The sequence below is a fragment of the Caloenas nicobarica genome, chromosome 21, assembly GCF_036013445.1.
Source record: "Caloenas nicobarica isolate bCalNic1 chromosome 21, bCalNic1.hap1, whole genome shotgun sequence".
Lineage (NCBI taxonomy): Eukaryota > Metazoa > Chordata > Aves > Columbiformes > Columbidae > Caloenas > Caloenas nicobarica.
In genome coordinates, this window is record NC_088265.1 from 3,269,332 (window position 1) to 3,326,089 (window position 56,758).

Here is a 56,758-nt window from a genome sequence, read left to right on the forward strand (position 1 = left end):
CTGGGATTTTGGGGGATATAAGCAGGGGTTTTGCCCTATTATGCAAGCCTGCCTTTAGGTAGAACACCCGGCCTTGCAACACTGTCATTAAAAAAATGGCTTTGCCGAGAGATCCTGCCTGAGCCTGTTATATTTGCAAACTAATTGTTTCCTACATCTCTCCTTTTGCATGTGTGTGGTTTTTTTTTTTTTTTAGTGCTGCTCGGCAACACAGGCGCTTTGCCTTCCAAAGTAGAAGGGTTATTCACCCTGGGCTGTCACACAGGCGCGGTTACTTTCAGCGCGCCTTTGTTGCCGTTCAAAGCGCAACTAAACGCGCTTTGAAGCCTTTTCCTCTTTACGGGCGTTTTGCTGGGGACCCTCCCCAGGAAAAGGCCCGGTGCCCTCAGGCCGAGGAGGCGCCGCCGCCATGTAAAGGCGGGAAGGCCCCGCCATGTAACGGCCGCCGCAGGGGCGGGAAGGCCCTGCCATGGCGGCAGCGGCGCTGAGGGGCGGAGGCACCGCGCATGCGCCCGGGGCCCGCGCTGCGTCTCCGCTGCTGCTGAAGCGAACGCGGAGCGGAGCGGAGCGGTCGCGCTCATGGGGCCGCCGCCCGCCCGCGGCTCGGGCCTCCTGTTGGTGCTGCTGGTGTGGATCGGCGGAGCGTGGGCTCGGGGTGAGGAACGGGCGCTCGCTCCCGTCCGCCATGGCGGGGGTGAGGCCGCGGGGGACACACGCCGGGTCCCCGGGCCCGGAGAGCAACCGGGAGGAGGAGGGAGGGAGCCGGTTCTCCCCCTTCCCCAACACCCAGGGTGCTGCTGGGGCCTTCTCGGGGGGCGGTGGGAGGGAGGAGGGAATGGGTTTAAGCGGTGGTGGAAACAATGAGCTTTCCGCGCGGGTTCTGTGCGGTTTGGGGGCGAAACGGTGAAATATTAGATTGTCTTACAGAGCCAGGTGTGTTGATGGGTGCTGGTCTGACCCCTGAGTTTGGGGTTGGAATTTCTCCCGTGGTTTGGTATATTTCTAAACAATAACATAAACAGATTAGAAAGGAAATCAATAGGTGTCGAAGATGAGGTGGTCTCTGTTCTAAGTCTCGCAAAGACCGGGCGGATCTGACATTTCTATCTGGGTTGCAAGGTCTGCGATGTGTTTTGAGTTTTCAGTCTTCAGCATTAACAATTCACCATCAGCTGGAAACGTCCCTGGGTCTGCAGGTCTCCCTTGGGTTGTGTGGCTGGTTTTAAACTCTCCTTTATGATCTTAGGAAAGGAGATGAACTGCAAGCTAAATAGGCGTTTTGCTGCGGGTGGGTGTAAAGTGAATTAAGTCATGTGTTTACAGGAATAAGGCGAAGAGACAAAAAAAAATATGAGCTGGGAGGAAATGCATTGTCTGGGTAGAATGCTAAAGAACTTGAGAACACAATAAGTAACCTGTACTAGAGTTGGACGTCGAATGCAGTTGAAACATAAATTAAAAAATTGAAGCGTAGTTAAATATAAAGACAGCTCTGGCTTTTAAGAATGTAATCTCTTTTGATTTACCAATGGGTCCTTAAAACCTACTGAATTAGCCTGGATTCTGTGCCACGATGCCTCAACCTGTATCTGCTCTTGGTGAGAATATTGTGCGTTGCTTTTTCCATCCTCTTACTCTGATAGATGGGTGTTTGCCTCCGGATAGGCTGCAATATGCCGAGCCCGAGGCGAATTTCAGCACAATGCAGAGCTTTCCTGTTGGAACCAACGTGTTGTACATCTGCCGGCCGGGGTATATGAAAATCCCTGGAAAATCAGCAACTCGAACATGTGAGGGAGGCTTCCAGTGGTCACCCATAGAGCAGTTCTGTACGGGTAACGTGTGCATGAGCTCTTTTACTTTTTTCCTGTTGTTATTTAACAATTTTAGTTGTTTTTCAAGTGAAAATTAGTATTCTGTAATATTTTAAGCAAAGCTTGAAAAACGCTAATGACTGTAAGGACAGTATATGCCAAAGAGTTAGTCTTTGTATATAACTACAAATATGCAGATTTTTTTTTTTTCTTTCCCCCTCCCCCTAGAAAGAAAATGTAACCACCCGGGAGAATTAGCACATGGTTTTATTAATGTGACAGATCTTACATTTGGTTCAAAAGCTACTTTGTCTTGTCAAAAAGGGTAAGTATTTTGGTGAAGTGAATGAATCGTCTCTTATTTTTTCTGTTTAGACCAGATTTGAACCAAGCCCAAATTTTCTTATGCAGGTTCCATTCCAGTTCAGGCTTGAAATGTCTCCTAAATTCTACCTGGAGCAAATGACATTACAGTTATTTTTTATTTGATTCCCTGGTTTTACTTGCTGTTTGCATTAACCAAGGCTTAAGCTCTTTAGTGAGATTCCATAGGGTGAGAACTGGAGTGTTACCTCTGATTTCTTTGAATGCTCCAGTGGCAGAGGGAATAAATGTATATATTCATCATCCTTCATTATTATATCGAGTAATCACCCATCTGTCTTGTATGGTGAATTACATCAAAAGCACTAACCTCTCGCGTGGGTTTTTTCCTCCCTTTCCTTTTAACAGTATATTTTTTTTCGTATTAGTAACTGTAGGGCTTTAGTATTAGAGGGTACACATCTTAAAATGATGAGACTTCTATGAGTTCCTTTAATGACATCTCATTTACTTCTCTTTTGTTTTCATAGTTGAGACTGTTAGCAACATTAAAAACATTAAAATACCATTGTTATTACAACAAAAGCTCAGTATGTCATGTCCCCATAATCACAGAATAGAATTGTATAAAGAAAGTTTCTAGCTGCTTGTTGGAGAATTGAGAGATGTCTTAAGTTTCACCTCTTTAAAAATTTTTACCTCTCTAGGTTCAGATTACGTGGAACTGCTGAAATTTCCTGTGTAATTAAGAATAAAGGTGTTGACTGGAGTAGCGATCTTCCTTTCTGTGAACGTAAGTAAATTGCTGTTGTGTTTAAGCTGATATTCAGATGGTGGTAGTTCACTGAAAAACAGCTGTGCAGTAAACTTTCCGGTATAGGAAATAATGGTAAAATAGGACTGATTTTAATTTTAGTTTTTTTGGAACTACTGGGGATGTGCCTGAGGAATGACCACAGAAAAATATCAGTTATTGTGGTACTTAAATTAGTTGTAGTCAACCCGTTTTTGAAATTGAGACTGTCTATAATAAACGACCATTGGTGAGTCTTGGTGATAACTGAAGCTTGTCTTAGAAACAGCTACATGTCAGATTTTAAATGAAATTACTTGCGAATCAAGGCTTGCTATTTCTGAGATGAACAGAGTGACAGCAAAAATCCGTCAGCTGATTTGTGTGATTGATTTTCTAGGAATTCCTTGCAAACCGCCTCCCAGAATAGCCAACGGGCGCTACACTGAAGCAGAGAGCTACACGTACCAAACCCCGGTCACCTACACGTGTGACGAGGTCCCGAAAGGCGCAGATCCCTTCTCCCTCATTGGCCCAGCTACTATTTTCTGCACGTCGGATGCGGACTCGAATGGAGTTTGGAGTGGACCACCTCCAGAATGTAGAGGTTGTTGGGATTTTTTTTTTATATGCTGCTTTATTATAGCCTGTGTGACTCCAAAACTTCAAGATCTGTCCCTTTTTTGAAAGGGGGTGGAATGGACTTGCCTATAGAAAAGAAGAAACAGATCCTCTGGTACTAAATTTGGGATAGTTCCAGTGGAGATGAGGTCAGCTGCATTATGGATATTAATTGATAATGACACAGGGTATGACTAAAATTTAAATTTTACCTGTTTCAGTGGTCAAATGTGATAACCCGAAAGTTGAAAATGGGAAAAAACAGGCTGGATTTGGATCTTCCTATAGCTATGGGGACTCAGTCGTGTTTGAGTGCGATCCGGGCTATTTCATGATCGGACCAGAGGTAGTTACCTGTCGAGAAGATAACACCTGGTCTCCGAAACCAACTTGTGAAAAAAGTAAGCCTTTAAATAAGAATCCGCCTTCTCTTGTATGTCGAGAATGTTTTACGTCGTCTTTGTGTGAGAAGGAATGTTGTTGTAGAGTACAATGATAGAATGTTTCACATGCCCAAGAACTGAGAACCACTTCTGCAGAGAGCGTGTTTGGCTGTTCCATTATGAATGAGTCTGATAAGGCACCTGGAAACGAATCTAGAGCTTACAAAATTAATTAACCAAAAAATATGGATTTCTTAGCTACCACGTTATAAGGTCATATTACCGTAATGAGTACCCACAGTGATGTTTCTTTTAAAGGAAACATTTATACTTAAAATTGTGGTAAAGTTAAACTGTTCAGATATGCTTATCTATTCTTTTCATAAAAAGGCAATGAATTATGAAATATTTAAAGTTTAATATCACTGCACTTACTTTTAAATTCCTGTCTTGTTTACCAAAGGTGCGTGTGGTGCCCCAGCGATCACACATGGAGTGGTGATTCCACCGAAATCTGGATACGGAGCAGGAGAGTCCGTTCAGATACGGTGCAACGCTGACTGTACGTTTCCTGATGGCACTGAAGAGATGGCAGTGACTTGCCAAGGAGAGAATATGTGGAGTTCTTTACAAGACTGTGCATGTGAGTAAAACTCAGAATTGGTAAACTTGAGGGCAGAGTGACAAGTTCCAAAGGTCTTAAAAGTTTGACTGAGCTTCTGATATTTACACAAATGTAGGAACTTTTTGATGGTAGTTTCTTGAATCTGCTTCATGAACCAGTTTTGTTCTTGGACTTTATTTCCTTTTCCTTTTTTTTTTTTCCCCCCCCTCTCTCTTTCCAGGTGGACCTAAAAGTTCTGGTTTCACTCCAGTAATAAATCATGGTAGAGTAATTGATGGACAAAAACCTTCATATTCTGTGGGGGATTTTGTTACAATTGAGTGTTACGCAGGCTACACATTACATGGTGAAGCTCGTATTCAGTATATTGGAGAAAACCGATGGGTTCCTGGAGTGCCAACTTGCCAGTTAAGTAAGTATGAACTGCAAGAATTTCCACTAGAATGAAAATACATGTAACATATGTTGCCATAAGAAAAACAGGTTTTTGGTAAAAATCTGTTTAAAAATAGGAATGTTTTAAGTTTAATAAGTGTTAGGATATAAACTGTTCTGCTGCAAGGATTGTGTTAGCAGAAGTCCTTGATAGATTTGAAATAGATGTGTGAATATTTTTGTAATAATGTTGAAGAAAAAGCGCATGCTTTCCTCTTGTGACACTAATTCCCTCTGGTTTTAGGTGCGTATATCACAGCCATCATCTGTGGTAAGTATCTTGTAAAACCTCAACAAGACACGATGTAGATTTTATTTTTTATGTCGAATTGATATTCCGTTCATCACCCATGACTGCAGTAATATAACATGATTTTGGAGTTTTGGTGATTTGAAAAATGCTTGTCTACTTCTGAAGCTGCATAGTTCAAGAAAAGTTAAGTAATCTTAGCAATTATCAATTAATTTCGTGTCAAATGTGTATGTTTTCATGCCTGGGAGGCATCGACTTTCAAAGACTGACTTCTACAACTTGGTCACTGCCATAAACTCTTCAGAGCTTGGCTTTGCTGGAAGCGTGAATGAATAAAAGTAAATAATAAATAATGCCTACCACTTTCTTCCAAACTTGTAAAAAAGTAATGTTAGGATGTTGACTTATCTGTTGTAGTATTACTGAGCTGGTGGGGTTTTGCCATCTTGGTGGTCACTGTTCTTGAGCAGAACTATCTTAGAGTCTTAAGAGTAAAACATCAAATATATATTTGGGAAATAAACCATGTAAATTTAGGAGGTTTTTTTGGGAAGGAGGAGGAGTTGCGTAGAACTGTGGATGAAAACAGTGCTATTTCTGCTAAAAACGTTTGGGGGGCTTTTAAATTTTTTTTTTTTTGGTGAGCTCAAGATGATCTTTATGACTCTAAGACTTTTTTTTTTTTTAATTCTTCCTAAAGTGATTGTGGCCGTTGTGGTGTTCCTGGCAGCCTTCTGGGTCTATAAGAAACGCTGTTCACAAAATGGGTGAGTCAGCCTACTTTTTTTTTTACTGTATTATTATTATTGCGGATTTCTAAATGACTGAGCAAAAGCAGCACTAACGCATATGCAAATTTCTTGAGCTTTATCTGCCCTTTCTTCTTCAAATGCTGATGGTTACACTGAGCTTATCACAGCAGCTGATGGGATGCCAAAGTGCCTAACAGTATATTTCACTTTGGTTTTGTATCTGCTCTTCAGTGAAGCTGCTAATTAACACTTGCACTAATTTCAAGGAAGGAAAACCCCTGTTCTTAGGCTTGTATTTACCTTAGGTACACTTGCTGAGGAAAGTACTGTTTGCATCTACTGTAAAACATTTCAGTTTACCTTTTAAAACCAGTGGGAGTATTGGTACCTTGTTTCCCTGAAAATAAGACCTACCCCGAAAATAAGACCTAGTGTGATTTTTCACGATTTCTGAGGATGCTCAAAATATAATCCCTACTCCAAAAATAAGCTGTAGTTACAGTTCCTAAAAAAAGTCAATTTAAATAGCATCCAGGCAGCTAAACATGTAAAAAAAGTAAGCATTTTCTGGAGCAAAAATTGTATAAGACCCTGTCTTATTTTCGGGGAAACAGGGTAGGTGTGGAGTTGTGTTATTTTATTGCTGAAATTCCCTTTGTCCTCACTGATTCTCTCTGGCTTTAAGTGCTGGAAGGGTTTAGCGAACTGGAAGCCTTGGAGGTGAACTAAGGAGCTGCTTCTGATCTGCCAATTGTAGTGGAGGGTTAACCAGAGAACCACTGTGGTTTGTGGTTTTGACCAGGAGCAGCTTGAATAAAATCATATGGGCTTAGTTACAAGGGAAACACAAAGACAAATTTGGTCTAAACTGGTGCTCCTGTGCTGTTTGAAAAAGCAAATATTAATTTTTGTTAATGTAGCTTTGCTCCTGGCATGTTTAATGTGTGGATCCCCTTCAGTTTTTTTCTCCTGGAGCAGCAACGATTGGTGTCCCGATGTTAAAGACTTGCAAAATCAACTGTAAAATCTATAATACATGCCATAGCAGTGGCGTTCTTCTGTTTTTAATGAGCCGTATAGGGCCTTTTGAACTTCAAAACAACGGATTGCTATGGATGATTTTTCACGGAGGGGTGGCAGGAGATTTAAATGCCTCTTTGTGCATTGCTTCTTGCAGTAGTGTCTTATTTTATCTCCTTGAAAAAAGCCTGTTTTGGTGGAGAAATAGTTTGTAACATGCAAAATACTGGGAATTCAGAGCAAATTAGGCGGCATGCATAGAGTATTATGATAAGCATCTCATCAAAACTGTCTTAAATTCCAACAGATTTTGTTAAAAGGCATCTGGGGTACGTGAAGCAAAGGAAGGGATGCTTTAAATAAAGTAAACCAGGGGAAATATTCCTGTGGTTTGTATTTGTAATGAGGTGCACACAATACTACTTAGGAGAGCCCTGAAGCTTCTGTCCAGTGAGGTTTTAGTATCTTCCACACAGCAGGACGGTATCATCACAGGGCCCAGAGTGACCCTGTAATTTAGGAATTTAGTGCTTTTGAACAGCTGATTTTCATCCATCGCTTGGACAACCTGCAGTCCGGATGGTCAAAATAAGAGTACGTGGGAGTTCATAGTGTTAGGGCAGCACTTTCCGCCTTCATTTGTGGAAAGACTTCTCAGGGTGGAGAAAGAACGTTATATTCCTGAAAATTTTACAACGTGAAGTGTCTTATTGCGCCCAATGCTTTCCTTAAGCTTCCTCACTGTGAACATCTGAATATTCAGCTTCTTTCTTGCCTGAAAACCCTGATCTAATTTCCTTTTATTGAGACCTAGATCTCCCCATTCAGTTTTCTGAATTCCTGATGTAGCTGAGCCTTTGTGAACTGTTGTGCTTTCCGTGCCTCGTATTTGCTGGCTTGTTGTCTTCAAATTACAGCAGAAATCTTTTCTTGCCCTCTCTTCTGTGTTAAATCTGCCAGTTTTATAGGACATTCAATTAGACCTTTTTCCCCTTCTGCTGTTCAGCTCGTATACAGTTGATGAGAGTTGCAAGGAGACATGTATTTTAAAAACTAATGTACCAGCTGAGATGGAAGAAACTGCACAAATGAATTAACCTTAAAAAGGTATACACTTTCCACTTAATTTGGACTTTTGCAATGAAGCTTAAGTGTCTTTTTTTTAAATTGTGGTTTACTTAGAATTCCAGGAGAAGTGTGGCATCGAGCTCGCTGTGAAGCTCAGGTTCCTATAGGAAAGACTGTAATTAATTCCTTCATTTTGGGTGGATAGGATGTATTACATAAATAATTATCATTCATTGTCATAAATGAGATCTTCCCGTGATTGTAGATGGCATATTATAGGTTTGTGTTGTCTTTAAAAAACATGTTTTTCTGCAAGACAGAAGCTCCGTATATACTTAGTAGAATGTTTGCACCTCCTCTAGTAATGTGAAATAGATTCCAGTGGTGTGTTACTGTTGTTAGCTAATAGTGTAATTCCCTATAATTAGAAGACTGTCGGAGCTGGAAACCACCTTTGCCGTGTTACACGGACACTAGAATTAGAAAGGCAACGTGCATCCCGTGAGAGAAAACCAGATCACACGTCTCTCGGAATTACTGGTTCATCTATATTTTCAGCTTTCTAGAAGAAAAATAAATCAATGAAGGTGCAAACAAGGTGTTCCTTTTAAAACCTTTTTAGAAAAAGGTGATTTATTTCTCAAATTCACAGGTTTTTAGCCCTAAAAAGGGTCAAAATATAGTAGTTTGTTTGGAACTGATTCCTCTTCTGTATTTTTAAGCTAATGCTGAGTCCAGCAGTCAGACGCATTTGGTGATAGTTACGATTGCTCCCGCACTTGTGTAAGGTCAAATCAGCTCTTTCAAACACCTGCCTCTTCAAACCTGGTTCCAACAGGACAGATTTAAGACGGAACAGCTTAATTGGACTGTTCCTTGCCAGTATTTTGTCGTTACTATCTTAACAGTCAGAATTTGAACTACAAATACTTTCATAAACTAGTCTCTTCATTCCTGTCGCTTTTTTCCATTGCACGGATTCTGAGAAGGTAATGGCTGAAATGTTTGATCTCTTGTAACTTAATGCAAAGGTCTTTTCAAACGCATAGTCTTGATTTTATTTACTTTTAAAGAACAAGTGACTTCAGTATTTTTGATAAGTTTGAGATGGCACATATGAAAATTAAGCTTGGCTTTTCTTCCAAAATAACGTAGGGATTAAGGAATATCCTCTTTACCTCTGAAGTAAGACGTTTCTAATTGATATAGGATTAGTTTTCTGGGTTAGTTGGGCTTATTTTTGGGGAGAGAAAAGTGAATTGAGATAGAATAGACTAGAGTTCTTATGTCCAGTCTTACCTTTTGCACATAACAGCGATAAGACAAATTAATGGGCTGGTACGTGGACACGCTATTATGCCAGGAGTTTTTTGTATGGTATCTAGAGCTCCGTAGAGATCTAGAGTAATAGTGCAGCAGTTTGGCATGGGATTTTTTCTGTAAAGAAAACCAGGATTTATTCAAGAACTTGAAAACACACATATATGGATGTACTTATGAATTTTAATCCTAATATGTCTCAGTATTGTAAATTTGCTCTTAGCAGACTACAAAATGAAATTCCTCACAAACTAAATTCAGCTTCTGGTTATGAAATATTTACTAAACAACACACTGTATTTAAAATAAATCATATGGATGCTCCTGATGTAGCATCCAAATCGGTGAGGAATCCTGTAACCGTTCTGGTTTTGGTTTTTGATCATCCTCAGGCACGGTCCGTTGCACACTTGAAATGATCCATTTGAATCGAAAGCTCTTCTGCTCCGTGGGTCATTCTTAACAGTCCACTAGGGGAAATGAAGCAAAAAAATCTCCTTAGTCTAGTGGTTGTTTAGTAGAAAGAGGACAAATAACGATTTAGTTTCATGACTTTACCTGTTGATTTAACGATAAAACTCAGGATGTGCTCTCAGAAGAAATGTGAAAACTATTTAAATGTGAAATCTCTGATTTGACTTGTTTTTTTGTTTGTAGGAAACGTGACAGCACTCCATATACTGCCGAATATAAGAGCTGTAAAGCATGAATGAACTTTTTGGGGGTGGGAGGGAGTTTGCAGTTGAATATACCCATCAGAAATGGAAAACGATTGCACTTGCATTGAGCTTCTATCAATGAATATCTTGTACCACGTCTTATACTACTGATTAACTGTAGTAGGAGATCATTAATAGGGTCAAAAGAGTGTGTGTATATATCTAAATACCTGCTTTTTGTTACGAGCCGCTCATACTGTTTTCTGTGGATGTGAAATGGTCTTCAAGGCCCATTATTGTGGCGTGAACGAGCGTCTGTGTTGGGAGCACTGGACTTAATCCTGTCCCTGTTGTACCAGCTGCTGCTTTCCGTGCTACCTCTTTTCTTACGGAAAACCGTCCAATATTAGTTCTGCTCGCTAAAATCTCAACGTGCTTCTCATTCATGTTTTGCGGTTGAGGCGGTATAAATGATTATGTTGTCTCTTGTCTTCTGAAATGCTTTATTCCTAATTTCCTCAAGAGATTGGTGCCATTTAAGGCTCTGTCTTTTTGAAGCGATCACAGTTCAGATCTTATACCCACTACCTCTTCGCGTGCCAAAGTTGGTTTCTGTATATCTAATTAATTAAAATGTGCCTTTAAATTAGAGGTTTATAACTTTTCTGTTTTCTTTAAGAAGGCAAAAAAAGCGCCACATTTATTTCTGGCTCTTCGATATAGTCTCAGATTTGTTGGGGTGGGAAATGGAAGGTTTCTGTAGCAAAAATATCTCCTACCAGGGTACCTAATGAAAGGAGCTGCTGAGGGATCGGTGGGAACCATCTTCTTTCAGGAGCACAGTCTATATTTCTTCAGCCTTGAGTTTTGGATATAATTTTGTTGCTTTTCAGGATAGAAAGGGCGCTGTATGGATCCAGCTTCCTTGCTGCCTTTTTTTTTTTTTAACTTGAAATCATCTATTCCACGTAAAGCATTTTAAATCTCTCTGTACAGACTATGATGCTGAATGTAGCTCTGTGATGCAGTTACCTGTCAAGAAACAGAAGCCTTTCCTTGTTGGATTCCCTTCTCTTTTTATGTCGAAGGAAAACCAAACCAGTTTAGTTGTGGGGCTGCTGGAAGTGCTGGTAGATGTGGTTGGTCTCTCTTGGGTGGCTCTTTGTTCCATGAAATGTGTTAATCAAACTCCCGTCACAGCATTTGCCGCGAATTAAGACTCAGACTTGCATTATAGCTGTTCCTTTAAATGCATACTTGCTATTCCCTATTAAAACTGAAAGTTTAATTAGGACAGGCTTTGGGAATCTCTGAGTTTCCTACCAACATCCAGGCACTTTCTAAGAACCAGTTTTCCCAGAAAAAAAAACCCAAATTGCCTCATTTCAGCAGCATTTAAACTATTCTCGCTTGTCTGTGGTAGGTGGGCGCTGCTATCAGGGTTATTTGAATAACATCAAAATATTTGGGGCTTTATAGGGTTTTTGGGGACAATCGTGGCAGTTGTATTGTTGTAGGCTCTGGTTATTAAAAGGGGGTTTTGGCTACGCGGAATGTTCATTGCTCAGCTGTGATGCCTAATTTGATAATTGTAAAAACTATGATAAAATACTGGAAATGGAGTGTCATGGTCACTAGCTAGCTTGATTATGTATGGCGTCTTCAATGTTTTAAAATATACTGAAATGCACTTGATGCTAAAGTGAAATAACTGTAAAAAATGGCCTTATTTTTACACTTTTTTTCCAGATGTAAAGACTAGTAATGACTTGTAACATTACAAATAAAATGTTAAATTATTTAGCAGTAAGTGTTTGTCTTTCATTCGTCATGTGGTACACAGCTATTTCCCCATTATCCTTAAGATGATTTTTCATGTACCAAACTCGCGTTAGGTGGTAACTCTTGAGACCGTAGTTTGCAGTGAGCGCCCAGAATTACTTAACGGTAGCATGGAAAATGTGTTTTAGTTTGCTGAGCAGTCTCATAGCCTTTTGGTTTTCCTTTGCAAGTGCAGAGAATTTCCCAGAACCTCCAAAACCTCCTGAAAATGTTGGTAAAAATGTGGTGGAGCGGAGGGAGGTCATCGTGTGGCTGTTCTGATGTGACACTAAGTCCAGAGCAAAACCCAGAGTTATCTGGCACTTCTACCCAGTATGCGACAGGTGTAATCCTCAGGGAATATACCTTACGTAAATATTAAGTAGAATGTGGTCATTTTTAATTGCATGTACTTAAATTTCCTTTGCCAAGCAATGTGTGGAGTCAGCTGCCTTACAGAATGAAGCTTTCAGTGGGTGGAATAGGAAAAAAACTAATATGCCGTCGTCTGTCTTAATTTGTGGTTGTGATACTCCAAATCAGTGTGGATTGCAAATGATGGCAGTATGGAGACAACACAGCCTTGCACTCTGAAGTTTCGGGATTGCAGTGAACGTTGATGGGATGGGCAAGTCTTAAACACTATGAATATTTAATACAAACAATAAAAGTACTCGATCTTAAGGGCTTCTTCCAACCAAATCGATCGTATGATTCTATCAATTAATTCGCCCTAATTGTCCTGAATTCAGCATCTTTTTTTCTAAAGCTCAGTCCCACATTAATTATTTCATTTTAGAGTGATAACTGAGTCGTGAACACATGAACTTGGAGCTAAGAAAAAGGCTAGATGTACTAAAAATGTGTTGTTGCCATCTACTGGTAAAATGAGCTGCGTTCTCCCAATAGGAGTCACAAAACCTGGGTCCAACATTACTTGATTTCACATTAAGTGGTGTGAAGCGTCGGTGGTTGGTAGGCTGCTCTGTGCGACACTTAAAATGGGTGTAAACCGCTCGCTTTTGGGCGAAACGGTGTAAACGGAGCTGGGGACCAGAATGAAGAGACTTGCAGCCAGGGACACGGGTCACCTCTCTACCTGAGACAGAGCCCAGTACCAGGTATCATACAATTTTATTCAAAAGGAAAAAAAAAAATTAAATATCTGAGGAAAAAACAGGTTAAGGCAAACAAATAGCAGGTGGATGTCGCTGGTCGGAAGGTTGGGGGCCCCTGGATTGCTGGAGGTGAAGAGTCTTGGGTACGTGTTTGAACAGATGCTTCATTTTCTGGGGAAGCATCGTCCCTCCTGTTGACTGTGGCGCTGTGTCCTCCTTTTGGGTGGGATGTTCGGCCTGGGGTTGTAACTCGAGGTTGGAGAACAGCCGAGCGCACCGTCCGTGTTTGTGAAGCCAGAGCAGGGGCTTTTTTGCTGGACTTTATTTATTATAAGGACTTTTTGGGGGGGGCGGGGGAATGAAGTTCTCCTTTACTGTTGCTTTTCCCCCTACATCATAACCGATTTCAAATGGTGCTAGACAAAAACTGAGACTCTGAACACCAAGAGAAATCGGTCAGCCTGTGTAAGAGACATTGTCCTGGCTCAGAGAAGAGTCCTCTTGTAGATGGCAGCTACGCGTTCTTTAAAGACGACTATTCAGTGGTCTGATCAAACGCTTCGTCCGCACAATGATCGTCTTTTCTGTGTATGATAACGTGATTGACAAGAGCAAGGGCAAGCAAAAATAATTTACCTTCATTTTAGGGGTTCGGACGCAAGGGTATAGAAGTCATCTGAAACAATGCTAGAAGTTACCAGCAATAAACTTAAAAAAAGAATTGTAGAAAAAGGCTCTTTGTGCGCCAGCGTGACATCGTCGTGATGGCTAAAGGCACTTTCGTGTTTAACTTGCGGAAGTCGAATTGTTGGAGGGAATTTGCGCGTTTGCAGAGCAAGTCCCTGGGAGCTATGGAATGGTAATTCTGCGGAGATAGAGTCCCTGAGCACAGAGTGGAAGCAGATTTGCTCTAAGTTAGCAAATTATATGCTAGTGATCGTCTAATAAAGTTAACATGCTCTGCCCGTCCAGGTGCAAGAAGTACCACGTTGGTTTTCGTGCAGCTTTCGGATCACTGTACTCTGGACAACTTTAACTCAATATCCATTGTTTATTAAGTAGAAATACATTTGAAAGCAGCTGTTCCTGTGGTGGCCCTGGTGTGAGGGGGTGCAGGCAGTGCTTGGAGGAGTGTCTAGAAATCAGATGATGCTACAAAGCAGATGGCTGGCAAAAAAAAAAACGGAAAAAACATTGGAAAAAGTGCTGTTTTAAGGAGTAGAGGCCGTCGGTGAAGTTAGCGGCTGCTGGGGCTCCTCCCACGCTGTAATTCTTGCTCCTAGAACACTGATTTCAAATGGTGCTAGATACAAAGTGGGAAAATCTAAGCCACCATGTGAAACCAGCTTCCAGAGGAAGACAGGTCTCGTGTGCGGCTGCGGGCTGAGAGAGAATCCTTCCTCTCCACCATTCCTAGAGAAAAATCCATTTATTTCATTTTATTAGAAAGTAAGACCGTTACCGTTGGGTTAGTTACTTTATTGACAGGGTAGTTCTGACTTTCCATCGCTCACTGATCTCAGCAGCATCAGAGGGGACAGGACAAGTCAGGTGCTTTTTGTGACAGGGAAAGGAAACGTGACTGTCGTGATGGACCTTCCTTGGTCTGCTGGATCCCGCAGTCTGTAAATAGTTTTTTGTAATCACAGATTTTTGGTGAGACAAGTTTTAAATTCTGTAGGGACAATGAAAACAAATTGCGTGGAACCTACTCTGAGCATGGGTGGGAACAAAACTTAGAAAGGGAGTGGTTGCAAATTGAACTGTAAATTGTTCAACAGAAGTTGTCAGGGAAGGAGGAGAGTGTGAAAACGAGTGGCTGGTGGTTATTGGAAATGGTGGTTAACTGGCACTTCATGTGTCTCAGCGCAGCGGGAATAGATGGGGTGAAGCCTGCGAATGACCACACGTGGATAATTTAGGAACTATCGAACCATGTCTGACCTGTGCTGGTGCAGGAGCTGGTATAAAATGGAACAAAGTGGGGCAGAAGTGGAGTTTTGCTTCTTGCTGGCCTGTGGTTTTTTTTTTTTTGGGGCAACTCTTTGCATTTAGTTTTGTAACCAGATCCAAGAATCTGCTTCGGTGCCTACATCCTAATGCACACCCACAGGCAGCAGAGGAAAAGCTCTGAGGGGAAAAAAAAGAGCATGTCCTTCCAGCAGAGGGCTGGAGGAAGGGAAGAGAACTGCACTAGATTACCGCGGCTGGGTCTTTACTGGAGTTTCTAAATCCATTATCTGGGGCAACAGGGTGAAAGACAAGCAGAAAGCAGGTTCCCTCCCCAGTGTCTGCCTTGCTGGCACAGTTATTTGCGAGGCGCCCGGTATCATCGGCGTGAGATTTACTACTGAAGAGCTTGACCGAGAGTTGCTGTGGACTTGAGGGCAGTTGCTGCACAGATAAAGGCACCACAGCAGCATCTTTCAGAAACAGACTCAAAGTGAGGGTTGCTTTGATTTTTTGTTTTTCCTTGTCTCGGTAGTAAGCGGGTGCCTGAAAAGAAATCTCGATTTAAGGTTTTTCAGAAACAGTTGGTGGAAATGTCATTTGTGTTTGTGCTGCTGAGAGTGAGACCTCCAGAGTCTGAACACCTCTGCGTACCTTCCCGTCCCCGAAGGCCACTAACCTTTCCTGAAACACCACACAGCAGGTGAAAACGGGTGGCTCATTGATTATTTATAGTCTGATAAAAACCAGGTTTCACTTTAGCATAATTAAGATGCTGCTGCTCCTCCTCCAGGCTCCCTAAAGGTTGTCCCATCGCCTTGACACCCTCTGAGCAGCCAGAAGGTATTTTTCCTCTTTTTGCCAAGCTGCAGGTGCATCTTTTATGAAGGATACAGTGGATGCTATTCTTTCCAAACCTTGGGCAGGCAACGTGCAGAGGTGACAAGAAGAAAGAGAGCAGTTCAAGGGGCTGTGAAACACAGTATGCAACTGTTAATATGCACACACAGAGAAAAACAAACCAGTGCTCGTCTTGAGCATTTGCTGGGTGTGTGTTGAGTGTGGACATATGGACACACACATGCGTGGAGACAAGCAAATACTATCATCTCTAGTTGGCTTTGTCAAAGTGTTCTGGAGTTTTCAATAAATAATAGCAGAAAAAGTACAATATTATCATTCTGGGGTTTTTTCCTCCTTTTGCAGACATGTTTTAGTAGCAGTACTGTCCTGTAGCTTTTTTCAGAGGAATATCTCACAGCCTTTCATGGACCTCACACTGCTTTATACCTTCTACACGACACAAAGGCAAGAAGGGCAGAAATCCCTGCCTCCCCCATGAAAGGGAACCTCCTCCCTAGCCTAAGACCTTTAATCTAGTCTGCAGGAACAAGTCCGGATGTCACAGACCTCATTTTTTTACAACCTGCAGCATAAATGAAGGCACCTCTGGGGCTTCCACAGTAAGGAAACCAGATCTCTGCGTGGCTCCATGTGCATCATAATTTTTTTTTTTTCTCCTCCATTTTCAAATCGCAGAGTGAAACTCATGGTTCATCAGACTCTGGTCTCCCCTGGAGAAAATACTCCTGTTTTACACGCAGAAAATCTGAGCTGGACGCATAGTCAGTGAAGGAATGAGTCAGAGCAAGGCCAGGTGCGGGACAGGGGTGTGACAGCGCAAGTGGTGACCTGCAAGGGGGAAATGAAATGAGGGAACTTCTAAGGTTTCAAAAAAAAAAAAAAGCTTCCTCGGCCCGGGCGAGCGCATAACTGCGGCTGTTGTGTTGCTGTGTGGCCGTGCGTGGGGCAGGTATGGACAAATGTGCCCCAACTTGCACGCTGAGCCAGCCCTCGCTGCGGGACACTGTCTGACCGAGGCTGAGTAAAGGATGAGTAGATGCTGCATCGCTTCGTGGAGCTGATGCTCGTGGCTAAAAAAAATGTCTCTAGCGACGCTACTGCACCCGCACAAACATCTATTTCCCTTACGAGTTTAAAGCATCATGCAGATTTTTTTTCCCCCCTCGATTAGGACCAGAATAAAAACTCCAGATCGCATTTCCAAGTGAACGTAACAGACTCCATTAGTCCTACTATCGTAGCTTTACAGTTGCAGTATAAATAGTAAAAAGTTAAAAGGCAGGAGCTCTGGGTGTGCAGCCCTTGTGCTCTCTGGCAAACACGTACCGGTGGTTCAGGTGCAGCAATCCTCATTTTTGAGAGCAAGATAACGATAGGATGGGCCAAACAAGCCTTCGCTTTATGGTTCTGCCACACTGATCCACATTTTCTGTGGTTTAACAAAGCAGGCTAAAAAGAAAAAAAAAGTGCAGGAGGCTTTTAGTTTGCAGATTACAGCTATTTTGGAGAAACCTGGAGATAGTTCATAACAGGACAACATCACTAAAATAATTAGGATTTATGCACAAAGCCGCTTTATTGTTGTTGTGGTTTTGCTATTGTTTGTCCCAAAGCTACTCTAAACTGAAGGGAGTGGTTTTAGCACTGTGACCATTGTAGGAGTGCTGGATATTAGGGCTACAGTTTCTAATCTTCTGCTTCTCATCTGAAATTGCTTTGACTTGCCTGGAGTCTCACAGTTTTCTTCCCCCTTTGCTTTCATGAGAGCTCCTAAGCAAAACCACAGCCTGTTTGGAGGGCGCAGGAGCTACCGAACCACTGAATCCTATTGAGGAGTTCAGATTTCACAAGGAGCAATGAGGAGAAACTGGGCAAACTTACACTGGGGAAGAAAAACATCACAATTCCATCACGTAGGTCACGGAAGAGAAACTCATCACATTTAGCCATACACTGCTTGACAGAACAGCACATTACGAAACTAACTATGCTAAAAAAAAAAATCTCCAAAGTAGCTGAAACCAGAAAACTCATTTTCTGTTCCTAACTTCTGTACCTACTTAGAATATAAAGTATTAATTGCGAGTCTCAAAGACAGTCGCAGGGAGATTGTTGTTGTGATTTGTATAGTCAGCTCAGAACGCCGCGTTCCCCCAACGCCACCATTCCAGCTACTTTAGGTAATGTCAAGGAAAGTCATATATTTCTTTCTGCCATTTGAGAGACAAAAGAATGTCCTCTGCCAGCGAGGAGCATACGGAAACAAATATTGCCAGATGTTCACTGAAGTATAACCTGCCCTTAAACCAGCCCTTTGAACCCCCTGCCACATCTCAGTGGCAAAAAAAAGCCGGAGAAAAGCATTGACCCTGTTTGGTTTGTGCCCGTTCCCAGGATTTCCATCATTCAATCACCGAGATTTCACCATACGTTTGAGAGCTACTGTCAGTGCTTAAGAAGCGTTCAAGCTGTATATCCAAATACAAAACCAGGGGCTGCCGGGGGCCACCGTTTGCACTGGGTAGAGATAGTTTGTGTGGGGAGGCGCAGAGTTGCGCTGAACTCAGAAATAGCTCTTCCTTGGAAAGCTGAAGGTCTGAATCACACTGTGTTGGCTCAGTTTTTAGCAGACGAGCTACCACATATGCCTCCCTGTAGGCGAAGAGTCGTCACCGGCATCAGGATTAGCAGCCGGGCTCTTTCCCTTTGAAAACCAGCGAATAATGAGACCGAAAGCCAAGGCTGACGTTAAGCACGGTCAGGGCAGGAAGCTTGGGGAGGTTGGCTAGTAAAACAGGCGGTTGGCTAGCAGGGAGGATCACAGAATCACAGAATGTTAGGGATTGGAAGGGACCTCGAAAGATCATCTAGTCCAATCCCCCTGCCGGAGCAGGAACAGAGCAGGATCCCCGTGTTCCTCTCTGTTCAAAAGGATCTTGATAACGTGCCCCCAGATTGAACTTAATTATTGCAAAAATATGGGCAAAATAAGTCATTTTGCTCAAGATCAATTAACCACTCCGCTGCTGCCTGTGAAGCTGAGAAGACTCGAGCAAGCCCTAACGTACCCATCGCTGATCTTGCCCCGAATCGGCTAAAAATACCGGTGACGTGGACAAATAGGAACAGCAGAAAAAAAATGTAGAAACCTGGGAGGGGACAAGACAGTTACTGAGCTGAAGCACCCGAACCAAAAACTCATGAGAGACACCACCAGCTCCACAGACACTGGTGAACGTGGAGCAGCCTGCGGAGTCCACCCGAGAACGACTGCAGAAACAGAAATGCAAATATATCCAGACACTTTTTTTTCAGTGGGACACAGTGTAATTTGATGCCTAATCCTTAAATACACGCCACTCCTGATTCCCAACAGTCCCGAAGAAGTCTTGGGGGAAAAGGGGACGAGGGAACTAGCGCAAAGTTTTTGTAGGTAGCTCCAGAAACAGATTATAGATGGGGATTTTAAAACGCTTTGGAGATGCAGGGTTTTGGGGATTACGCTTTTGGACTCACTACTGCAGCAGCGTTAATTTTCAAGCCTCACTTCCAAGTTCAGGACTTGCTACAAGCTGCAAGAAATGCGGCTTGGGGGTTCCCGAACCAATGAGCCAGGGAATGACCTTGCAGCCGGTCCCTCTCTCGGAGCCGTGCCAGGACAAACAGCCCTGGTGAAACCATTTTGTAACATTCCCATGTTGGCCGTTTCTCTTGCTGCCTTTGCACCAAAACTTTCGGGTGGGTGCGAACAGAATAGAGCACTCTCTCCGTGTCCTATGACACGGGCGTCTTCGCAACCTGGGCTCGGGACTAGCTATATAGACAGATATATAGAGGAGATGGGCAGCTTGTATCTCTTGCCAGCATCTCTGTCCATTAGCATCAGCGATACAGATACTTAACAGACTTAAATCTTATCCTTCCCCCAGCCACACCCATATTAAACTGTAAGAAAACACCGTGAACAAGATTTAGAAGAAAATACACGGCAGCAGTTAGTTTTCTGGATAGGTCTGGAAGTGATTTGTAAGAAGAGTGAGGGTAAAATTCTTGGCATTGGGACATTTTAATGAATTTTCCCAAATAACAAAGGAAAAAAAAAAAAAGCAAAACCATTTGCTCGTAGACTTTTAAGCTTTTCACAGCACTGGTAAAGCTCCTGACACAGAGCCCGACGCTGTTATTTGTACGATGTGGAAATGAACAGCAGCAGCGCTGCAGGCTCAGAGTCGACTCTGCGAGCAACAAAATGGCCAGAGGTGCTACTGGGTTCCTCGGGTTCGCTCACCGCCCGTGGGTGGTGAAATAGGTGGATGCCGATAGCCCTGGCACTTTGGGTACGGTTGCGAAGTTTAGCATCAATATTAAATTAATAGCGCTAACCGTATTCAAGCTTGTGCCCTCATCGGCTCAGCTCTGTAAAGCACAGACAGGAACCAAGAGCAAAATCGGGCTGCGTCACAGATGTAACATGACCATCGGCAAAACAAGTGCAGAAAGAGATCATGGCTGTCTCGTCAGCCAGAGAGCCTTCCTTCGGTCTCAAAGCAGAACAAGAAGGTAATGCTTTTAAATTTATGTCGCGAGCATTTGCAATCCTTAACTTCCTCTAGCAAATTTTGCAGCCCTTCGGCGGTCAAAACTCCCAAGAAAATTGCGTGTGTTTTGCCAACGGACCAAACGCATTAACGAACACTGCGTCATAATGCCGCACTAAGGCTGAAAGATGCAATAAACCCCACTTCACAAAGGAAGGAAAGCAAAATACAGAAAAATGAATCAGCTTACACAATGTCACACACACAAGTGTCAGAGGCAGGAAAAAAAAAATAAAAAAAATAAATAATTAAATCACAGCTTTCCCAAGTCCTTTTGTGGCAATACGCAGAAAATCATTATGGACCAGTTAGCCACGTACAGCTAACATACAATAGCAATACCATCCCTATGCGCAAAATCGCTACCGTCCTACAGAAATATGCCGTGTCCCCTTCTTAGCCTTGTTTCTTGCCAGTCCCACAGATTTACCTGCCGACAGTAACCTCAATTCCCGAGTAATGAGATTTACAGACGAAGTTTAACATTGAAATAACTCCTCTGCTTCCTTACTGCCCCTGCACTTAGTCACAATTAAACTATCACCGTGGCAAAAAGATGGTAGCAAAGGGAATAAAACCAAAAACAACCTTATGCTGAACACAGGTATTTAAAAAGTACGCATACACCTGAGCAAGTATACCAGTTGCACCTACTTCCAAAGGACTGAAAAATGCCATTAAGCAGCACTAGCTTTGCGCATTAACGAGGTCCCACGCCCCACAACCGCAATGGGGAAAGACGCAAAGGGTTGTCCGCACTTGGTAAAACAGACTCAACCCACCCATCTTCCATGCAATCGAGCATCATCTCTTAGTCCAGCTCCCGGCTGGACAGAATTACCTCCGCAGATGCGTACTGTTGCTGTAGGTGCATGTGTTTATGTCTGTCTGTCTGTCTTGCTGCAGGGACCACCGTCGTGGCTGCTGTTCCTGTTGTTCCCCTGCTCTGCGGAACTGGCGCTGCAGGAGGTGAGGATGCTCCGAGGGAGCCGGCTCCAGCCAGCGAAGGCTCAGTGAGTCAGGAGGGGTTGTGACGACTGCAGCAAGGCTCTGAAATTCCCTACGGAATCGGGCAGAAAAGGCGGGGAGGCAAGAAAGGTGCAGATGGGCAAGAGGGGGGAAAAAGCGGGGGGCGGCACCTACTGTTTTCTTCGTCCCTCCCTGTTCCTACCAGCCGATGGAGACGGCATCCTCGTCTCGACCGTACTGCGCAAAGGAACAGAGTTGGGGATAAAAACCGCAGCGCTTGCGGCCTTCGTAACAGAACAGCCCGAATTCGGTTGGGGTGGGTGGATGGGTGTACGTACAGCCCTTGTTTCTCCCTCTCTCTCAGGCTGCTGCCGAAGCCGCGCAGACCGTGGTCGCCGTACGTTTGAGCCGGTTCTGAACCCAGCGGTTGTTGCTAAACAACCGGACCTGACGCTTGAGATGTCAGTGAGTGAGTAATACAGATTAAATGCTTATGCTACCACATCCTTAAACTTGTTTAAGCCTCGGCATGCTGAAGGGCTACGGGATAAATGTTCCCTGCTGTACGGGAAAGCAAAGTTACCACTCCACTGCATAACCGGGAGAATTCCTCGGCCAGAAGGACCAAGCTCAAAGCTGGTTGTGTCCTCAGCACTTCCAGGCAGAGTTGCCATCTTCATTGCTGGTCGCTTTAAGAAGAGAGGTGAAAAAATAGTATAGTAAATGGTTAAGAGAGAAAAGTGTTCTCCCCTTCGTTTCTTCGTCCTCTCTCCAGAGCTGCCCTCGGTCTCCCCTTCATCCTCACCCAGTCCTTCCCAGTCCTTCAATCCCGGCTTTCTAACACTGTTATTTCTTCTGCAAACCTTCACAGACCCATCCCTTAGGGCTGCCTTCGGCTCTCCCTGATCCTACCCAGCCTGTGGCAAACTCACACTTAACGCAAACGAAAGCTGAGTTTGGGCAAGCGTCTTTTTCCCTTCTTTAATTATTCCCACGGCATCATTTCCAGGTGCAATCCCTGCTCTAAGCAGTTTGCAGCCCAGCAGACACTTAACCACTTACAAAGCAGAAGAGGGAAAGCGAGGAGAAAAGCGAGGAGAAAAACCCCAAGACTTTCCCCTTCCCCGTGCTTTGCAGCTCTGACACGTCATCGTCACCACCGCACGGTGAAACGAAACCTCGCGGGGCACCCGTGGGCGCGGGGTCCGCACCGAGGGGTTAATAGCTTTGCTGCTGCCTGCTGCCCCTGCCCGAGGGGCGCCCAGCAGGCAGGGAGCAGGCAAGGTGCAGGCAAGGTGCAGGCAAGGTGCAGGCAGGGAGCTGCCGGCACTTTGAAGCAAGCGAAATCCAAACGTTGAGATTTGACACCCAGCCCTCCGCCAATCAGCGAGAGCTTTTCACCTGCCATCCCCTCCCTCCGCCAATCGGGTGGCGCCGTTGCGGCCGAGAGCCCGCCCCCGGGCCAATGGGGAGGCGGTGCCGCCGCTGGGTTAATGATGCAGCAGTCCAGGGCCGAGTATCACATGGGAGCTGGCCGGCTGCCAGCATGGAGACACGGAGCGAGCAAGGTAAACAACTTTCCAACGCCAAAATGATGACATTTAATCCCGAAATGCTAGCTTCCCCGGCTCGGCTCATCCTTAACCCCTTTCAGCTGCTGTTGGAAGCGTCTGGAAGGCACCGTCTACCTGTCCCCAGTGGTTTTTTTTTTTTTTTTTGGTGGGCTTTTTTTTTTTTTTCCTCCGAGCAAACTGGACGACGTGCCCTGCAATGATGACTGCGTCACCGTTTTTACCACTTTGCGAACTACGCAGTGACAAACCTCTGAGCTCTGAAACGCAGAGCGCCTGTTAACCCCTCCACCAAACCCTCGCCAACATGCCAGCCTCTAGAGAGACAGGGGGGGAATAAAAAGCCCAAACAAAACATGCAAACGGCAGTCTTTGCAAAGTTGTCATCTCTCCCCCACGACTACTACCCTCCTCTGCAGTACAGCAATGCCGGCAAGAGTGACATTAGTACAACCTGTGCCATCGTTCCATTGAGAAAACAGCTCTGACGCAGAACAGAGCAATCATACCCAGCCTAAATAATAATAAAGGCACTTTGGGATCCGAACTTAGGGATGCCGGGGGAAAGGGATGCCCTGCAAATAATTAAAATACGTAGCTGCAGCTCAAGCCCCATCCTGATCAAAGGGTACGTACGTGGGAAAGACGAACCGGACCGAAGAGCTGCTGCCCGTGCACCATCTGCGCAGTCCCCAGCCCTCCGCTCGCCGCGGAGCGCCGCAGAATAGAAGGTTCCAGAAATTTCCTTTCCGTTAACCCTTTCGGCGTCTGCCCACTCTCCCTCCCCGCGGGATTAAGCGCGCCGGGTCTCCAGCATCGTCAATGGGTGAAGCCTCCTACGCCAACCGAGCCCAAATCCCGTCTTTAAATGACGCTGGAAGGTGACAGGAGCCCAGTCCCCGGTGTTTGGTGGCACTTCTGTTTCTGGAGCCCTCTGTGCCTCTCTTGCTGCCTCTCTCCCCTCTTGCTGCAGCAGCAGGGCTGTTGCTGGTAAGACCTATCGACAGAGCTTGCTCTCTCACTCTCTCGCTGAGCTCTGTGACGCAGCTCTAAATTCTCCAGCCTGCTCCCTGTGTTATAAGAGCGGAACTGCAGCTTTCCAGGGAGCCCGTGCCAGCGGTGCCAGGGCCAGGCGAACCGAGGGGAACGTCGCTCCTGGACTCTGCACCTCTTTTTGGTAATTATTATGTTCCTCACCTCCGTTTCGGCGCTTCCTCCGAGGCTCCCAGCCTCGCATCTCCTTCTCTGCTTCTGAGTCATGCTTGCTCGGTTAACTCTTTTAGGATTGGTAGTCAGCAATACAAATCTCGAACGAGCGCAGCTGAAACCACAGCCAACTTTGTGGTGGTTTCTGCTTTAAAAAAAAAAAACCAAAGCAAATCTTCTTGGCTCTAAAAAACAAAAACACACACACACACGCACGTTCCAGTAGAGTTAGTGCTTTTTGATTAACCGTTTCGGTGACAGGAACCACTATTCGACTTCCTAAAAGAAAATATTTGAGGCCTACCTCTTGCAAATCCTCAGCAGGCAGTTACCCTGAAGCACAGGGCAATTTAAAAGGAGCTGGTACTGTGAACGAACACAGGTCTTGTGGGCATAAAAGCTGCTGCTGGACCCACAAGACGTTGATCTGAGGGTGGTTCAGTGCGGCAGATGCGCGGTGCAAGATAAGGTACTGAAAGTGCTAGAGAGCCACAGGCTCCTCTTAATCTGAACAGGATTAATAAGTGTTATCACACGCGCAGATTCAAAATGACCAGGGAGGTAATAACCGCATGCCTGGAGTCACCAGGATCCAGTCAAAGAAAGTCCAGGAGCGGCTCTGTATTCCAGCCCAGCAGGCATCACCAGGCAGGACAGATTTTGCAGATGGACGCCGGCTCCTTGTGTCTGCCCCGACACGCTCTTCACTCTTGTAGCCTCCAAACCAGGCAGCGTGGAGGAGGATCAGGGGCAGATCCAGCATCTGGGAATCACAGAGGAGCCGGCACAGCGTGAGGGAGCTCATGCGTCAGTCTGCACGGACAAAAGAGCCGGCAGTCCGTTTGAAAGACATCAAATCGAGACACCGAGATCACTACAACACAGCTACATCTGCCATTTTAATTCCGGACTTCAGAGCTGACTGCAAGCTTTGGGTTTTTCACTACAACCAAAGCTGAAGTAACCACTTTTTTTTTTTTTCCCCCCTCTTCGCAGTGTCTGAAGAGCCTGAGCTATTTTGGGATTTGTCTGTACTACACTGAAAATGACACCTGTTACGCACAGACACAAATGAGAAGAATTGCAAGCTCCCGGTTTCTCGGATATGATTCTGCAATAAGAAAAAAAAAAATAAAAAAGAATCCTATGAGCTGGTGGGGACCTGGGAGAGTGGCGCAGGCTCTCGCTGTGGGATGAAGGGGATGATCCTTGCGAATCGAACAGTATAAAAAATGTAAACAGGTCTGTTGTAGCTGATGCAAAAGGAAATCAAACCTCCGTGTGGCCAGGAGAAGTCGTGCTCGGTCAACTAAATGCCACAAGACGTTGAGTTTCTTATGCAACCAAACCCATGGGACCTCGAGCCTCACACAGACGCTTTGTGGCCAAAGCTGCATTAACTACTTCGGTTAATGAAGGTGGAATTGGCAGAGCGCTCCTGCGGTGACTCATCCGCGGTGATGCTCGCTGGGGGCTGCTGCTCTGTGCCATGGGGGTGTCTGAGCTGGTTACGGTGACCCCCAACTTCTCTCCAAAGCTCCACCAACACGCACATTTTCCACATTCCCCGTTTTCCCTGTTGGGAAATTCCGAATTGTTTCTTTTTGGTTGCTTTCAGGGGAAAGGCAGCACTTATTTTATGGTTTACTTTCATTTGACAATGACCAGCCATGGGACTTTTCTACCTTTATCTGACTCTGGGTACTCACTTTGTGGTGGTATTTGGGCACCCATGAAGACTCAAAGCTGCGCTGTGAAACACTCAAGAAAACACGGCACAAGGGAAAGCTTCAGCACTCGGAACTGAATAATGAGATCCCCAAAAAAATAAAGTTGTCTTCTCACCCAGTTGAGTCAGTTCAAATGTTGGGCAGGCTCTGGCATTTTCTGGGAGCCGAAGTAAGGAAATAGAGGCTGCGATTCCATGGTACAAATCCAGGCTGCTTTTCTAAGTGGAGCCCATGTACATGTTTTATTACAGCTTTTTTTTTTCCCCTTCTCCAAACTCTGTCTAAAAGCAGGAGGCAGAACTTTGGTTTCATAAGAACTGACTATGAGGAGCAAGCTTGGTAAAAGGGAATAATCCATGGCCGTGGTGGGAAGCAGGGAGCAAATGGTAGTGCAAGTATTAATTCTAAAGCGAGGAGTGACCTAACGGCTGAATACAACTGTGCCGTGGGCTCTTAAAATGCTGATTTAAAAAAAAAAAAGTTTTGATAATGCTAGACAAGGTAATAAGATATCACAACTTAAGCTTGAACAGTTCAGGCTGGATGTTAGGAGAAAAATAATATTTCTTCAGGAGGGTGGGAGGGGTTGAACCCCCAAGTCTGCCATCAATTGATAATTTCCCTCAGCATCACGAAAGGATCATTAATTAACAAGCGAGCAGAGGAGCTGTGGGAAACTGCACCTAAAGGGGCGTCCTCAGTTCTCTGGCACCTCCTTAATAGCAATAACACACCCCGCCCCACGTTACAAAAATCTGACCCTCACGCGCTTCATTATTGGGGTTGCGGCTGATAAAATAACCTCAGCCATCCACTGAGGAAGGTCCTCGGGCTTTTTTAGTGAGGAACGAAACCCCGGCGTACCAGCGGCCGGGGAAGCCTTGGCTCAGGTTTCGGTTTAAATGCCATCGGCCGCTCCTTCCTCCGACTACAGGAAACTGCGATTGTTAAAATCTGGGCATGTTCCTGTTTAACTAAAAGGCTGAGATCAAATAATCCAACGGCCTCGGTTGTGCCAAACAAATTCCTGCCTGAGACGCGGCAAGTCTGTGCAGCTGTAAATCTATAAAGTAACCCCCGGACCTCGGCGTCCGTGCGCGTCGCCTCGAGGAGGTGAAAAGAGCAAAGAGCCGGGCAAAGGAACGTAAAACTTAGCGATAACGCTTAGCACAATTTTCTTCAGATTACCAACCCGAAGTCCTGCAAGTTGCTTTAAAATAGTTTGTTTTTCAAATGCTGACATGGGGTAGCTCTTTTTCAAAACGTGAAGTTTGTCAGCACTACCTCTTCCTCCCAAAACGCTCACGACCTCAGCAAAATGATGTTTTCCAGCAAAAATCTGTTTTGGCACAGAATTCCCAGCCAGCTCCATTCAAGGAATACCCACAAAACCAGTAACACGACAGCCCATCTGCCAGGACGGTTTCCCCTGACCCTCACCAATCAGAGGGTGATTAATTTTTTTTTTCTTTTAATCTGAATATTGTAACAGAAAATGGCCCCTAAAAGAAATATCTTACTTAACTCTTTGCTGTAGTAAAACAATTGGCTGCATTGACTGCAAATAAAGAAGTAACATTAGTTGCTACTTGTGGGAACTGGCAAGTATTTTATGTTTGCTTATTTAAAATTACTGTGTTTTGCATATGGGAAGGCTGAATTAAATAAAAGTTAAATAATTTGGCCCACCTTGGATGTAGAATTAGAGTCAAAGCTGATACGGAAATTCGGGACTTCCTTGCTCCCAGGTTTTACTCAGGTTGTGCCTCTTGCTTAATTATAGCCCTTATTGCCCAGAAGGCCCCCAGTCAATTAGTGATTCATAACCATCACCTGGCTTTGGGAGGAAATTGATAGGAAATTATTTCAAGGAGGCACTTCAAAGAAAAGCAGAAATACAACTTGAAGTCTTCCTTCTCTTTTCACATGTACACGGACAACAACAGACAATTTGTGGTCTTGCAGTCCTATCACACAGATTTCCAGGCAGCTGGAGACTTGCAGCTCCAAAATCAGAATATTTGCTACCACAGCTCCCGCAGTCCGTGCAGGAACACTCCGCATGCTGTATGCACATCAGATTTTGTTCCGCTGTGACGATGGTAGGAAAGTTAGAGAGTCTTACAACAAACATTTAGGTTTAGGGGTTTTTTTTTCCCCCGAAAGGTTTATTGTTATCCAGACAAGTTTCATTAGGAACACCAGAGAAATGGCTTCTGCAATATTGACAAGGCTTTGCTGGCCCGGTGTGTGTTACCCTCACCGGGGACCCAAGCAACAGGAGGAAGAGCAGGCAGGCGTATAAATAACAATTAAAAAACCCTTCTGAAATAGTTTTTAAAGTCGATTCCGTGCCCCTGCCTGGGTGCGCACGACTGACTGGTGAGGATGGGATTTTTTCAGAGTCCCGTTTCGGGGGAACGGACTCAACAGCTGGTGCTGAGATCCAAAGCCAGAGGTGCGGGTTCCTTCCCAAGAGCTGTCGGGGATGTGATGGCATCGAGGAGTCACGTTTGCGTAAACCGCTTGTATTCTTTGTGCAAACCGAGCCCATGCAGCAAAGCAGGCGCCGAAATGGAAGTGAAAACCTGGCCCTGCCTTTGCAAACCTGCAGTCCTGGGATTTACCCTGTGAAACCGAAGAAAACCCCAGCTGGAATTGCTGAGATCTGTTCCAAAGAGGTGGCACCACCTCTGCGGAGCGAGCTGCTTCAAAGCAGAGCTCGTGCCCCGTGTTGAAGCTGGGTTCAAGGTATTTAACATCCTCGACCCTCTCCCTGGGCAGCACGATGATGGAAACACTGCCCGGAGTTTGACGTAGAGCGTCCCCGGACACCCCGAGCAGCAGCTTTTGCTCGGTTCCAAATCTAAGGAGCCAACAGGGCTGAGACAAAAGTAATTATTTCAGCTATTAGCTGCTAAGAATAGAGCCGGCGGGGGTGCTGTGCAGGGCCGAGGTGCACAGCCGGAGGCAGCGGGGATTGCAGCGCAAGCACAGAAATAGCCGATCCCCACGCTCAGAAGCGTCATGAGTCACCAAAATACACGGGGAGGGAGGGGACGGGGACAGGTAAAATCCACCCTTTGGCTACATGGAAAGCAGAACACACCCCTGGGCTGACTGCGGTGTTTTTGGGGAGAGAACGGCGTTTTGCTGAGGTTTTCCCGAAGGAGAGAGAGCATCTTCCCCGGCACCAGGCGCTGGACCACCCTCTCGCATCCCACCCACAGGTTCCTGCCGCACGGAAAACTTCAAATAGCCCCGGAAAAAGAAAAAACAAATAGCCCTGATGCTGCCGAAAGGTACCGGAGGGGGAACACAGCCCTGGGGACACACCAGCCGCCCCGTCCTCCCGCCAGCCCGCCATGGGCATGAATATTTGCAAAACCCGAATACTACCGGGGAGGGGGGAACGGCGGGACGCAGGAATCTATTGATCTCCAGCCAGCTGTATTTCACGGTGTTTTCCTAACTTAACCGCTAATCTCACTTGAAGTTCCCTTTACAAATACATTATAAAAGGTTAAACAGAAGAACAGCAGCTATTTAAATACGGGATCAGTAAGTGATGAGGTGCTCAGCTGGCTGCTCGGAGATGTCTGTAACATCTTGTCCTGATGCTATTTAGCAAAAAATCACATTGGTATCACTGCGTGTTTTTACTCAATATAGCTTGCAAGAGGCAATTTTCCTTCTGTGCTGTTTGCGCAGCCCAGGGTACAGCACATTCCTGATCTATGACTAGGTTTCCAAACTACTTAGTAAAATGAATAATAATGGTAGTAAAAGTTGTACAACTTTTTTTTTTTTTTTTTTAACACAGCAACCTTTAGTGCTGGATTTTCCAACTATTGTACATGGGGCGGGGGGGGAAATAGGGTTTTTGTAAAAACCACCATCCCCACCAAAAAAAACCCCAACAAATTCAAGGTTTAAAAGAAAATCAGTCCTGGGTGCGACAACAGAACGAGTTGAGCTCGATAGAATTAAACATCTCAGCTGGAACACAGACAGGGCACCAGACAGCTGGCTAAAAATAGATTAATCCTAATTACAGCCACACTTCTGCTTTTTTCAAGGTTTCCCGTTTCACGTGGGGACGCGGAGGCTGCGACCGGAGCCGGGGACGGTCCCCGGGGCGGCAGCGAAGGGGACGGGGGGCGCGCGCTGCCCGTTATCGCCTAATCCCGGCATCACGCCGACGGGAGTGACAGCAGCGACAGGACCGACAGCGGCGTCCCGGCCGACGGGCACAGGACAAACTCAGCCCCGCGAATCTGCTCTCCCCAGTGAGCAAAACCAGACGAAGCAGCTGGAAAACGGGGTTTCAGGTAACTCGCGCTTTGCTGGTTAAATATTTCACCATCTCCACCTTCCCACGGGCTCCTCGAGCCGCCAGCACATCCACAGGAACTGCCATTAATCCCTATTTATTTCCTCCCGGACAACATCCATACAGAGAGCTGACTTACCATCTCATAAGCAGAACTACAAAATGTTTAGCGCGAAATAAACATATTTAAGCCTTTGCTTTCAAACTACAGTAAGTTTATTTCTCCTGTAAAGCCTATGAAAACAACTCTTTTTCCCACCCTAAAAGATGTATATTCTTTACCAATTTCAATATCTAGCCAGAAAAACGTATCGCTTCGGCTATAATAATATTTGGCAGAAAGCAGGAGTTAATGCCATGTTTTTTCTTTTCGTTTCTGTAGCAGCAATCAGTAGGTAAGCGCGAGGGCCCCTCTGCTCCAGCTGTTTCTCGGGCTGTGAAAACCAACCAGCGATGGAGAGACCTTCTAGCTGGTAAAACAAAGGAAAAAATTCATCAAACACTCCTTCGATATCTTGGACTTACGTAACTGGGGAAAAACTCTCTCGCATGTCCAGGGGAAACAGCGAGAATCGCAGTTGAAGTGTCCGACTTGAGTCTGCTCAGATGTTTTAGGAAAAAATAAGTCCCGATGAGCGCTGGGACATGGGAACGACAAAGAGCATCGTGTCCAGGGCTGAGGCTCATGGGTGTCTGACTGAAAACACCGTATTAGTTTTGAGCAGGACCGTCAGTTCAGTAAATAGTGTTTTTACTTACAGCTCGTCGGAGAAGATTTCATTCTTACATCTTTAAAGACTGATTTCCTTTCTGCACCGAAATGCAAATCCAGGATTCAGGGCTTGCTTTTCGACATTTTTAATTAAACGAGAAAGACGCGCTGGCAGGACAGCCGGTACCTTTGGGCTGACATCCCTGCTTTGATCTCCGCAGAAACCAGCGTCCCATATCCCAGTTTTTGGCTGTCCCGCAGTCCTGGGTTGTCTGTCCTGCTGTCACCTTCCAACTCCTGGAGTTATACCCTGGGTAGAAGAAAAATCTCCCATTAAAAGTTCACCGACCTTAATACGATAATTGGCAACCAAAAAAACAGGGAAAAAAAAAAAATTAGGCAATCCTAAGCAGCTTTCTAAGCATTATTGTGCCATGATTTAACCTCCTCCGCTTTACGGATGCACCCGCAGCGATGCTGCCCGTGTGCAGAAGCACAAAGCGATGGAGACGGGGGTAAATCTCGGTGAAGGCGTCTGTCTGCAGTTGCTGCTTTTAGAAACGGAGCGAGAGGTGGGGAAACGTGCTGTGATTCATCCCCATCGCCTCGGTCCCCGCTCCCACCCCCGGTGCAGCACCCACGGGTGCCGGAGCCGCCAGACGCAGCTCAAGCTTCAGCATCGGCTGCCGAGATGCTCCCCGAGCACCAGAACTTCATGCCACAAATTATTTCTTACCTTAAAAAAAAACCCCAACAAACTGAAATGCTTTTTTATTACCGAAAATTATCATTTTCGGAGTGTTTTCATCAGTTCAGCTGAATAACCCGACGCATTTTGCGGTTCCTACAGGTACCGGCCGAGGTTTATTTCTGCCTCTTGTCTCAGCATTGAAACTGGGATTGTAAATTATTTTGGCCGGGGATAAACTGTCTTTGCTGCCCTCTGGGTCTCAGCTGAAGCTTCTATACAGTTCTAAAAATAAGTCATTATAAGCTATTATATTTTTAAAATGCTTGTAAAAAGAGAATCCTTTCCCAGCTGTTTTCTCCTCAAACTGCCAAGACTTTTTTTTATTAAATGGTCAGTTCTCTTCTGCAGCCTTCCATAAAACACATGTACATAACAGTTTACAAGTTAGGACAGGTATTTTGCACTTACATAGCAATAATAATTTGAAAACCACTAGTAAGTTCTAAAATCCAAGCCATTAACAAAATAAAAATTAATCTCAAAACATATCTTTATGCACAAGTTGATTACTCTCCCCAGCATGGAATTATTTCAAATCTCAGTTAAAGGTTGAGCTTTTCTGGTTTTTTTCCCTAAGAAAAACTAGATGTTGTCATTTTTCAAGTTATTTGGATTTTTTTCTCACTTGGCCGATTCTGCTTAGTTACATTAGATATTTTTTTTTCTCTTTCCAGAATGGGAGACCTTTGCTTTGAGTGATTCCTTTGTGTAATTCGTAAAGTAGAAAACAAAACATTAAACATTACAAAACAAAACAGATGAAAATACTTTCAGCTTTGCTCATGTTCCTGCCAACTATTTTCCTTTAAAAAAAATTTAAAAATACACATAACCCAGCTCCTTCTCAGCCTGTCCGTGCCTGTATCATTTTACTTTACTCCTTTAAAGGGGAAGGGAGAGCTGAGGATTAGCTCTGAGCCTGCCTAAGGCAAGGACTGGTTTTAAGCCTTTAAACCAGCTTCTAATACTATCCTTCCCCCCCAAAACCAAGGCAATAAGAATATATTGTGAAGAAGGTACAAACTTTTAAGACTTCTTTAAATACATATTTTGAACAGCACCCCAAAGATCACCCATATTATTAAGAGAACACAATTTATTTGCCCATTGAGTGCACTGGACACGAGTCTCTGCTCTTCAGAGAATTCTCTTTTAGAGAATTCATCTGAAATACTCAGAGTGTGAAAGCTCCGCAAAATCGGAGCTTACATAAGGCCGTAAGATTTGGGGTGCACCAATAAGTGATAAATAACAGGTGATGGGCTCCTTCTGCCAGAGCCTTGCAGGAGGTTGATTCCCCCCGAACCCCAATTCCATCCCTGTTGAACTCAACGATTTTGTTTCGGGAAGTTTCAGGAAGTTTAACTGGGTGGGGACTCGGGGATTTGCAGTGGCCGCCAACGTGCCTTTCAGCGTCTCAGGTGTGCGCAGAACGCCGTGGGATGTTTTTGCTTCATGCGCCGCTGGCCTGAGTTAACCCGTAGCCCTATTTTCCATCGGTAACCATGGCAACCCGAGTTATCTCGCGGAGAGGTGTCTCTCACCCCGTGGTAGTAACACCCTGCTCGTCACAGCCCAACCCACGGTCCCACCGCACGTGCACAACCCAGCTGCCTGAAATGGCAAAAAAAACCCCAAAACCAGCCCCAAAGTGAGGTGGTGTTTGCAGGATCCCCGTTTCTAACGCAATTCTGGCGGAGTGGGAGGTGGGGAGAAGGCAAAGCGGGTCCTGGCGATGCCAGCAGGCACCGAGAAGGTGTTTTGGGGTGGATGGGACACGAGCGCACCCTGGATCCCGCTGCAGCAGAAGGGATGCTCGCGGTGAAACGAAGAAATAACAGCAGAGTTAATTATACTGTCAAGCGGCATTCCTTATTTTATCAGCGCGGGGGAACACTGGGGATCATCCTCCATAAATGTTCCAGCGACTGGATACTCTTGCGTCGCTTATATTCGCATTGTTGTTACATATGCATTACAATTTTTGAAAATTTTGACATACATCTATACTCAGAAATAATTGATGATGTTAGTTATAATTGTTTAGTTTCTTACTTACAATACATCTGTTAATTAGTTCAATATAAACTAAGCACTCTGCTTCTAAACAACGTATCGCTTAATCTTCTGTCTCTTGTCATGCAGAAGGATCTAAAACTTGAAAAATATCCCCTCGTTTTGCAGGTGGTCAGAAAGCATTGATTATGTCAGCTGGTTAATGATGGGTACGTCTTTTATAACTTAATCACAATATGCATTAGTTTGGCAGCTTCTCTTCAGGGTCGCTGGTGCCATCACCCCGGCGGGGAGGGGGATCCTGGTACCTGGAAGCAAAGGAGCTGCTCTGAGACTTAACCCTGGACCACAGCTGCTCGTTAAACCCTCCCGGGGATGGCAAAGCCGAGGTGTTGCCTCTGGCTCCAAGCCAAGCCTGGGAAATTAAGCCCATCCTGTCCCAAACCTGTCCTTCTGCACTGGCCTCTGACACGGAACACGCTCGGTTTGCAAGCCACGGGCTGGGTTTTGTGCATTTAAACAGTGATGCAAACGGTATTTTTTTTTTTTTTCTTTTCGGAATAAGAAATCAAACTGGGGATGAAGACAAGAAGTCTGCAGTCGCTCCGGAAAGCAGCCAAATATCCCTGCCGCTATAGGTTGGCTAATTACGGATAACAACACAACAAACTACAAGTAAGAAAATTTAGACATAAAATACGGAAAATAACTTTGTGGAGCTTCCCTACGGCAGAGTAGCTTTAAAAGGCTTCTAGAAGGCCTCTTACTGCACTGCTAAACACACCTTTATTTATTATTTTTTAAGAAAAGAGCATAAAAGAACTTATTCTAAACTAAATATTTAACCACACGGCAATTAACTAACAATGATGAATGGTAAACAGTCCCAGTCCCACGCTAAACCAGGGCTTTAGAGCCCGTTTATCTAAGCTAAAGCTGCTCAAGGGGAAAGGCAAGTTTATTGAGTAAACTTTGTCTCAGCCACCTCGCTATTAAACCAGTCCACAAACAGAAACTACACCATATATTCCGTGAGAGAAAAAAATACAAGGAACAAGAACATAACAATCCATCACGTGGAAGTTACAATGCTATCTGGAGCAATTATCCCTAAATATAAAAGCAGAGAAAACACGAAGCCGTAAAGCAGCCACTTCCAACCCCCCGTGGCCTTGTGCTAAAATAGAAATAAGTGAGGGACAAATTCCACCCGTTGTTCCCAGTTGGCCCAGGACACTCGTTCCCACTTGTCCACTGGGAAGGAGCCAGACAGGGCAGGATTTTATCCATGGGGATCCCTTTGCTGAAGTGTCACAGGATTAGCTTAGTATCAGTAGTAGTATTATTAGTATTGTTAGTATTGTTTTTATTACTACTATTATATTTTATTTAGTATTTTATATTATTTTTACTAGTTTATAATATTTTTATTTTAATTACTTTTATTATTTAAAAATATTTTTAATTTTATGTTTTGTTATTTTATTTCACTATATTTTACGTTATGTTATTTTTTTAATTTCATTTCATTTTATTTGTTTTATTTTATTTTATTTTAATTTCATTTCATTTTATTATTTTATTTTAATTTTTATTTTATTTTACATTTATTTTATTTTTTATTTTGTTTTTGTTTTTTATTTTTATTTTTATTTTGTTTTTGTTTTTTATTTTTATTTTTATTTTTTATTATTTTTATTTTTTATTTTTATATTTTTATTTTATTTTATTTTTACTTCATCCCCCTCACCCCAGGCAAGCAGCCCACCCCAGGGAGGGCCGTTCCGAAGCCCTCAGCTACCCCCCCCCAATCCCTTCCTCATCCCCGACCCAGGCGGCATCCCGGGGCGGGAGGGGGGGCGCAGAGACGTGCGTGGGATGCGCACGGGATGTGCGTGGGAACTGCGTGGGATGTGTGGACGGGATGTGCGTGGGATGCCCGGCCCCGCTCCCCCGCCGCGGTACCTGCAGCTCCGGGGGCTCCAGGGCCCCCCCTGCAGCCAAGGTCACCCCGCGCCGACTACAAGTCCCGCGAGTGTCGCCGAGGGGGGGGCGAGGGAATCGCTCCGGGCCCCCCCAAGGGACCTTCTCCCAGCGCATCGCGGCGTTTTCCTCCTCGTTCCCATCATACCTGGGATGTCCCGAGCTAGGGAATGGCTGAGAAATCTTTTTAAAATCCTGCACAGGAGAGGCAGATCGATGTTGGAATTTTCTTCGGTTTAAAAAAAAAAAAAAAAAAAGCAGCAGGAGGAGAAATTAATTTCTAAGGTTGGTTTTAAAATGCTACGTGTTCCTTGCAGGTCTGCAGCCGCTATCTGTGTCACTGTCACTGCGCATCTCTGTGACCACCCTCCAGTACCTCCACCATCATTAGTGGTGTTATTCTCACTCCCTTTTAGGATGTACGGGGATAATCATTCCCCATTTAATGGATGGGAAACTTGGCACAGCAGTGCCAAGTGGTTTGCTGACAGGCACATAGGAAAATTGTGCTAGTCAAGCATTCTCTCAATTATGCCGTCCTTGTAACTGCATAATTTCCCTGCGTGATTCCAAACACGGTGTATAGGGCTTCGTCTCTGCAAAGAGCGTGGCTACCACCACTCAGCACCCACGTCTTCACGGCAGGACGGGTCGCACGGTCCGTGTCCCCAGCCTGGGGGTCCACGGGGCACAAGCCACGTCTCCGGCCCCACAGACTCGGACCCGGGGGTGGCGAAGGCGTCCGGATCCAGGAGGATGCTGCGGGTATGATGTGCAGGTATGAAATCCTATTATTCCCATTACGAAATCACATTATAACCAGGAATCCGAATTACGTAGGTTATGTGATTTACCCAAGGTTACACAATGCGTCAGTAGCAGAGCAAAGAACCAAACAGGCCAAACTGGCCTGTCCTTCGGGTTATCCTCGGTGAATTAGTCTAGTCCTGTCTCTCCGCCTGTTTCCAGGGGTAGAACCTCTGATATAAGCTCTTATTGTGCGCTGGTTCTTCCTTCGCAGCCCGCGTTTACCCCCCTCGCGAGGGGACGCTGCGCAAACACCCGAACGCCGCTTCGCCCTTTGCCGGCGGCTCCTTTCGCAGCCCAGTGGAAATTCCCCACTGGTGCCAGCACCGGGGGCTCCGGAGACCGGCCGCCCTCCCTGGACCCAGCCGGGAGCTGGGACGCCGCCATCTGGGTGCAGCGTTCCCGTCGCAGCCCCGGGGATGGATAATCCGGAGCGGGGATGCTGGCGGGAGCTGAGCCGGGGCTGCACCTGCGTCATCCCCTGCCTGCTTATTTTTCAGGCTCCCCTGCCCTCATTTCAATGGGTCTTGCCTGCCCAGCCTCCTAATCTGCCACTAAGTGGGACTGCCGATGAACGCCGCGATAAATTTAGAAAGAAATCTTTGTGTGGGTCAGAGGAAAAACACGGCGGCCTGGGGAATCCGAGCTGCAGCTCGGTTTGATTTCCCTCCGCTCTTCTGCCCGCGCAAGCGGGATTTAACGCGGAGTTTCTTACCCGTAAAAGCAAGAGGGATCCACGGGGTTTATAGCTGGTCCTCACCCTGCTGGGGTTTATCAGCCAGGGATGCCTTCTTATAAAAATAAACAGTTTTAACAAATATTAGTTACAAAGGAGCGGGGAGGAGCGTAGCTTGCAAGCGGCCGAGCTGCCCGAGCTCAGAGCACGACCTGACATTTCAGCCAGAGCCTCTTAAAGAGCAAGTTTACCTTCCCCTAGGACTGCTTTATACACAAAGGAGGGAAGGCAGGTTTATTTAATTCCCCTTTCAGGCTCATCAGGCTCCTGCCACAGCACAGTGACATTGTTCCTCCGCAACTGCTTTTGTAATCTGTTAAATTGCTTTAAAAAAAAAAAAAAAAAAGACAAAAAATAATAGTATTAGTGGTTCAAAATCCTCTGTGAAATCACGACTCCAGCACCACTTTCCTTACTAAAAGTCTGAACACTGGTAGAAACTGTTTAATCATTTGCTGGTAAATCATATCGTACCAACGCAAGAAAAGGAAAATAATTTTCTGAATGTATTTCCTTTAATAAGCTATTAAGACCTTGTACTACTAATTAAACTATTAATTAGACATCTTATCGTTCCTAAACATGTTAACATGTTGCCAAAGCAGCAATAAGCCTCTGGGGCAGGCAGAAGATAAGAAAAGAAGGAAGATGCAAACGTGAAGATTAAAAAAATGAAGAAAAAAAAAACCACACAAGAACCAGAAATACCAAATAAATAACCAGCAGTCAATAATATATTGTTTAATTTATAGGAATTAAAAAGTACGTAACTTAAAAATAAATTCCATAGGTAGAGGCTCTTGGGACGTCTCCTCTGTCTTATGCAAGGCAGAAAGAGACAAAACTCTTTTCGCACCTATTTTTTTTCTACAGTTAGAGTGAGAAACTGGAACCAGTCTCCTTTTCCCCTAAAAGCCAACTTTTCATCGGAAAACTAACAGAAAGGCTGTTCGATTTTTTTTTTTTTTAATCCAGACCAAAAAAAAAAAAAGCAAACTATTTCGAATAGGAAAATCTTAACCCAATGCAATTCCCGATTCCACAGCTGACCCCTCCAAACAGCATCCCAAGCTCGCCCGTTCTCATCTTGCCTGTTGGGTTTTTTTTAAGGTTAAAAAGGAAAAACCTGAAGCCACCCAGCACTTAGCGCACTTTCTTTGCACCCGGTGAAGGTGTTTCCTCCTGCCCTCGTGGGTCCCTAAGAAACGAAAAGAGGAGAGGAGGCTGCGAACGCGGGAGCATCGTCTCACCCGGCACCTTGTGTTTGGGACCCGGGTCCTGGCTCACACTGATCCACCTGCATCTCTGGCTCCATCTCAGGGTTTGCAACGCGAGCATATTAAAATGTTTTTCGAGCCCAATTCTTCAGCGTTTGCCTTTGACGGTTTATCTCAGGGGACAGATAATCTCATTTACGTCTGTTACTACAAATCAAAACACCAGCAAATTAAATGGATCTGAAGGCTAAGATTAAAGACTTGGAATTAAAACACCTGTGAAGTGCCTGTAATGCAAATAGTTGTAAATATAATTTTTTTCTGAGAGATGGAAAAGCCCTACACAAATGCTGTTCCTTTTACCTTGAAAGCACAGGCCGAAATTACTTTTTAGTTGCCGATGTCCCAGCTCATTACAGGCGGGTTGGACTAGGTGACCTTTCAAGGTCCCTTCCAACCCAAATTATTCTACGATTCTAAACATCACACCACTGCAGACATTATATACATGGACATTACAGGATATTTGTTTGTCTTCTGTGGTTAGAAAAGGAAATGAGCTTGAACATCACCTTTTACCAGCTCTGGGGGGTGTCTTTATGGCCACCTGATGATGGCTGAGCTTTTGGCCAACTCCGAACTGGTAAAACACACCAATTCAGTGGGACCACCTGAAGGAACCGGGGACTCTGCCCGTTCCCAGGGATGAGCTCTGGCTCCACCGATGCCGCTTCTCCATCAGGAGTGGGATGCGAACCGCTACCAAACCCGCCTGTGCTCCCGCGCTCCCTGGGCTTGGACCTGGCGGCAGATGGCGCAGCAAATATCGTGGAACCCCCACGCGAGTTTTGCAGGGTCGGGCATCGAACAAGCAGATGGGAAGCGGATTGATGGGAAATTCATTTTAGAAATTTCCTTTGAGGTGCCCCCTCTTCCTAGAACGCGAGCTTCAAAGCCCACTGTACCTATTCTTTTGTAATTTCATCATTTTAATACGTTCGCCCCTTGGTTGTATTACCAGCCCCCCGGTGCAGCAGGACTCTTCTTGTGCTGCAACGTTACCCAAGTACCAGCTTCCCACTAGAGCAAAGGATTCGATGTTTTAGCAAAGTACAACCAGCAGATAGCAGCATTGTCATATATAATACGCTCCAGCCTATTTCTGCTGCTGTTTCAAAGCCATGCAGAAACCTTGGTGCATTGAAGGCCATGACCCCCCTCTATTTCCGTGCAAAGGTGAACACTTACCTCTTACAATTAAAGAGAAGTAGTATTTCTGTAACCTGCATTGAACAAAATTTCACGGGGGGGGGGTGAAAATTTTTGCAAAACAACAAGGCATGCAAAGAATCTACCCTTAAACTGAAATTTTAGCACAACATGCAAGTATTCTATTATTCTAAGTAAATCTGTCCCACTAAATCTGAAGCATGGAGAGCACCAGGAGGGCTCTCATCTTTTTTTCTGGGGGACTCCAAGGCAAATCTCTGGTATCTTCCAAAGACCACGAGTAGGGACTGGGCACGTTGCTGCTTGTGCAAGACTGATCCTGCCGCTGAGGGTTCTCAGGGCAGCTCCTCCCAGTGCTAAATCAATGAAAAAACAATCAACGACCAGCAAACAGAGACAGGAGCTGCTTTTCTCCCACCTGGGATGTGCTGCTTTGCTGTGAAGGGCTGGTGAGATTGCAGGGCAGGAGTGTTCTCACCTGGGAGGGCTGTGCTGGTTTCGTTATCAGAGGGATGGAAAATCCACTGAGGGGCAGAGTCAATGGGGCTTAATTAAAACTTGTTTGCTTTGATAAATTTGATTGTTTCAGCAGTGCACAGAGCAAGCCACCCTCAACTCACAGTAGCATTTCGAGTAGGAAGGTATTCCTTCATCTCTGAAAAAGTCTTGGATTTCAACCTGCAGAAGAATTCGGGGGCTGCCTGGACAAATATCAGAGCTCCCACTTCTGTTTCAGGCTGGGACATGGACATGCCATTTAATAGCTGTGGCACATTTATATTTAACACCTTTATTTGCCACCATTCTTCCCCAGAGGATGCTTCCATGCAGATTATTTTCACCAGGGCATTTCATGCCGAGGTAATGGTCCCCACCAACTACACATATATGTGCTGTATAGGAGCAGCACGTGGGATCATGAACCAGGTGAGAGCACTTGCATCAACCTTGAACCACGTTTTTGGGAAAGCAGGTGGCTGTTGGAAGCTGAGGTGGCTTTAGCCCTACAAAAACCCCCTCAAAGTGGCCCCAAAAGCCCCTAAAAGTGGCCCAAAAGCAGCTGTGAGCCCGCAGGCAGCATGGGATGGTGAGAGGAGGCGGCTGCCCGGCCGACGGCGGGGCCAGCGAGGAAGGAATGCAATGGGTTTGATAAGGAAGGAATAATAATAATAACCTTTTCTGCTGGGCTAGAGCTGAGCCTGCCTGTGTTTACACACAGGCAAAAAACTTCCTGAGCTGGAAGCGCAGCCTTTTCCGCTGACTCGGCCCCGTCCCTGCTTGGCCACGGCCGCTCTCGGCATTTCCCTCAATCTGGATGTTTTAAGAGAAAGCTTTTGTCTTGCCAAAGCTGTTGACTGTAACTTTATTGTCTCTGCTTGGCTGTAGGACATACCCTGAGCTGTGAAAAACACACCTGATGCTTGATTAGATCTCCTACTTTGGATACAGCCAGTAGTGCTGATTAGATAAACAATTGCCAAAAAAAAAAAAAAATTAGTGCCAATCCCAGCTCCCTGTCCTACCCCACAGTGCAAAACAAGCCTCTGCAGCAGCCGGAGCCCTTGGGAGATAAAGTAATTTCATTTTCCTGCATCTGTTCCCCTTGCAGCCAATCTTTCAAAGGTCAGATTACCCCAAACCGTAGCAAAACTGGCAGCAGTGGTTTCCAGCCTTACCTGGTGTGCATCTCTCCAGCAAACAACACCAGGAAGGGTCGGGCATCCCAAAGAGGAGGGGACTGGGCCGGTGAAGACACCCAGCCCCAAACCTCCCCCTTTCCACACAGCTCGAGCATCCTCACAAGAACAGGCACTAAAGGACCGCTGGGCATCACCCTGCAAATGCTTTGAGGCGGGAAGCATCGCTGGTTCTCGCAGTGCACGGAGTGACGAGGCCTTCCTCTTCATTGTCATCTCCATCTTCATTGCCATCTTCATCTCCATCTTCATCCTCATGCACACACACACACGCGCTCCCCGATACCAGGTCAGATCCCACTCCACAAGCCTGCACAGTCTCATTTATTTACCCGGTAATTAACCGGGCATCTTAAACATCACAAAAGTCAAACGCCGAGATTTAATAACACGCCCTGCGCCGCTTGTCCTGCAGACGTGTGTGTTGAAAGACACAGAACAAGCCACAGCCCTTAGTCATAGCATTTCTGTTGGGAAACAACCTCTCCATGAGGCGTTGTCCTTTCATCACGCTGGCACAGCCAGAGCCGCGTCCCGGTGGGATAAACACGCTGTTGTTCCAAGGACACAACAGAGAAGCTGATTTTTAATACTTTTTTTTTTTTTTTTTTTTTTCTCTCCAACCTGGGTTATTTACAATGAGATTTGGGAGAAGCCATTTCCACCAAAACAAACCAAAACCTGAAATATTTTAAACCGTGTTTAAATGACTCTTGCACCCACGAAAACAGCTCCACATAATGATGGACATTGCTGTCGTTCTTATAAGCACTGTACCAGAAAAGGTTGCGGTAAATTCCCTAGAGAGAGGGTAGATCGGCTTCAAGGGCCGTTTTTTGTCCTTATTTTGGATGTGGAGGTCGCTGCTGGTGCCAGCACAGACTGCGATCCGAGTGACCTCTGCTGAAGTGCAACCTCTCGGGGTCTTGCACAGCAACACTGGGCTTGCACGACAGCAGCTTTGGCTCCCTAAAAACAAGCTGCACTTGCTTGGGATCGACCCCAAGCCCAGCCCTGGTCTCCCCAGCTCTCCCCGCACGTAGCTCAATGATGCATTTTGCAGCTCCGCTTGCCCGGGAGCAGGATCTGTGCAGAGCTGCAGGATCTGCTCCTGCTGCTGGGATTTTGGGGTTGCCCTTCACTTGCCAAAGCAAAAATACTCCATGTACCCAATGCAGAAACACCCACAGCAGGGCCAGGTTTCTGCCCAACACTGCATCCCACTGGGAGCATCTTTTATTCCCAAAGTCCTACAGCTGTATCAAATGTTCATCTCATTAAATGATTGATTGCTGGCTCTGCCTCGTCAAATGCCGTCTCCAGTCTCTGACAGGAAGAGACCGGGGAAGATTTTTTTTTTTTTACTCTAAAACAACCACCTGCGTACTGGTAGGACTGAAAAAAGAAACAAGTTTGAGCTCTATTCACATTTCAGCTTTCAATTCGTTGTGGAAAGTTTTACACAGAGCTTCAGCAAATTCTGCTGGAGTAGGAAACACTAAAGACCTAAAGCACGAGGAGGGGGATTAAATGCCTGATGTTCTCAAAAGAGGAAGAAATCCTGCACTTAAACGTGAGATAAAAAACAACTCAACCAAAATTCTTGGAAACCCGAGAGGTCTTTGTCACTGAAATTTAACTATTTTAATCAGCCTAACATACTGCCACCAAAAATTTGGGCTGCTTGGAGTCTGGCTCAAGGCTTCTGTAGCTTCAATCTGCCTCTGCTTCAGAGCTGTTCGGGGTAAAGGGCACTTGCATTTCCCATTCTCTTCTAACAACAAAAGCAGAGAACAGCTGCAAAAAAGTGTCTTGTGTGGTCAACGGGAGAAGCAGGAGGAGCCACAGAAGCAGGTTTTTGGCAGCTCCGGCGCTTAATGTGCCGATTTTGAAGTTCTTCACAGAAATAATAACCAAAACAACAACAACAACAATTCTGCAATTCCCTAATTGTCCATAGAAAACTCTCACCCTCTCTCTTCTCCCGCATCCCCGAGGATGCTCCTGTTGCCCGGTTCACATCTCGGTGTCGGCGGGGCTGTGCTGCCTGGCCGAGTGCCCGTTTTTGGAGGACGCTTGGCCGTTCTCCCGAGTCCCACCGTTGAGGTTTGGCTTCTCCTGCACCTCAGCTTGCTCCTGGGAGGGCGTCATCAACAGCGTGTTCCCCTGGCTCCCGTTCTCCGCGTAATACGGGTCTTCAGCCTAAACAGGTACATAAATCACGAAAGGCAGAGTTAGGGAAGGGAAAGGGCTGATGGCAACTGGCTTTGATTGCAGGCAGCGGTTTGGCTGCCGGTGCTTCCTGAACAGGAGGGACAAACAACTTGCAGGCATGGGAACCTGCTCTTGCTGACCAGAAGGGCAACAGAGCGCCTGAATCATGCCGTGGCAAGATGAAGCAAGAAAACTTTAGCCAGGAACTGCTTTTTTTAAATTTTTTTTAATTTTTTTTTAATTTTTTTTTTTTTTCTCCTGGACCTGAAAAGAGAAGCTGTCAGTTTTTGTTGTTTTCTCATAACCAGGTTTTGGAGCTGACCCTGCCATGGGTTTGCAAAGCTACACCGTGACAGACCGCCTCTGCTTTCCACATTGGCCAAGTCGGGATCACCATTGAATGAAAGCTATGGAAATAGTCTCTTTTACTTATTTATTTTTTTTTTCTTTCCTAGTCCTTTCTTTCAGCCTGTAAATAGACATAAGCTCACAGCAAGGTGCCAGCAGAGGTGCAGGACGGTGTGCCAGCAGATGCAAAGACACGCTGCGTGGCTTGGTACCGCTACTGCTATGCTGTTTCCCCCAAAATAAGACAGGGTCTTATATTAATTTTTGCTCCCAAAGATGCCTTTTTTTACATGTATAGCTGCCTGGACATTATTTAAATTAACCTTTTTTTAATGAACTGTAACTAGGGCTTATTTTTGGAGTAGGGCTTATATTTCGAGCATCCTCAAAAATGCTGAAAAATCACACTAGGGCTTAGCGTGGGTCTTATTTTTGGGGAAACAGGGTATGAGGAGCAGAGGCCTCTGGAGACCCAGAGCACCACAGAGCTGCCTCCGTTCCCCACCACGAGCACCCCGCATGTGTTGGACCATGGCAGGTCCGACAGCAACGCAGTGAGCACTGGTGGTCCCGGGCTGCGTGTGCAAATTCCCAGCTGGTAGCAGATACGAGAGGCATGTGAAAGCGTCTCTCCTTGTCTGCTCGGCAGCATCCAGCACCCAGAGCAAACTGCCGAGCTTCCCATGGTTTCCCTCAGCCCCTTTGCTGACTTCCTTGGTTCCCCATCTGCAGGTTTTGGGAACATCCTTTCTGGCCATGAAATAACCTCCTGGCTTCCCAGGACACAACTGGTCAAACACCCACGGGCAGCGATGGGTAAAAGCACGGCCCGGTCCTCACTTTACAGAGGGCTTGTGTTCCTAAAAGTTGCTGGTGGGGAATGGTCCTCAGCGTTCAGCCTGCCTGGAAAGGGGAAAATAGAAATAGGAATTTTCTTTTTCTTTCTTTCTTAATATATTTTATTACCATGGCTTGTTAAGTGAGGGGAGGAATAGCCTTTATTACAGCATCGGTACAAAACAGACACGTAACTCAAATGCAGCGAACGGAAAGTTAAAGTGCATCACTTTTAATGACAAATTTATAAGGTTTTGATGTCTCTGGAGGGGTCTTGCTGGGTGAGTTCTTACTGCTGAGCAAAAATAACTGTTAGACCTAGAAGTACAAGCGAGAAAGGGGTGGTTTTCCCACAGGAGCAACCAGCTAAGAGTTCATTTCAGAAGGCAAGAGTTGTTTCCCTTCACCCTGTATGGTCTGGCATCCCTGCTCCAGCCCTTTGCCTTGCCCAGGCTGACCCAACAGCCCCCCAAGACTCCCGGGTTGCTCCCTACCGGGGGTTCTGCCATCGATAAGCACTAACCAGCCTCTCGCCCGCCGGGCTCCAGCTCCGCCGCTTCATCAGGAAATATCCAGCCAAGCCCAGGAACGCCAGCATCAGTCCAGATGTGACCAAGGCGATCAGGGTCTTCTGAGAAAAATCCTGGTGGTTCCTCACGTTCCCCCGTTTAAGGGATTTTATTCCAAACTGGAAAAAAAAAAATACCGAAGAGAGCTGGGAGTCTGACAAACAGGAAACATGTGCATCTGCTGAACAGGCTTCAAACAATGCTGCTCTTCACCTCCTTGCTCAGCTTCACGTAAACAAAGCCGGGCTTTGCTACCCCAACTCCTGAGCTTTGCCCTTGCCCTCTGAGCTCTCACATCCTCAAGGTCTCTTTTCCAACCCAGCATCTTCTGTGGCACAGGGAGAATTTCCCCCTTGGGCAAAAGTGCTCAGGTCCTGAGATTTAGAGCATCCGCGCGGCCGAAAGATCTCGGAGCTGCTGCAGCTCTGCTGGCTGCCGTTTGTACAGGCACCTGGAGCTCAGCTTTACAAGCCGACGGCAGCCTCGCCAGGGCGTTGAGATGAGGAATTAATTAATGTCAGCGTGGTACTTTGAAGAAGCGGAGCACCAATTACATCCGAAGAGTAATTGTTGGGATTGAGGTCTTTATTTTTTTTTTTTTTTTTTTAAATAAAAATACTACAGAATTTTACAATTTCAAGCATTTCTGCCTTCAGTGGTTGTATTCTCTAACAGTGGTTGGCTCGAACCATCTCATGTGCCAACAAGCACCTCTGAGACGGAGGCAGGTTCAGGTCTCAACCTCAACTGACCATCTCAACATCTCTTTTCTCCAGCCATTCAGGCCACCCTTTTTTTTTTTTTTTTTTCCCCCAGCTGAATTTGCTTAAGGAATTTACCTTCTCCCAGTGAGACTCCTGGAGCATATCTGTAGCAGGATCTGCAAGGTTTAAAATATAAGAGGCGTATTACGTAGAGGTAATGTCAGCATCGACGAGCCATTGCTGAAGATGGAGGAGCCGTGAGCCCCTTCGCTGCTCTGGAGGCAACACCACGACTCCGTGGATCCAGCAAGACCCCAGAAAAAAGAGCAGGAGCTGCAGAGAAGCCACGTCCCCGCCTGTAACCGAGGATTTGTGTCCCACAGCCTCTCCCCGCAAAGCGTCCCCTCTCCCATTGCCCCGATCGAGGTCGTTATCCCGCGGTATCAGTGACAACCAGAGGAACCAGCTCGACTGACCTTTCTCCCCGACGAGGATGAGGAGCAGACAGTCACGGTCCACCTCCGATTTGGCGAGTTTGATCTGGCAGGGGGAGGGCACACGGCGGGCGCTCTCCTCGCATATCGCGCTCCACAAGTCCGATCCCTTCATCTCTAAAAAATGCTTCTGCAAAATTTCCAAAACAAACAGCCGTCGAACCAACCAAACCGACTAAATCTCCGTCTCCTGCTGGTGGTACTACTGGTAGTGTTGTGCATTGACCCCCTGCGTGTTGGTGGCTCGTCTGGGCTGTGCGGAGCTGAGCAGAAGCGATGACAAGTGACAAACGGCGCTGGCCTGGGTGTCAGACCCTCACCTCCCACTTCACTGCTGCTTTGAGCCCCGATACCAACACCTAGAAAATGGAGATGCTCATTTCTTGTTTCTTCACTTAATGATACTAAGTTAAATGAAGATATTATTAGCAACTCTTGCAAACGGCATTTAAACAAAGCTAAATTTAGGATCTGAACTGCATAGCAAGTCGCTCCAGTTTTCAGACTGAAACAGTCGCCTGAAGAGCCCTATTGTTCCAGAGTCCCAGGCAGGGGCTGGGAAAGGAGGGAAATAACAAAGAAGCATTGAGCCTTCCTGTTTAGGAAATGTCTTCAATGTTTTTGCTAGGTGGCTGATCAAAGGCTAGGCAAAATAATACAAATTTCTCACATTTTAGGGCTGACTGACCCTTGGGTGGAAGAGGAAGAGGAGTGAGGAGCTGCAGCCTTTTTCTTCTGCGGGCCAATTTCTGGGTCAGACGGGATGGGCTTTCTCCTTGGGTCTATTTTCAGCCACTGTCAGGCTTGGAGACAGAGCCCACAGTTGCTAAAAGACATTATCAGCTTCCTTAACATCCTCCCAGCTGGGGACATCATCTGAGCTTTGGCTGTGCCCGCCCCCTCGGGACAGAGACCGGCTCCAGCTGAGCCCCCCATCCTGCCCCAGAGGGTCCCCACTAATGTGGGGCTGCAAAAAACCCCTCTTGTCTCAGCGTTTTGCAGAGCCAGGCAGCTCAGAGCCTTCCTCTCTTTGCCTTAGAATTGCGTCCATATTGTGCGCAAATTGCCACCTCCTCTCAGCATACAAAAAAAAAATGAAGAAACTTATCCATGGGAGAACAACAAACAAATCATTTTCAGCTGTTTCTATAGAGCTTGGCTTGGGGTGAGAAAGGCCAAGATGGAACAAGAGACCCAAGCGTGTATTTTTCCTTTCTCTGCTGTGGAAAGAACTCATCGGAGTGTCAGAATTTCCCTTTGCAATTAGCAGCGCCGGGTGCCAGCGTATTGCTCATTTGCTTTGGGAAAGGCCAGCAGGAAAGCGGGACACGGCACGCTCCCTCCTATCTGCTCCCCTCGCAGACGCTCTTATCTGGTTCCCAGGTCCCAGGGCTGCTGAGCCTGAGCTAGTTTTTCCCCACTCGATGATTATTTGAGGTGGAAGCCTGGCAGAGGTCTGCTTTGGGCTGACACACCCAGAAAAACGCAGCTGGAAGTGGGGCAGTCGGACCCCTTTCACATGGGGGAGAGCTGAGAGGATGTGCAATTAGAAACAACTCTGTAGGATATTCTGTATGTCATATACGCACCCATTTTTGTAGTGCAGGTATGTAATGCGTATTCCATGTATCTAAACCCTGCGCTCAGGCGGTGCCGTTGCCCAGTAGATGGCACCTGTGATCAGAACCGCTCGCTCCCGGGGGAGTTCCCATGGGAATTCTTGCTGAAGTGCAGTTGCCATAAACAGGAGCAAATCTAAATGCGGCTTAATCGCCAATTTGCAGAGAAAAGCAGAGGAAGAACTCGCTCATCCTAAGTGGTGGCAGCAGGGCTGACCAGCAGAAGTAATATTAATCATCGTCATTTTATAGCCAGGGCATTGCCAAACCTGCTGTCCCACAAGATCCAGCACCATCTGCCCCCTGTTGCAGGCTGCATCTCCTGTATGAAAGATTTCTTCCCTTCCACGCACAATAGTGTCTCAGCTGGGCCCTTTTCTGCTTTTACAAATCCCTCATTTTTGGAGCACAAGGCCAAGGGCAGTTACAGAATGCCTGGGATTCCCTTAGGAGTTGTGCAGATGGGAACACTGATCTGCCATCCATGCTCCTGTTTTCTTTCCTAGGGCGGCTGGCAAGACAAAAAAAGGCTATCGCCTTCCCAACAGGGAAGAGGAAGAAGAAGAACAAAGGCAATTTCCCCTTAAACATGGTGGGAGGTACTTTAGAAGCTAAACTGACCCAGAGCTTACTCATGAAAAAGGAGATTTTATGCAAGCAGCGGGTGGCATTTCCCCTGGGACTGCTGTGGTTGTCCCTTTGGGATGCTCCCGGGACTGCTGGGATCATCCCTTTGGGATGCTCCCGGGACTGCTGGGATCATCCCTTTGGGATGCTCCCGGGACTGCTGTGGTTGTCCCTTTGGGATGCTCCTGGGACTGCTGTGATCATCCCTTTGGGATGCTCCCGGGACTGCTGGGATCATCCCTTTGGGATGCTCCCGGGACTGCTGTGGTTGTCCCTTTGGGATGCTCCCGGGACTGCTGGGATCATCCCTTTGGGATGCTCCCGGGACTGCTGGGATCATCCCCACCTCCGCCAGCCTGGCACAGCTCAGATGCTGTGCCCCAGGGGTAACAGTGTGAGCTCCCCACCCCAAACCAACCCCCCAGGTGCAGTGGGGGACCCCATCGCTGCAAGCCTGAGGGCACCGCAGGAACCTGCCCTTGGCTATTTGCTTGCAGCCCCCTCCTCCTGCATGTCCTCCCCCCAGAGATGCATGTCCACCCGTAGCTGCAACTCACACAAGTGTTGGACTCGTTGAGCTGCAAGCAGATGGCTCCTGTGTCACTCACTTCTTTGACATTGTGGCATGTGATGGGCTGGAAGGTAAAAAAAAAAAAAAACCAAAACAACAAACAAACCAAAACACAGTGAATTCTTGGGGATTTGTGAGGCGAGTTCAGTCTTCTCACAGTCCCACATCCCACGGTCCCACAGCTGCATCCTCACCTTTGGGCTGCTGCCGCCTGTGTGCGGTGACGTGGTGGTACCCGAGGCGGGAAGATGCTTTGAGGTGGCAGCATCACTCATCAGAGCTGGCGTGGAGCCTGGGGTTTCTGCCACCGTGCTCGGTCCTGTCACTGGGCTCTCGGTTGTGGGGACCCCTTGGCTTCCAAGTTCCGGCCCCGAGGGGGTGCCCAGCACCAGTGTGGGGGCCTGGCTGGGCTGCGAGCTCGTCCGCTCGCTGCTGAGCTCCAGGGACGTGGGGCTGGCTGCCAGGGACTCGGCCGCAGCTTCGGTTTTGAAGCAATGCAATGAAAAGGATACATGAGAAAGCTTAAGTCCTCTAAAATCAATGCGTGGCATTGCGATGACTGAAGTACAATATTGATTTGTCATAGCCAGCGGTACCAGAACGTGTTATTGACTGTATAAGAAACGCGCATTAGACTTGCTTCAGTTACCTAATTGTTACATGCGCGTTATAATCTGTTTACAATGGGCTAATTTCCTGGGCATACACTACGCCACAGCAAGGATGCCATTGCCCGACCTTCCCTACATTACCCTCACCTCCTCCTTGACCCAGCATCTGCAGAAAGATGTTCTGATTCCAAACAGAACAGAAAGGCACCGTCCATCTGTGCAACGGTCCCTGCTTCACAGCCCTTCAGAGCTTATCAGAAAGGCTGGCAGACCCCTCCTGGGTGCCATTTGCTGAGCAAAGAATAAGTACGTTGAAATAAAAGATGAATGAGCATTTTGCCCCATCATCTCTTGGCTGTTTTAAAAAGGATGGGTCTAAGCCACCCGTCCTGAAGCCAGAAGGGTCAGGCTGCCCCAGGCGGGATTTTCTGCACAGGATTAAAGTTATTACCATCCCATCAGGCTCTTTTTTGAGAGCACAACCTGGACACTGACCAAGCAGTTTCTGAGGGCAAGCTGTACCTGTGCACTTCATAAATCTGACTATTAGCGCAAACGCTACCAGCAGCCACGGGGAGAGTGAGGGGAGCGATTACCAGATGTCTCGGGCGTTGGGCCAGCGCTGCTGGGGACTCCGGTGGCCGCGGTGGCTGCCGCGCTGCTGGTACCTTTTGGCTCGGTGGCCGGGACCGTCGATGCGGGGGTGTCCGTCGGGCTCCCAGAAGCGTTGCCTGGGGTGGAGGAAGGTGTTTTAGGGGCTGCCGAACCTCCATCCCAGCCCCAAGCCCCTGCCTGCCCCCGTGGGTCCCTGTAGGCAGGGCGGGGAGGCATTAGCTGCTTTCACAAATTCACTTTCTTCTTGCCCCAAAATGGCAGGCTGCCTTAGAGCTCATATGGGAGAAGCTCGGAGACTAAACATTTCATCTGGGCGAGTACCAAACTTTGGTGTGGCCCTTGCAGAGGCTCCGGGGCAGCGCTGGGGAAGGGCAGGCTCGTTTCTACCCCCATCCTGCCCCATCCTCAGGCTTATCGAGGGATGCAAAAAGCTCTGCACAAAGCTGGATTTCATAGGAGGTTGGGCTTATAATCCTTGGAGGAAAGACTCAGGCCTTGGAACAGATCGCTTGCGCGCCTCAGGAAAAAAATAAGTTGGATTTGCAGTTGCAGGCACAATCTCAAAGTAAATAGAAACATTCCCATTGGCCAGGGATCAGCTCTGACTCATGAGCAAAAACATCTTTGGAGGTAAAACAGAATGTTTGGAGAATGGTTTGCTGTTCTAACTTAAAGTTTATATATTGCTTCCTGGTGTGTTACAAAGATGACACTTCCAGCTTTTCCTTCTGAAATGAGCTATGCGAGTCAGTGAAAACGCACTTTTTTTCACATTTCTTAACCTTTTCTATCCTTAAGATCTATCTCCAGTTTTAACAAACAGCTTCACTCCCTATTCCAGGGCTGTTTAAGATTCTTATCCAGACGCTAAAGAGAAAATAATACCAAATGCATTGTTTCATTTGTATTTGTGCCCAGGGGAGCCTGAGCTCCAAGAAGAGTTACTTCATCCTTCCAAACAACCCTCGGAGATGGAGCAGCACTGACAGGTCCCGATCAACACGCATTTCTGGGTTGCACGCCGCAGCATCGTGCACCGCAGCATCCTCCTGCCAGCGATTTTTGTACATTGGGATGCTCATACTTTGCTGGACCACGTCCAGAGGGCCTGGACGGTTGGTGAAGAGCGAAGCCTGAGATCACAGCGCATTTTGGCAACGGGCAGGTACATCCCATCCCTCCCGATCCCATCGTGTTCCGTCCCATCCCCATCCCCACTGCAGCTGCTCTGGGCGCGGGAGCACGGGGGGGAAACGGGGGCCCTGCTGAGGTTCAGCGCAGGTGGCTGGAGCTGGGATTTAACTTCTGGCACAGCTTCTATTTCAGAGAGAAGTTTCTCCTCTCCGAGGCAATTCAGTTCCAACTGGTTAAATCACCAAGTTTTTCTGATGAATTTTAACAAATCAAAAGCAGGAGGCATGACTGCCTGCCCAGAATAATGAGTAGCACAAAGTCAGAGCCAGGCTTGGCATCCAGCTTTGTGTTTGCATGGACATTAGCAGGAAACTTTACATCACTAGAACAATATAGCGCCTGGACTTGACCTCCCCAAGTGCCACAGCCACCCAAGTACCTTTTAACTGTTCCAGATGTTTGTAAAGCACCAGAGGTATTTCTAATCAAAGCCTTTTCACCACTGAATATCATAAATTGAAGCCTGGATTATTGCCTGGTGTAATTCATGAGAAGACTTGTCACATAGTATTTCTTTTTCTTTCCTTTGTCGTAGTGTGTGCAGGCACTTTTATAGAAAACACAGCTAAGTTTTTTGAAACCTTAGGGCTCATGAGATAAATAACGACCCAGATGTGAGCTGGATAATCTGCATGGTGCTCAGCTAAAGTGGGTCATTTATTGCACCACACATTTTTACTAGCTTTGCTAAACTTTGTCAATTTGTTAGTATTAAGGGTTGGAGAGTTTAAGCCAAGCCATTTATTAACTTTGAAGAAATCTTCGCGTGGTAGTGCCAGCATACGGAGAGGAAAAGCATGCAGATATGCGAAAGAAAACTGTACTCCATAGTACCTATTGTATTTACCTGTCTAGCTTTTAAAAAGTAAATGCTTCTGATTTTTAAAGATATTTCAGTAATAGTGCTTAGGAAGTATGTCGTTTCAAAACAAATGAAAAAAAAAAGCAACAATATAAATTGTTGAAGTAGCTGATTTGGTCCAACACATCCCTGAGCACTAAACCAGGACGGCAACAGGCAAAATTCTGCAGTGGCAAAGACTCAGGAAACAGCAGAAAAGTTTCCATAAATCATGCCCTACTCTGCACCCGCAACAAATCAAACACGGGGGTTTCTCCCCTGCAGCCCCATCCCTACCAGGTGGAAGGTGCAACTCCAGGGGATTACCAGGCAGGAATTTCACCCCGTGCCGATAAACGAATCTCTGTGCAAACCTTGTGCAAACTGGGTGCTTATTTGCGTGCCTTGAACTTTTCTATGTGTTTAACAAAGTGTTTTCCCAGGCTCAGCCAGTGCACCCCAGGGTCAGGGCGGACCCGGCGCCTCGGTCCGGCCGGTCCCAGCGGCTGCAGAAGAGGAGGGTGAGGAAGCCGGGGAGCTCCGCGGCCTCCAGCTGCATCGCTCCCGCTTTTCCAGTCCTGCTGCTCTCAGCCATGTGGCAGGAATTCAAGCGGGTGGAGCCCTCTTCCCTCTGGAAATATCTGATAAAAAAAAAAAAAAAAAAAAAATCCCTTCCCTCCCCCTTTTTCCTTCTCCCAGACAGGATATGGGTGTGGGGCCGCAGGCACGCAGGGCGCACGGGCTGGGGGGCTGTGAGCAGCCCCCCGAGCCCCCTGCTGCTGGACCAAGGGTTTCCTTGGGCTTGGGAGCTCTCTGGCACCTTCCCAGGGACCGGGGTTGCCCCTGGCTTAAGCGGTTACGATGTGCAGCCCTTTAAAGGATGTTAAACTCAAGCGGCTGGGAGTTTTAAGGTCCCTTTTTCTTCCCGGATTTTTAGAGCTTGTAGAAGGAACGGAGGAAAGAAAAAAAAAAACCACCTTAAAATTACAAGAAAATAGATTCTTTTTAAAAATCAAGTTGGCCAGAGAATAATTTAAAAAATATATTAAAAGATAAAATATTTTTTAAAAGGTTTGCATTAGGTTCAAATAGAATATATGTTCTCTTTTCCACGTACGTTCTGAGACAGGCACAGGACAGCTCCCCATGCGATTTATCAATACCCAATTTTGCCACCACGAGCCGCCCGCGGCATCACCCCACAGCTTGGGCAGAGGGTCCTCGAGTGTCCCCGAGTGTCCCCGGAACATCAGCCCGCTCCGCGGAGCAGGGACGGGCGCAAACCTCTCCCGCACTCATCGCAACCCCGCAGCTCCCCGAAGGATCCGGCAAACCCAGAACTGAGGATTTCTTATGCGATTTGCTCCCTGGACGAGGCTGCTCGTTGCTCTGGAGTCAGATCAAAATTAGCAGCTAAGTGGTACCCAGCTCCATCCTTCCCATGCCCTGTCCACACGTGGCAATTGTAGACCTGGCCCGGTGTGACACGGGGTTTATTTTCCCTGTAAAATGTGTGTTTTTAGCTGAAACTGGCCATTCTACCCTCGTCAGCGCTGCCAGGAGCCAACCTGAGCACAAACCTCCCAGAACTGGGATTTCTATTGGGAGCTGCACAACTGGAACCTTTGTTTAATTCGCTTGGGGTCCCCAAAGAGGTGACAAGAATCTGGTTTCTCTCTGCTCTGCACAGCAGAAATAAACACCCAACAGAAATAAACCTCCTCGACTTTCCAGGGAGTGCTAATAAAGCGCTAGAACATCCTGCAGAAATGTGGAGCATCGGCTGTGCCAGCACAATGAATGACACTTTGCAACATTAAACCCCCTGTCGCCCGGTAGATTTGTCTTTACAAAGGCAAAGCTTTTTATCACTTTTGTATCACTTTTGCTTTGTACTACAAGGAATTCGGATTTTGCACTTCAGGTAAACACCTTCGTCTTACACCCTCACTCACTGTTCGCTTCAGCCCATCCAGACAGTCCTGAATTCTATTTCTCTCATATAAAATAGGGTTCTTTTCCTCCTTGTAAAATTAACATAGACTGGAAGGTCAGGCACAACAGCTCGGGTGAGCGATACACCTTGGCAGCAAAGAAAACATGAAAGGAGCACCGTGAAAAAGAAGAACAAAATACAGCAAATTCTTTCAATAGATCTAGTCGTTCACATTCATGTGAGTAAGGAAAAATTACATTTGAGGAGACACCCGCAGGTTCCTGGCTCCTGTCCCAGCACACTATGCAGCACACGGAGCGCTGCTTCTCTTTTTATTACTTTATGGCTGTTGGGTTTGGGACAAAATGATCATATTCCTCTAAAATATAACCCCTTAAAAAGTACTACCTAGAGAAAATCTCTGTGTTACTATTCACTTTTTCATACCATGAATATTTGAAGCGCTGGAATAGGAGATTTTAATATTTATGGAGATTCATTTGATTTTCAGAAACTGTTCCCACCACAGAACAAAAGGCTGATTTACACCAGTGCAGCCTGAGAAACAACTGGAACCGTGGCTGCAATCCACAGCTTTGCATGCTGCATTTGCATCCCCTGGTGTCATCTGCAATATTACAGGGAGCTCTAATATCCCGATTCCTTTTCAACCCAGCAGCATTTTCTGTTTGCAGCACGTTGGCCAGGATGTCTGCTGTTGTTCTGCAAAACGTCCCTGCAATGGGAAATTGCAGCCTCCACTAAATGCATGTTAAAATACATCCTCCCAAGCTGCTATTTCAGAAGTTATAGAGAAGTTGCCCCATGCGTTGTCATTGTCACGCTGTCACTGTCACCCGCGTATTTGCTGCAGTCGGTACTCACCAGACAACTCCACCACACAGAAGGCGATCCAGAAAAGCTGCCTCCACTTCATTCTTTTCAAATTTCCCAAGAACAGCATTCCTGCTCACAGCTCCCACTCCAACTGGCTCTGGCTGGGACAGCTCTTGGGTTTTCAGTCCTGCAGCAGCTCTGAGCTCATGTAACTTGGTTGGAGTTCAAGCCTTTTTGAGATCACTCGCTTGTGGGGTGGGTTTCTCTTCAGGGGTTGTGCTTATGGTTCAAGACTGCGAGGTGGAGTTTCTCCGATTTGAATTTCACGGTTTTATACGGTTCATGGCAACCTCACTATCACTTAGGTCATTTTCTCCTCCCCACTTTCCTGCCAGCAGCTTCAAAATAAACAAAAGAACAACCCTCTCCCCAGCAAAGGATCCCAAAGCCTCCCTGGGCTTAACTCTTTCCTGAGAGCTGCTGGTTTTCCCGTTCCAAGTGAAGGCTCCAGCTGGAAGGAAGGATTACGGTGGAGCCTGCTGCTAAACTTCCCTCGAAGCCAAGTAAACACAACCTGATGGGAGCAGAGAAGTGGAGAAACCCCAGGTCCAGCTGCTGGCAGCGAGCCCCGTGCCTGGTCCCAGGGCTGTGCTGCGGCCAATGCTCTGGGAAAGGGGGGAAACTCTGAAAACTGGCTTCGGAATCAGAAATTTTCTCAGCAAATTAAGCAAGGAACTCAAGGATGCAAAATCATCACTGACCTGAAGAGAAGTTAACTCCATTAGCTTCACTAAATTGACTTGGGTCAAACAGCGAGCGCGGATGAAATGGTCTAGAGAAGGTCTGGGGGAGAGGAAAACCCACAAGCAAAAGCTTCTGCCTGAAACCTGGAGCAGAAGAGAGACTCGAGACTAATAAATAACTTCCTGGAGCACTTTTCCATTAATAACGCATTCTAGAAATATTAAAAGCAGTGTAGAAATGTTGACTTCAGTTTTATTACCAGGCTGAGCTTGACCAAGTGGAAATGGTTGGTCCTGGCTCTCTGGTTCTCCAGTGGTTGCACCACAGATGTGTGTGGGACCAGCCTGGGAACCGGCAGGACGGGGCCGAGTCAATGCATCCTAACATGGCCTTAAAGAAACATGAGTATCTCCAGAAGTATGGATTTAAAAATAAAAAGAATTAAAAAAAAAAAACTTTGATGTTTCCATTTCTTGATTTTTGTGTCTCGGGACACCAAAGACAACAGAAATATCTTAGTAAAAATATTGGCGTTTGGGGATTAAAAAAAAAAAAAAACGTTCATTTGGGAAACAACTCTAGTGGAGTCCAAATTCTTCCTTTCTTTTTACAGCTAAATGA

The 56,758-nt window shown here is 46.2% G+C and overlaps 2 protein-coding genes and 1 long non-coding RNA gene across 6 annotated transcripts; 1 reads left to right on the forward strand and 2 right to left on the reverse strand.

The window, feature by feature from the left end:
* The first annotated feature begins 526 nt into the window (after positions 1–526).
* On the forward strand, positions 527–21,999 carry LOC135997194 (membrane cofactor protein-like). 4 transcript variants are annotated; one of them, XM_065649680.1, is made up of 12 exons: positions 527–655; positions 1,644–1,835; positions 2,043–2,139; positions 2,846–2,931; positions 3,332–3,538; positions 3,774–3,953; positions 4,399–4,578; positions 4,781–4,972; positions 5,240–5,266; positions 5,949–6,015; positions 21,325–21,431; positions 21,752–21,999. In XM_065649680.1, the coding sequence occupies exons 1-11, from the start codon at positions 580–582 to the stop codon at positions 21,389–21,391; spliced, it is 1,371 nt and encodes a 456-aa protein (XP_065505752.1). In that variant the 5' UTR covers positions 527–579; the 3' UTR covers positions 21,392–21,431; positions 21,752–21,999. The 4 variants fall into 4 exon arrangements, with proteins under 4 accessions (XP_065505752.1, XP_065505751.1, XP_065505753.1 ...); XM_065649679.1 differs by lacking the exons at positions 21,325–21,431; positions 21,752–21,999 and adding exons at positions 8,027–8,127; positions 10,066–11,830; XM_065649681.1 differs by lacking the exons at positions 21,325–21,431; positions 21,752–21,999 and adding an exon at positions 10,066–11,830.
* Positions 14,579–24,010, reverse strand: LOC135997197 (uncharacterized). The gene is made up of 4 exons (XR_010607370.1): positions 23,595–24,010; positions 21,260–22,076; positions 17,147–17,269; positions 14,579–16,648 (listed from the first exon to the last, which is right to left on the reverse strand). It is a non-coding gene; the product is annotated as an uncharacterized LOC135997197 (long non-coding RNA).
* A 17,681-nt stretch (positions 24,011–41,691) lies between these two features.
* CD34 (CD34 molecule) lies at positions 41,692–55,717 on the reverse strand. The gene is made up of 8 exons (XM_065649694.1): positions 55,442–55,717; positions 50,567–50,701; positions 49,554–49,837; positions 49,346–49,423; positions 46,525–46,672; positions 46,184–46,224; positions 45,299–45,463; positions 41,692–43,578 (listed from the first exon to the last, which is right to left on the reverse strand). The coding sequence occupies exons 1-8, from the start codon at positions 55,518–55,520 to the stop codon at positions 43,393–43,395; spliced, it is 1,116 nt and encodes a 371-aa protein (XP_065505766.1). The 5' UTR covers positions 55,521–55,717; the 3' UTR covers positions 41,692–43,392.
* Between the last annotated feature and the right edge of the window lie 1,041 nt (positions 55,718–56,758).

Coding starts and splice junctions, on each gene's coding strand:
- CD34 (XM_065649694.1), bottom strand. CDS start 55,520: ATGCTGTTCTTGGGAAATTTGAAAAGAATGAAGTGGAGGCAGCTTTTC. Junction 50,702..55,441: donor CTGTGTGGTGGAGTTGTCTG/GTGAGTACCGAC, acceptor CCTCCACCCCAG/GCAACGCTTCTGGGAGCCCG. Junction 49,838..50,566: donor CCCAACGCCCGAGACATCTG/GTAATCGCTCCC, acceptor TCAAAACCGAAG/CTGCGGCCGAGTCCCTGGCA.
- LOC135997194 (XM_065649679.1), top strand. CDS start 580: ATGGGGCCGCCGCCCGCCCGCGGCTCGGGCCTCCTGTTGGTGCTGCTG. Junction 656..1,643: donor CGGCGGAGCGTGGGCTCGGG/GTGAGGAACGGG, acceptor TTACTCTGATAG/ATGGGTGTTTGCCTCCGGAT. Junction 4,973..5,239: donor AGTGCCAACTTGCCAGTTAA/GTAAGTATGAAC, acceptor CTCTGGTTTTAG/GTGCGTATATCACAGCCATC.